The following is a 70697-nucleotide window of genomic DNA, read 5'->3' as shown; positions in this document are numbered from 1 at the left end:
TTTATTATTATTTTTTTTTTGGTTTTTGGGCCACACCCGGCGGTGCTCAGGGGTTACTCCTGGCTGTTTGCTCAGAAATAGCTCCTGGCAGGCACGGGGGACCATATGGGACACCGGGATTCGAACCAACCACCTTTGGTCCTGGATTGGCTGCTTGCAAGGCAAACGCTGCTGTGTTATCTCTCTGCTGTGCTATCTCTCTGCTGTGCTATCTCTCTGGGCCCTCCTTTTTTTATTCTTGAAGCAGTGTTTTGTATTTTTCTTTGTATTTATCTTTCATCTTTTTTTTATTGTAAGAATTTATTCAAGAGACAAAATTGATTAACATAATAGGCAAACTAACATAACATAATATAGTGACATAACATAACATATAATATAATTGATAAAATAATACATGTAAGTCAAAGAAAGTTTCTGATTAAAAACACATTTTTTTCCATAATGGCTTACATATTTTTCACAGTAGTATTTTAGGTACATATTAACATTGAGTCAGGGGAATACCCATCACCAACTATGTCCTCCCCCCATTCCAGTTCCCTTTCTACAACCCATATACCCCACCATCACCCCCCAGGCTGCTAGAGTAGGTGGACCCCTCTTTGTCTGGCTTATTATTAATGATCACATATCTGTTTGGTCCTATCTTTCATCTTTTTAGTTGGTTCTAAAGTACTTGATTTTTCTGGGACAGTGTGTTAGGGTGTTTGCCTTGCATGGGGCCAACACAGGATGAAACATGGTTTGAATCCTGGCATTCCATTTGGTCCCCTGATCCTGCCAAGAATGACTTCTGAGCACAGAGCCAGGAGTAACCCCTGAGCACTGCTGGATGTGGACCCCACCTCTCCCCCCCAAAAGAAAAACAAAGTACTTGATTTTCTGAGGCACAATTGTGAATGAGATTCTTTTTAAATACCTCTTATTATTTGTATATAGAAAAGTCATGGATTTTTGTGTATTTTGTAGCATAAGGCAGGAAGCTTTAATCTTTTGTTAAGGGAGATGATTTGCTTGAAGGTACTTGATGCCAGACTTATATATTACAAAATACACATGGAGGTAGGATTTGTCTCCAGTTCTTGAGGTTTATATAGCAACATATTTTATTATATTGTACACAGATGTTAAAAGGTCCTGGAGATACAAGAATGGGTGGGACAGAAGAGGTTGTAGTTACGAATTTGTTAGAAGTTGGATCATAAGCTTAAGTAGCAATTTTGATTAGTGATTTGGAAGGTTTTTTGTTTGCTTTTGAGCCACAGCTGACAGTATCAGGTTACTTCTGGCTCTGCACTCAGAAATTACTCCTGAGTGGCTCCAGAGACTGGGATGCTGGGGATTGAACTTGGGTTACTGTATACAAGACAATTGTTCTACCTGCTGTACTATTGCTCTGGCCCCTGGAAGTTTTTCTGTTTGATTTTTGAGCGTTAGTGTTGGGAGTTGCAAGTAGTGCCAAGAATCAAACCCTGGGCCCGGAGAGATAGCACAGCGGCGTTTGCCTTGCAAGCAGCCAATCCAGGACCACAGGTGGTTGGTTCGAATTTCGAATCCCGGTGTCCCATATGGTCCCCCATGCCTGCCAGGAGCTATTTCTGAGCAGACAGCCAGGAGTAACCCCTGAGCATCGCCGGGTGTAGCCCAAAAACAAAAACAAAAAAAGAATCAAACCCTGCTTCTGCATACAATTTAAGTGCTCAGTTTGTTGAGCTCTTTTTGACACTCAAGTTGTAAGAATGAGACTGGTGACAAGTATGGGTGGTCCTTATATAGAATGTAATGTTTTTTTTAATCTATAACCATTTTTTATTTATAGTTTTTGTGTTTTCTCTGTAGCAGGTTATGGCACTCAGTCTGCACCCCAGGGATATGGCTCTGCTGGTGGCTATGGCAGCAGTCAGAGTTCTCAGTCCTCTTATGGACAGCAGTCCTCCTACCCTGGATATGGCCAGCAGCCAGCTCCGAGCAGTACCTCGGGAAGGTAAGGGAGTCTTTGTTTCTGGGCTTCATCAAGTTGTGCTTGGGAGTGAGCGGTATCATGTTGTTTCTAGGCCTCATCAAGTTGTGCTTGGGGGCGGGGTGTCACTTCAAGGCTCATTGATTGGGGTTGTTGCTTCTGAAGGTGACCAGAGGGCCTTAGGTACTACATACACAGCATGTGCCCAGTGAGATCATCTCTGGCCCCTGCATAGGGGTCTTAGATGAATGATAAGGAATGCTGTGACCAAGGTTTTGAGGATTCAGGGTGGGGGTGGGGGAAGCAGTGGGCTTTGGGTTTAGAGAATGAAGTAGATTGACTGACATTTGGACATGCTAACATGCTGGTGTTATGTTTCTTTTACTTTCATTTCCCTTAGTTATGGTAGCAGTTCTCAGAGCAGCAGCTATGGGCAGCCCCAGAGTGGTGGCTATGGCCAACAGTCTGGCTATGGTGGACAGCAGCAAAGCTATGGACAGCAACAAAGTTCCTATAATCCACCTCAAGGTTATGGACAGCAGAACCAGTACAACAGTAGCAGTGGAGGTGGTGGAGGGGGCAGTGGAGGTGAGGTGTTTTAGCTTTATTTCATACTTGTTTTCCATTTCGGATTAATACTGTACTGCTCGGTTCTTACCTGCAAAGGGTTCTATAAAATCTTGATTCTTTCTTAGTTGTCTTTTCATTTCTATTGTCATTAGTTCCTTGGCACTGTTTCATTTTACTCCATACTTTTGTTCTGTCTCTCAGAGGTTTTTATTTTTGGGGGGGGGGCCACACCTGTTTGGTGCTCAGGGGTTACTCCTGGCTAAGCGCTCAGAAATTGCCCCTGGCTTGGGGGGGGGGGACCACATGGGACACCGGGGGATCAATCCTTGGCTAGTGCTTGCAAGGCAGACACCTTACCTCTAGTGCCACCTCACTGGCCCCTCCCTCCGAGTTTTTAACATAAGCATCTTTTCCTTTCCTTGCAGGCAACTATGGCCAAGATCAGTCCTCCATGAGTGGTGGAGGTGGCGGCTATGGCAATCAAGACCAGAGTGGTGGTGGCGGTGGCTACGGGGGAGGCCAACAGGATCGTGGGGGCCGCGGCCGGGGCGGTGGCGGTGGTTACAACCGCAACAGTGGTGGCTATGAACCCAGAGGTCGTGGAGGTGGCCGTGGAGGCAGAGGCGGCATGGGGTAGGTATCTTGTAAGCCAGGGAGTATTATCAGTGGGAAGTGAGAGGGGTTGCATGAACTCCCTTGAATCCCCAACCCCCAGTCCCTTAGTGCATGGTTGATCTTATTATACAGATTTATGAAGGCTTTGGGGGACAGTTACTGTTGCTCACCTATTTTTGCAATAATTGGAGATTGATAACTCCAACCCATACCTCTGAATAGAAACGAGTATTGATGTTTCAATCTTCAAAAAAAAAAAGGGGAGGGAAGTATGGGTGTGTATGGATTGGGGTCATTGATACTGTAGATAAGAAACATGGAACTAAAGACTTACTTCTCTGAAAGGGAAACAGATAACCTGCTCCTGGGAAATAGGAAAACTTGTTGCTTGTATTCCCATGTGTCCTCTAAGGGAGTTTTTACTGGTTAACCTGACTTCAGCTTCCAGGAATGGCTACTCTCCCTGTATCTGTAGTCACTTGAATCCACCTTCCACCACTTTGATTTATGCTAGTTTGACAGTAGTGATTTTATATGCGACTTGGTTTCTGGGTCTGTCTGACTGAAGAGTGCAGACCTTTCATATTAAATCATGCTTGACAGTGGTTCCCCATCTATTTTCCCCACTGTCCTTGTTCCCCTGGTTACTTGTCCCAACTGGACCTTTCTTTCCCACTGTAGTTGATTTGAAATAGTAAAACCTTAGATTTGATAGAATTTGTCAGATCTGTGCTATAAATGGACCTATCTTGCCCCTGAAAGGGCTGGAGGAATGTTATTTTTTTTGGGGAAAAAAATTTTTTTTCCAAGTTGGTATGGTAAGTAAGTATTCAGAGGTGGGTGGGGGCAGTTTCAAAGACCATACAAAAATAAGGAAAACACTGTTGTGTGTGTGTGTTAAATGCAAAAACTTAAGAAAAAAAGAAAAAGAAAAGAAAAACAACTGTTATGTGACTGTTAACTTGCTCTGCATTTTATGTGCCACAGGTATGAAAGGTGACATTGCAAAATACTCGGCTCTTCTCGCAGTGTAGAAGGGGTGACCCCGGGAGTGGGGGGAAATCAAAACAGCTCAGTAGTCAGATAGGGCCTAGCTAAGTTTGTCTTGCTTTCTGGGGAAATTGCCTTTGGTTTTGACTTTTTATGGAATGGGATTGGGTCTGCTTGCTGCTTTCAAAGCAAAAAACCATAAAAATGTGTTCAGGGCTACCCCAGCCTGGTGTGCATTGTCTTCTGGGTAAAGTGGGGCAGAGGGTAGGGTTTTTAAATCAAGTACTGGGTTAGCCACTTGCGACAAGAGGAAAACACATCTACTACATCTGAAGAAGGACCAAAGAAAATTGGGTCTTTTTTAAATTTTTTCCAGAGGAAATAGATTCATAAACTTTTAAAGCAAAATCCTTAAAACCTGTGTCTGAAAAATTGCACACGAGAGTGTGACATGTTCCAAGGTCAGACAAGGGGTGATCAGGAAGGAGAACATTTTAGTAGCCACTTGTATCTTTCCCCAAAACACCCACCCATGTTTGGGGACTGTTAAAACCAAAAAAACAGCCCTTTTGTAGCCGTTGGAAGCTTCATGTCCTTTCTTCTAACTTGTCTTCTCCAGCGGAAGTGACCGAGGTGGCTTCAATAAATTTGGTGGTAAGTGAACAGAGTTTCCAAAATTCCCAACTCCCAGCAATGCTTTGTCTGATTGTTCATTTGCAGATGTCTTAGTGTGTTTTAAGTGTCAAAGGGTTTTGAAGTGTCCAGTACCACCTCCAGAAAGGGGTGGGGTAGAATGCCACCTACTGTTAGGTGTGTGCCGAATGGAGGCAGGCAGGGGTAATACTCAGTCATCTGGTACCAAATTGGTTTGACCCAGGTTATCAAGAGGTGTGTAGTAGGCCTCTGACAGTGTTGCCACACCTGGCACTTAGTAACCACCATTATAAGAAACTGGAGAGTGTGCTGGAACACGTGGTGCCAACTTGGCTTTAGAATTCTTTTGATCATTGTGTCTAAGGCTAGTGTGTGTGTGTCTGTGTAACAACCTCGAAATGTCTTAATTCTGGAAGAGAGATGTGAAATAACTGCCCTGCCCTGAGGATGGTGAAGTTGGTATATGTTTCTATATTAAATGCTGAAGGGTATCAATACATTTGAAATTTTACATATAAGTATTTAACCTCAATCCAGATGGGCAAATATAGAAACTGGATCTGGGAAGAAAGGTGTGGACTTCAAGAAAGGTTGAGAGCATGTGTGTGGCTCATGGGAAATAATCAGATCTTAAACAGCACAAAATGAATTTGGGAAAATTTGAGAAGTCTCCCAGTAAGCTGGAACTTTTCTGGTTTGGTTAACAAAAGGTTTCTTGAAAGATTTGTCTCAACATTTTAAGCCAAAGGCTTGGGTTCATGATTTTTAGGTGTCATTGAGTGTGGGTACAACATTTTATGGTGAATTGAGATAAACTTTGGTCAGAGATACGGTCTCTGGGGGAAAAAAGAGGCTGCATTAATGGAAATAAGGTGTCTGGTCTGTTCCCTTGGGGGATGCTTTAAAAGATATAATAGTCATTATCTTATGTTTTTATTTTCACGTGGTTTTGGGAAAACAACATGGTTTTAAGAATGGTTTTAAAGACAAAATTAAAAATTGTTCCACAAGGGATGTGTTTTGGTGTTTGGAGAAACTGGATGGATGCACATCACATTGCTGGTAGTGAGCCCATTTCTCTGTGGCGTGAGAAAATAGGGCCAAGCTCTGAGTTGGTTTGGTAACTTCACTTGGTCTCCTGCCGGCTTCATCTTTCCAACCCCCAAATCTGCTGAGGACATTTTCCAGCCTGAGCTGGGGAGGCAGCATTTTCTCAAGTGTGGAATTGTCCCTGTGGGGACTCAAGTTACATAGAAAAGCCAGCTTGTGTCTTTTCCAGCCCTGCCTGGGATTTTCTCTTCTGGGTAGCCACCCAGGCCAGGGTTTGGAGTGAGGTTATAAGCTCTTCTTACCTGATATAAATGATAAGAGTTTGAATTTGGTGGTAATTATTTTTATCCTTGTTTGTGTTTATCCTTTGACTAATGACACCTCTTTCCTTGTTTTTGTTTTTTTGTTTTGTTTTTGTTTGTTTTGTTTTTGTTTGTTTGTTTCTTTTTTCATGTTGCTTAAGGCCCTCGGGACCAAGGATCACGTCATGACTCCGGTGAGTCCACCTGTGGCACAAGAGTATAAGTAAACTGTTAGTCACAGCTTTTCTTGGATGTACTTGGAACTTTGGGTAATCTGGAAAAGAGCATATTGGGTAGAGGAGAAAAATGAGCTAAAGGCAATTGAGGTGTAATTCCAATAGTGAATAAGCTTAGGAATCAGAACTACTTGATAAATGGTTTTCTCTGCTGGCAGTATATAGTAGGACTGGGAGAAGCCTGAAAAGCCTGTCTATTTAATATATCTAGAAATGCTGATATGTTTGTGGGTCACACATGATCAAGTTAATGACAAAAGGTAAAAATACTTAGTGTTTCTTTTTCGTTTTTTTTTTTTTGTTTGTTTGTTTGTTTGTTTTTGGGTCACACCGGCAGCGTTCGGGGGTTACTCCTGGCTTTATGCTCAGAAATCCGCCCCTGGCAGGCATAGGGGACCATATGGGATGCTGGGATTTGAACTACCGTCCTTCTGCATGAAAGGCCTTACCTCCATGCTATCTCTCTAGGTCCAGTGTTTCTTTTTTTGTAGTTGAGTTTCAGTCATAAAAAAGAAAACCTCCCCTAACGAGGGCATCTCCATCTTTCTCCAACCCACCTGTATTCGAGACAGGCAATCTATTTCTCTCATTCACTGCCATTGGCATGATAGTATATTATTTCTCTAACTGAACTCACCACTCTTTGTGGTCAGCTTCATGTTATGCCGGTCGTTCCAGTCCTCAACTCTACTGTCTCTGGGTATTATTACAATAATGTCTTTAATTTTTTCTAAAACCCACAAATGAGTTGAGACTATTTTGTGTCTGTCTCTCTTTCCCTCTGACTTATTTTACTCAGCATAATAGTTTTTATGTACAATTGATATACAGGATGTATAGAGAAATTTCATGACTTTATTTTTCCTGATGGCTGCATAGTATTTCATTGTGTAAATGTCCCACAGTTTCTTTCACCACTCATCTGTTTTTGGGTATCTGGGTTTTTTCCAGATTCTGGCTATTGTAAATAGCGCTGAAATGAGTACAAGTGTCAAGAGGGCATTTTTGTATTGTATTTTTGTGTTCCTAGATTATATCCCTAGGATTGATATAGCTGAATCATGAGAGCTCAATGTCCAGTTTTTTGAGGAATCTCCATATTGTTTTCCATAAAGGCTGGACTAGACTGCGTTCTCACCAGTACTTAGTATTTCTAGAAGTCATTGGAATATCATGCTTTACTGTGATGATGAACTTTTTGGTTTTTAGTCCACACCTGGGGTTGCTCAGAAATTAGTCCTGTTTCTGCATACAGGAATCACTCCTGGAAGGCTGAGACCCTATTGGATGCAGGAATCAAATCCTGGTGTGCTGTGGGCAAGGAAAATGCCCTACCTGCTATGCTATCTCTATGGTTCCTGAAGTTATTTATTTTTTTATTTTTATTTTTTCTGAAGTTATTTTTAACTCCAGTTTTTTAAGGTCTTTGATCATTTCCCCTGGTTCCTTTCCTTGCCTTCCTAGTATATCTTTTGATCATAAATTTTTCTGTATTAGATTATGCAAAATAATGTTTTTTTTTGTTTTGTTTTTGGGTCACACCCGGCAACGCTCAGGGGTTACTCCTGACTGCTCAGAAATAGGCCCTGGCAGGCATAGGGGACCATATAGGATGCTGGGATTCAAACCACCGTCCTTCTGCATGAAGGGCAAATGCCTACTTTCATGCTATCTCTCCGCCCCCACAAAATAAGTTTTAAGTTTTAAGTTGACAGTGGTCTAGTTTGCTATGTGTATCTTGGCAGTTGATGGATTTTGTTTCAAAGGTTGCAAAACTAGACCAGTGAAATGGCTCTTACGGACACAAATAGAAAAGATGTGAATTTAATTTGCCTTATTTAAAGTTAAATTACATTGGTCTGGGGCCGGAGAGATAGCATGGAGGTAAGGTGTTTACCTTTCATGCAGAAGAATGGTGGTTTGAATCCTGGCATCCCATATGGTCCCCCCGAGCCTGCCAGGAGTAACCCCTGAGCGCTGCGCTGCCGGTGTGACCCAAAAACCAAAACCAAAACAAAACAAAAAGTTACATTGGTTAGAAGTTCTTTTTTTGGGAGGTGGGATACACTCATTGATTCTCAGGTTACTACTGGCTCTGCACTCATGAATCACTCCTGGTGGGCTTGGGGGACCATATGGGTTGCCAGGAATCAAATCCAGGTTGGTCATGTGCAAGGCAAGCATCCTACCCACTGTACTATCACTTTGGTCCCTGGTCTGTAAGATAGTAAAATAATAATCTATTGGGTTTTTTTGACCCACATCTTGCCTCGGAGTATTTTTCTTTGATCCTGATTGTTTGGAATATTGGGAATTAAACCCAAGCCCCAGCATGTAAAATAAGTGTTTTTATACTGTTTATTCTGGTCCATTTTTTTTTTGTTCTGGGGCCACACCTGGTGGTGCTCAAGTTTACTTATGGTTCTACACTCAGGAATCATTCCTAGTGGGACTTACGAGTATCATGGGATGCCAGTGTTAAAAATGGGTTGACATCGTGCAAAGCATGTGCCCTATATCTGCTGTATTATTTCTCTGACCACCCCCTAAATTTCTTAGAAGGTTAAATATTGAAAAGGACATTAGGGCCCAGAGCGATAGCACAGCGGTAGGGCGTTTGCCTTGCATGCGGCTGACCTAGGACGGACCTGGGTTTGATCCTTGGCATCCCATATGGCCCCCCAGGCCAGGAGCAATTTCTGAGTGCATAGACAGGAATAACCCCTGAGTGTCAATGGGTGTGAACCCAAACCAAAAAAAAAAACCAAACAAGCAAGCAAACCAACAACAACAACAACAAAAAAACACCCTTTATTTTTGGCTATAGCTAACAATACTCAGGTCATTCCTGTGTCTGGGCTTAGGGACCATACGAAATACTGGGGATTGAGCCCAAGTTCAAGCCCTTAAAAAAGAAAATTCTTTTCTATTTTTCCTTGGTATTTGTCTTGCTGGCACTTGGGTTACTTCTGTCTTTGCACTCCAATTCTTTTTTTTTTTTTTTTTTTTTGGGGCCATACCTGGCGGTGCTCAGGGGTCACTCCTGGCTGTCTGCTCAGAAATAGCTCCTGGCAGGCACGGGGGACCATATGGGACACCGGGATTTGAACCAACCACCTTTGGTCCTGGATCGGCTGCTTGCAAGGCAAACGCCACTGCTATCTCCCCGGGCTCCTGCACTCCAATTCTTGGCAGGCTCGGGGCCCACATGGGATGTCAGATTGAACCCTGGTCAGCTGCTTGCAGGGCAAAGGCCTTTGCCAATGTGCTAAAGCTCTGGTCTTTTTTCTCCTCTGGTCCTTTGAAGCAAAATAGTCATTTTTTTTCTTGCCACATGGATGATGCTAAAGGGTTATCCTGATACCGCCTGCACACAGGAATCATTCTTAGCAGTACTCAGGGAATCATATGCAGCAGCAGGAATATAACCTAGCTTGGCTGTGTGCAAGGCAAACACCCTACCATCTATCACGTTTCCAGCCCAAGAACAATTAGGCTTTTTTTTGCCACAGCTGGTGGCCCTCAGCGGTTATGGCTCTGCGCTCAGAAATTGCTCCTGGCTCCGGGGACTAAAGGAACACCGGGGATTGAATTTAGGTCTGTCCTGGGTCAGCCATGTGCAAGGCAAAAACGCCTTACACACTATGCTATGCTCCGGGCCGAAAAGGATTTGTAAAGCTAGATACTAAGGGACCAAAGAGATAGCATGGAGGTAGGGCATTTGCCTTGCATGCAGAAGTACGGTGGTTTGAATCCCGGCATCCCATATGGTCCCCAAGTCTGCCAGGAGCGATTTCTGAGTGTAGAGTCAAGAGGAACCCCTGGGTGCTGCCAGTTGTGACCTAGAAACCAAAAAATAAAGAGCCGAGTACTAATTTTTTTTCTCTCTGAGTTTGGGGAGGTAAAGCTGAAGAGCTGAAAGAGCATACTTTGGATACTTGAGTCCTCGGTTGGATTCCTAGCCTTCCACTGTACGATCTAGCATTTTAGCATTTTTCTTTTTTTAGTGGGGCCACAGTTGGTGGTACTCAGTAAGGACTTTTTCCTGATAGAACTTGGTACTCTTACGTATGTTGAGGAAAGAATTTGGGGTAACCATATACAAAGCCAGCTCATCAATCTCTGGCTCCAAGAGCAACTCTTAGTTTAGTGATTTAGGGAATCTAATCCAGGACTGTTAAATGTGAGATAATGTGTTCTCTGCTCTGCCATATCCCTGGCCTAGCAGGTTTTATTAGATTGAGTCACTGTTTTTTGTTTTAACTTTGCTTTCTCTCTCCATATTTACTATTTCCACAAGCAGAACAAGATAATTCAGATAACAACACCATCTTTGTGCAAGGCCTGGGTGAGAATGTTACAATCGAGTCTGTGGCTGATTACTTCAAGCAGATTGGCATTATTAAGGTACTTGTGGAGCAGAGTGCTTCTGGTCTGTCATTGTAGGGCTTTAGACTATACGCTGCTCACATTTTGCAAAAAATAACCGAATGATTTAGTAAAGTACGATTTGTGAGGGAAACAAGTCATGTCCTAAATGTTTGAATTGGATGGTTTAATTTTTAGTTTTCTTTAATAAAGTGGGAAACCATTGTAGTTGAAGACTTTCAACTTAAAAGTAGGAGATTGTTAGTAAGAAAGAGGAACTGAAGTATGTTTATGATAAGCCTCAGTTTCTGGAGGAAGAAGGTGGGGAGTGGGAAAGGTGTTTTATCCTTAAGTCTGATGTTAGTTATCTTGCTCTCTTTAGACAAATAAGAAAACTGGACAGCCCATGATTAATTTGTACACAGACAGGGAAACAGGCAAGCTGAAGGGAGAGGCAACGGTATCATTTGATGATCCACCTTCTGCTAAAGCAGCCATTGATTGGTTTGATGGTATGTATAGGAATATTTTTGGGTTGGGGATATAGAGTAGCTAGCCTTGGGAACAGGCTACATTTTGAAAATACTTTAGACAATTATAAATTATTTTGTTTTTTCATAATGTGTTCAGACCTTATTAGATTGAAATATGTAGTTACAGGAAGCCAGCCTTCTTGTTTGTACTATCCTAGGTCCTCCTTTATTGGGGCCAGAGTAATAAGAGTTAACCCTTGAGTAACACTGGGCATGATCCAAAAATAAAAATGGAAAAAGGTCTGATCATCAAAAATGCCAAAAAGCTAGTACAGGGGCCGGAGAGATAGCACAGTGGTAGGGCACTTGCCTTGCTTGCAGCTGACCCGGGACAGACCTGGGACAGATCCTGGCATCCTGTATGATCCCCTGAGCACCGTCACTGGGTATGCTCCCCCCCCTCCCCGCAAAAAAACCCCAAACAAAAACTCTCCTTTTTCTTTAGGTAAAGAGTTTTCTGGGAATCCTATCAAGGTCTCTTTTGCTACTCGTCGAGCAGACTTCAATAGAGGTGGTGGCAATGGTCGCGGAGGACGAGGGCGAGGAGGTGAGGGACCACTTTATTCTGCTGGTATGGGAAAGGTTAGGGCGAGCACTGTTGGGATGGGAACAGATGCAAGTTTGTGTCTACATTAGGACCAATGGGCCGTGGAGGCTATGGAGGTGGTGGCAGTGGCGGTGGTGGCCGGGGAGGATTCCCCAGCGGAGGTGGTGGTGGTGGAGGACAGCAACGCGCTGGAGACTGGAAATGCCCTAACCCGTAAGTGAAACTTAATTTTGAAAATGTGTACCCCATGGGGCCGGAGAGTTAGCACAGCGATAGGGCTTTTGCATGCACGCAGCTGATCCTGCATGCATGGAGGTTTGAATCCTGGCATCCCATATGATCCCTGTGCCTTCCAAGAGTAGCCCCTGAGCGATAATCAGGTGTGACCCAAAAACCAAGAAAAAAAAAATAAAAGAGTTGTGTGCCCTTATTATAATGGTTGTGTGTTTTCCAAACACTGGGTTGGGGCATAATCGACAGATTGAAGTTGCCACGTCAAAGAGGTATTTGAGTGGGTTTGTCTCAGAACCACCTTCTCTAATGAGGCTTTAGTTTCTTGACAATGAAGTCACAAGAGTCTATTTCTAGGTGTAGATTTTGTGTACTCCAAACTAATGGTCTTTTCTTTAGGACATGCGAGAACATGAACTTTTCTTGGAGAAGTGAATGCAACCAGTGTAAGGCCCCTAAACCAGATGGCCCAGGAGGGGGACCAGGAGGCTCTCATATGGGTAAGAAATAATTGTAAGGGCCGGAGAAATAGCATGGAGGTGGGGCGTTTGCCTTGCACGCAGAAGGCCGGTGGTTCGAATCCCGGCATCCCATATTGTCCCACGAGCCTGCCAGGGGCGATTTCTGAGTGTAGAACCAGGAGTAACCCCTGAGCGCTGCCAGGTGTGACCCAAAAACCAAAAACCAAAAAAAAAAAAAATTTTAGTAATAAAATTATAAAGCCCTAGATTTTGGGATATGAGACAGTGTAGTGGGTAGCATAATCTGGATTTGATTCCCAGCACTACATGATTTGCCTGACCCTTCTGGGTATAGCCTCATAGGCTCCTTGGCACCACTGCGGTTGGTACCCTGGGTAGCCCAAGAACTGTAGGGCCTGAATAACATATTTTTGGGCCCTTGCACTGAATCATGAATCATAGGGAGGTCAGAGGATAAATAGCAAGGGAGGGATTTAGAGGATATAATGATCTTTTTTTTTTTTCCTAGGGGGTAACTATGGAGATGATCGTCGTGGCAGAGGAGGCTATGATCGGGGTGGCTACCGAGGCCGTGGAGGGGACCGTGGGGGCTTCCGAGGGGGCCGGGGTGGTGGGGACAGAGGTGGTTTTGGCCCTGGCAAGATGGACTCCAGGTAAGAAAGCTGATAAAAGACCACAAAAAACATTGGGGAGGAGGGTGGGTGGGTTGTGAGATTTTGTTAGGAAAGTGGTTTCATTTTGATGGGTTGGTTGGAATGAGAATGTAGCCAATATTTGGGTAAAGGAGGGGAGGAAAATTACTTTGGAGAGAACTGCTTGTAGAAATGGAGACCTATCTTGGTTGGGAACTGGGCAACAAGCCAGTTTTGGGATGTGAGGGTAAAGAGGTGGTGATTTGGACCTAATGGATGCTCTTTCTTACAGGGGTGAGCACAGACAGGATCGGAGGGAGAGGCCGTATTAGCCTGGCTTCTCAGGTTCTGGAGCAGCTTTTCTTCCTGTACCCAGTGTTAACCTTCATTTATTTTGTAACCTTCAAATTAGTGATCACCCACTGGTTTTTTTGTGTCGGACTATGTAATTGTAACCATATCTCTGGTTCCCATTAAAAACCATTGTTTTAGTTAAATATTTCTCTTCCCCCTTCAACCCATTCTCTGCTGGAGGATTGATATATGCATCAGGAATGTGGGGAGCTTTCCTCTTTTAGGCATCCTGCTGAGTAGGAACTGGAATAAAAGTGTTTGGCACTTGCTTAGGGGAGAAGAGGTCAAGTAGTATCCTTAAACTAGAGATATAAGTCCATATGAGATGGGGCAAAAGTAGGATGTGCTACTCAAAATTTATTCAGCTTGAGGAGCTTACCACTTATAAACTTAAATTTAGTTGGCGGGGGATGGGGGAGGCTAGTGGGTGGGGCTAGGATTATGCCACACCACATGGTGCTCAGGTTCTATTCCTGGATTTGTGCTTAGATGTGACCCCTGACATTGCTGTATGATACGGAGCATTTGACCAGAGTTGTGACAGGGCAAAGAACTAATCCCTCTGTATTAGCCTTTTGGTTTTTGGGTCACATCCGGTGGTACTCAGAGTTTACTTCTGGCTCTGTGCTCAGAAATAGCTCCTGACTGACACAGGGACCATATGCGATTGTGGGATATGAACCACCAAACCATACCACCAAACCATAGTACTATCTGTCCTGGATCATCTGTGCAAGCAGACGCCCTACTGTGCTATCTGGCTCCTGGATAGCTTTTTTGTATTCGCTTTTTGGAACTTTTTGTGATGAGACCTTTTTTTGTTTTTGTTTTTGGATGACACCCAGCGTTATTCAAGGGTTACTTTTGAATTATTTCTGGCAGGCTCAGGAGACCATGTAGAATGTTTGGGATCAAGTCTAGGTGGCTGCGTGCAAGGCAAATGACCTACCTGATTATAGCTCTGATCTTATACCATTATATATATATTTTTTTGTTTTGTTTTGTTTTTGGGTTACACCTGTTGGCGCTCAGGGGTTTCTCCTGGCTCTGCACTCAGAAATTGCCCCTGGCAGGCACGGGGGACCAGATGGGATGTTGGGAGTCTAACCTGAGTCCGCCTCAGGTCAGCTATGTGCAAGGCAAACGCCCTACCGCTGCTGCGCCATTGCTCCGGCCTCTGTCTTATCCCTCTTTAGTGTGTGGATTATTTCCTACGTCGACATTTCCTTCCAGACCCATGCCTCTCTTAATGTGACACATGTTCTGGCTTTGGAACTTAAGGCTTGATTTAACAGCCATGTGTAAACCCTACCTGCTGTACTGTCATTCCAACTCAATTTTATACTTACTCCACTATTTTTTTTTGTTTTTGTTTTGTTTTGTTTTTCGGGCCACACTCATTTGGTACTCAGGGGTTACTCCTGGCTAAGGGTTCAGGAATTGCCCCTGGCTTGGGGGGCTCCATATGGGATGCTGGGGGATCGAACCTTGGTCCTTCCTTGGCTAGTGCTTGCAGACACCTTATCTCTAGTGATACCTTATCTAGCGCCACCTTGCTGGCCCCTCCACCAATTTTTTTTTTTTTTTGGTTTTTGGGTCACACCTAGTGGTGCTCAGGGGTTATTCCTGGCTGTCTGTTCAGAAATAGCTCCTGGTAGGCACAGGGGACCATATGGGACACCTGGATTCGAACCAACCATCTTAGGTCCATGATTGACTGCTTGCAAGGCAAGCACCGCTGTGCTATCTCTCCGGGCCCGCCTCAACTAATTTTTATTTTTGTTTTTTTTTTTTTTTTTTGGCCACACTCAGTGCTCAGAAGTCGCTCCTGGAAAGTTTGGGATGCTGGGGATTGAACCTGTCTGTCCCAGGCTGACCGCATGCAAGCAAAAGTCCTACGGCTGTGCCATCACTCTGGCCCCAACTAACCTCAAGAATTTTATGCTGCCTCTGCCATTATGGAAATTTTTTTCCCTCTGGCCCTGTGAAACTTGTGAAAAAGGAGCTTTTGGGAGCCAGAGTGCTAGCACATTGGGTAGGATGTTTTCCTTGCACACGGCCGATCCCTGGCATACCATATGACCCCGAGCCTGCCAGGAGTAACTGCTAAATGCTGCCAGTTTGGCCCCAAACCACAAACAAAAAATGGAGTGTTTGGGGCCAAAGCAGTATCACAGTGAGTAAGACTTACACAATGGGTTCACCTTGCATGTTGTGGGCCTGGGTTTGAACCCTAACATCCAATATGGTCCCTCAAGCCTGCCAGGAGTGATTTCTGAGGGCAGAGCCAGGAGTAAACTGCTCCCTTGTGTGGCTCTAAAGCAAAAACAAGATTTCCGTGATGTAGTACTGCATGTGCCAGACAAACACCACCAGGGGTCACTCCTGAGCTTTGATTCAGAGCCAGGAAATTAAGAGCCCGTGAGTGTTTATGGTGTGTTTTTAGTCCTTGCTTCTCCTTCTCCACAGAAAAACTTCTGATACTAAATGCCATGCTGCTGTTAAGATGAGAAGACTTTCTAGTTCCTGCTTTGGTGTTGAGCATGGACAGCACCAAAAGTACTTTGCAAATAAGCATAGGTTGCAGAGTACTTGCATTTACAGAAAACGGGAGTCGAGGGCCAGGGAGGGGAGGGAGTCCAGTAGTGGTCAGATGTGGGCTTGGCATGCAGAGCACCCTGACATATGAGCCATGTGCTTGACGTTGTCCACTAATCTTCTGGCTACTGCCTCGTGTTCCTTGGAGACCCCAGAGCAGCTAAGTGACTGGCTCCAGGCACCTGAGAGTCTGAGGATTGAACTAGTTGGGTGTGGCCCCTCAATCCCTTAGCCCCATTCTCACTCAGGGATCTGAGACAGGAAACAATGTCAGAAGGGAGTTTTCTTAAGATGGTTACTATTTGGGCCCGGAGAGATAGCACAGCGGCATTTGCCTTGCAAGCAGCCGATCCAGGACCAAAGGTGGTTGGTTCGAATCCCGGTGTTCCATATGGTCCCCCGTGCCTGCCAGGAGCTATTTCTGAGCAGACAACCAGGAGTAACCCCTGAGCACCGCCGGGTGTGACCCAAAAACAAAACAATGAAAAAAAAAGATGGTTAATATTTTAGGCTTTAGACAATAACTTTGTTTTGATTTTGGGCCACACCTGGTGACACTTGGGTTACTCCTGGCTATGTGCTCAGAAATTGCTCCTGGCTTGAGCCATATGGAATGCTGGGGGATTGAATTGTGATCTGCATCCTGTGTCAGCTGTGTGTAGGCAAATGCCCTATCGCTTGTGCCACTGCTCAGGCTGCTAGACAAGAACTATTTTTTTTGGGGGGGATTTTGGGCTATACCCGTGCCGCGCATGGGTTACTCCTGACTCTGCTCTCAGAAATTGCACCTGGCAAACTTGGGACCATATGGGATGCTGGGGATGAAACCCGGGCCCCTCCCGGGTCAGCTGTTTGCAAGGCAAACACCGTACTTCTGTGGTATAATTCTTGTCCCTAGACAATGACTTATAAAAATTTTTGAGAGTGGGGTGGTTTGGGCCATATCTAACAAAACAGTGTTAAGACTTCTGGCTTTTGTGCTGGTGATATTTGGGGTGCCAGGAATTGAAAACTCAGGTATGTTGCATGCAAGGCAGAGACACCCCACTATTTTGTCAGCCCACCCAACAGCCCCTCTTTTTATTTTTATTTTTGCACCACACCTGGAGTTGCTTGGGTTACTCCTGCCTCTGCTCTCAGAAATTCTGGCAGGCTTGGGATCATATGGGATAGCCTGGTATGCATGTACAAAGCAACTGCCCTACCACTCTTATTGCTCTGGCCCCTTTTTGACCCCTTAAACTATTTACTTCAGAGAAGCCTTCAGAATTTGAAGTCACAGATATAATACCCTGTAAGGCAAGCACATCTGTGGCTCATGGCTTTAAATTTTTTCCCCCTTACTATTTTTCTCTCAGTGGTGTGGTAGGGAGAGCTGAGCCCAAAAGCCGTGGTGCTTGAAAATTGCAAAGTTGCTTCCAGCTGGTGGATCCTTCTCCCCAGATTCATCTACTTCTTGGGTTGGTTTGTACCTCACCTAGTAAGGTTCTGCTGTTAGAAGGTGGCTGGCCCATAGTCAGGTCCTGGAAAACCTAGAGCTGGAGCATAGGTATAGTGGATAGGGCATCTGCCTTGCGTACAGTCAATCTGTATGCAATGTCAATTGCCATCCCATTTGGTCTCCCAAGCCTGCCTTGGTTGTGATCCCTGAGCATTACTAGGTGGCTCTACCCTTGTACCTGATCCCTGCACTTCCCTACTCACAAAATAAGGTTTAATATCTTTTGGGGTAAACTTCCTAGCAAAGAATCCTGGGAGGTGAGGCACTCATAATTTACTAGTAGAGTGAATGGTTCAGTGCTTAAGACACAGTGATGGGGGCTGGTACAGCGGTAGGGCATTTGCCTTGCATGCCGTTGATCAGGCAGTGGTTCAAATCCTGGCATCCCATATGGTCTCCCTTGTCTGCCAGGATCAATTTCTGAGCGCAGAGCCTGGAGTAAACCCTGAGTACTGCCGGGTATAACAAAACAATAGACACATTGATGGGGTGCCTCTTGACAATTGGGTCCACCAGGTTCACACCTGGCAGTGCTGGGGGCTTCCTGACTTAGACCTGGCAGCTCAAGGACAGTACTTCAAGAATTAAAGCACTTGCTTTGGGTGTTGCTGACTTCTGTTCAATTCCTGGTTATCACATTCAACCCAGAGAACTCTTGAAGTGGCCTCCAAACACAATTTATAACAGGCAGAATGCCTATGGTTATTTATTTTTTGGGGAAGGGATGTGGTTTTGGGAGTTGAACCTAGGGTTCCGTGGGCATGCAAGACATGCAGTCCTGGGCATTGAACTATATTTCCAAGTAGTTTTTCCTTTGGGATTATACCTGATGGTGGTACTTGGATTATTTCTTATTTATTTATTTTTGGTTTTGGGTCACACCTGGCAGTGCTCAGGGGTTACTCCTGGCTCTATGCTCAGAAATCACTCCTGGCAGGCTCGGGGGACCATATGGGATGCTGAGATTCGAACCACTGTCCTGCATGCAAGGCAAAATGCCCTACCTCCATTGTATCTCAGGCTCCTACTTGGGTTATTTCTGGCTTCGTTCATAGGCATGACCCTTGTCAGTACTCAGGGGTCCTAATGTAGTGAAGGCAATCTGGCCACCTGGAAGGCAAGTGCCTTGTATAATCTCTGGCCTCAATTTACTAAGTTTAATTTAAACATTGCCTTTAAATAGGGTCAGTTGACCAGTGGTTAGTGCCATATTTGAAGAGAGGAAATATTAGTTCTGAAAACTGATGCCTGATCATCAAAAAAAATGTTTTTTTGGGGCCACGCCCGGCGGTGCTCAGGGGTTACTCCTGGCTATCTGCTCAGAAATAGCTCCTGGCAGGCACAGGGGACCATATGGGACACCGGGATTCGAACCAACCACCTTTGGTCCTGGATCGGCTGCTTGCAAGGCAAACACCACTGTGCTATCTCTCCGGGCCCTCATCAAAAAATTTTTGATGTGCCAGAACCACACAATGGAATCTAGGGCTGCACATTATTTATATATATATGTATATATACATGTATTTATATATGTAGAGTATATATTTTGTTTTTGTTTTTGGTTCACACCCTGCAGCGCTTAGGGGTTACTCCTGGCTCTATGTTCAGAAATTGGCTCCTGGCAGGCCCAGGGGACCATATGGGATGCCGGGATTCGAACCACCGTCCTTCTGCATTCGAGGCAAATGCCTTACCTCCATGCTATCAGGCCCCCAGAGCATATATTTTACCTAAGAGCCATCTTCACACCCAGGACTTTTGCATGAGTCCTTTTGCATCTTGTTGAGTCCTTTGTATTTCTTATTAAGGAAACTACATTTTGAAGTACTAGATTCTGGGTACCTTGCCCCCCCTTTTTTTTTTTTTTGGTTTTTGGGTCACACCCGGCGGTGCTCAGGGGTTACTCCTGGCTGTCTGCTCAGAAATAGCTCCTGGCAGGCACGGGAGACCATATGGGATACCGGGATTCGAACCAACCACCTTTGGTCCTGGATCGGCTGCTTGCAAGGCAAACACCACTGTGCTATCTCTCCGGGCCCGCCCTTTTGTTTTTGATTTGGAGGCCATACCTATCAGTGATGCTCAGGGGCTGTTCTGGATGTTGTGCTTGGAGGTGGCTGTATCAAACCTGGGGTTCCTGCAGACAAAGCATGCGCCGCAGAGCCGTGAGCTAACTTTGTTCTTGATCTGAGGTTTCGACTGGTGAGGGAAGGGGCTTGTGGGAGGAAAGGTGTGTGCTGCAGATACTTGCCTTAGCCTGTCTTCTTAAAAATCAGTTCAGCTTTTCTCCATCATATGAGGAAGCTTGGAGATAAAGGATGGATATGAACTCATTGGTGAATTGATTGGCCAAAATTACAGTCTATTTTTAAACTTTAGAGAGTGACAGCATTTATCATTCGCTGAGTCAGTCTTAGTCATGCACATGGATTTTGTAACCGAATTTTCCTATACACCTATGCTAATGGCTGAAAATGTGGGTGTCACATCTGCAATTTTTCTTTGTCTTCTTTTGAGCCACAACTAGTGGTGTTCAGGACTTGTTCCTGTCTCTGAGCTCAAGGATCATTTCAGTGAGGCTCTGAGGACCTTATGTGGTGCTGTAGATCAAACCCAAGTCAGGTGCATGCAAGGCAAGTGTACTGTCTGGTCACTGCAGTCTTTTCTTTCTTCTAGTCTGCTACTGAGGTGTCTTATCATGGGCTCTCAGTACTTGATAAGCCTCTTATTTATTTATTTATTTATTTATTTATTTATTTTGGTTTTTGGGTCACACCCACCAGCGCTCTGGCTCTATGCTCAGAAATCGCTTCTGGCAGGCTCGGGGGATCATATGGGATGCCAGGATTCGAACCACCATCCTTCTGCATGCAAGGTGAACACCCTATCTCCATGCTATCTCTCTGGCCCCATTGATAAGGCTCTTTTGCTTCGTCAGCTTATTTTGGGGTAGTTTTCCTAAAGGTTATTTTTTAATCTACCTCATGGAAATAAATGTTCATGATAGTGGCATATGAGCAAATAGTCTTGAAGGTTCTGCCAACATTACATATGTATTTATAATAATAAACACAGGTTTATTATTTGTGCCAGATCCAGTGATGCATGGGGACTGTACTGGTTTGGTGCTCAGGTCATTCCCATTGATGCTGGGAGACTGGCTATACATCCATGTATATAAAGCTGGCATTCAGCCTATTTAGCTATCTCTGACCCTTGTTGCCTAATTTGACTTCAGGACTTGTAGAAATCTAAGCCCCTCGGTCCTGGGGTGGAAGTTCTAATTAGCTTTGAACTTTTGATTTATCTTGAGGCAAGCACAGATGAGAAGTACTATTTCCTGAGCAGGAGTTGGTTTGGAAGTAATACTCTGTTGATGTGCTTTCAGGGGTTTGCTTACAGTTTTGTCTGAGGATAGCAGTGAGGAGACCTGACCTTGTAATTCATTCAGTATGTTGAATTTGGAAGTGGAGTGGGTATGGGGTAAAAAGCTTTTGAAAAAACATTTTTTTAAGGGGCCAGAGAGATAGCACAACAGTAGGGTGTTTGCCTTGCATGTGGCCTCACCTGGGACAGACCCGGGTTCAATTGCCAGCATCCCATATGGTCCCCTGAGCCTGCCAGGAGTGATATCTGAGTGCAGAGCCAGGAGTAATTCCTGAGTGCCACTAGGTGTGACCCCCCCCAATGGGTGTGGCCCCCAAAAAACAAAACAAAACAAAACAAAACAAAAAAAAGAAGAAAGACAGTTGAATGTAAGTCAGGAGAAAACCAGCAAAATCTGATTTATATATAAAACATGTTTGAATATATTTGGGAGGTATATCCTGTGGGATTTGTGGACTTAATGCTTGGATTGTGCTGTGGGGAACAGCTGGTACTAGAATTAAAACTGAGATTTTGACATGCAAAGTTTGCACACTGGCTTTTTGGGCTATCTCCTAGAAGTTCTTGCGTCCTGGTTTAGATTGCTACTTTTCAGTGTTGATAGGGTTTGGAAATGACTGACAGGTCTGGAGAGCATGCTTTTCATGTGCGATTCCTGAGTTTGACACCCAGCATTGTATCGTTCCCCCCCCCAAAAAAAATCAGGATGATAAATGGAATACAACTTCAGTTTTGGAAATGCAAGAACATACTAGGTGGCACATCTCAGGGATTAAATACAACTATGAAACTCAGCAGTAGAGCTCTTGCTTTGCATGCTTTGAGTTGTTGGGTTTTACCCTTGGCACCACACACACAGACACACACAAACCCCCAAAACAACAGATAGAATTTAAGAAGACTAACATTTTCTGGCATATAAGATGACTTTTTTTTTTTTTTTTTTTTGGTCACATCTGTCAGCATTCAGGGGTTACTCCTGGCTCTATGCTCAGAAATCGCTCCTGGCAGGCACTGGGGATCATATGGGATGCCGGGATTCGAACCACCATCCTTCTGCATGAAAGGCAAACACCCTACCTCCATGCTATCTCACCAGCCCCCATAAGACGACTTTTGAAATGAAAAAAAGTCAACCGAAAATTGGGGGCCATCTTATATGCCTGGTCATCTTATACGCCAGAAAATACGGTAATAGTAGGTTAAAGATGGAATTAGTAGCATTAGCATTTTATAGGGTAACTAAATGGTGAGCTCAGAGAATGCTGAGTTAGTGAGACGAGAAAGTTTAAAGAAATGTGAGGCAAGAGAGATGTGTTCAGAGAGAATTTTCTATCAGTTTGGAATGAGGTATTGCTCTTTGCAGGAAACTAGGAGTCAGTCCCAGTGGGGGGCGTTCCAGGTCCATTGCCTTTCCTTGCAGAAAAGAATTTCAGGAGGTGGAGAAATAGTGAAGAAAAAGTTTTCATTGAAAGACATTTTAAGATATGTGAGGAGAGGGGAGATAGAGTATGGGCTTTTCCAGAAGAAACCTGTCCCTTGGTTGCATAAGAAGCAGCCCCATGTGACTAGCCTTGACTCTTCATCTCTGCTCCTTGTTAGCTTTTTCTTATAGTGAGCCACTTATTTCTTTCTGTTATTAATGAGTAGTAGGTTTGAACGGAAATATTCCTGTCAACATTACTGTACTTGTATTTCTATTATCTTCTAGAACTGTGTATTTTGTTTTTTTTTTTTTTTGTTTTTGGGCCAAACTTGGTGATGCTCAGGGGTTACTCCTGGCTATGTGCTCAGAAATTGATCCTGGCTTGGGGAACATGGGATGCTGGGGATCGAATATAGGTCTGTCCTGAATCAGCTGTGTGCAAGGCAAACAACCTACTAACTGTGCTATTGCTCCGGCCCCTAGAACTGTAGTTTTTTTTTTTTTTTCTTTAAAAGATTTTTTTGGGCCCAGAGAGATAGCACAGCGGCATTTGCCTTGCAAGCAGCCGATCCAGGACCAAAGGTGGTTGGTTCGAATCCCGGTGTCCCATATGGTCCCCTGTGCCTGCCAGGAGCTATTTCTGAGCAGACAGCCAGGAGTAACCCCTGAGCAACGCCGGGTGTGGCCCCAAAACAAAAAAAAAAAAAGATTTTGTGATTCTAGGGCTGGAGTTTGATAGCATAGTAGATTTTGCACATGGCTGACTTAAGTTCCATTCCCTACATCCCTTATAGTCCCATTAATCCTCCAGAAGTGATTTTTTGTTTTGTTTTGTTTTGTTTTTTTTTGAGTCACACCCGGCAGCACTCAGGGGTTACTCCTGGCTCTACGTTCAGAAATCACTCCTGGCAGGCTTGGGGGACCAAATGGGATGCTGGGATTCGAACCACCAACCTTCTGTATGCTAGGCGAATGCCTTATCTCCATGCTATCTTTCCGGCCCCCAGAAATGTTTTCTGAGTGCAGTGCCAGGAGTAACCCCAGAGCATTTTCGGGTGTAGCCCCAAGACAACCCCTTCAAACAAAGAAACAAACCCTTTGCAAACAAACCCTAATAAAAACATTTTGCAACCTCACTCATGTATTTTATTTATTGGCCATATGGGGTGTTGTAGATTAAACCCAAAAGCGTCCTGCCCACTGTACTAGCTCTTTGACTCAAGATCAGTGTTTCTCCCCACATGGAGGTATTCAAAGTCCTGTACAGCTTTGTTCTTTGTGGACTGATGCATCATTGTGAAGGGCTGTCACCTTGCTACCCTTCTACCCTCCTGGGTAGGATGCTCAACTACTTTGGGACTTGCTTACTGCTTTGTATAACCTCCATCTTGGTCCTAACACCTAACACCTGACAAGGCCAGAAACAATTGGAATGCATGGTGGACTCTTATTCCATAACTAGCTTCTGGAAAGCTTTCTCCACTCCCATAATAATTAATGCATTTAGATGAATTGGGAGTAGGAAAGTTCACACAAATTACAGGGAGAGCACAAGGCTTATGGACTATTTTGAGCACATGCATGGAAGTGATGGTGTGCTCTCCTGATTGAAGAAGGAATGATCTTGAGATTAAACCCCATCAATTAGCTTTGCCCCCAGTTAGATATTGTGATCTTGCAGATCATGTGGTTCCTGGACCCATAGTGTTCAGTGGTTCTACACTATTCGCATCATCTTTAGCCTTGCTCAGAATCACACGCTTGCCAAACCCAACTAAGCTGACTGGAAACCGTTAGTGAAGAAACCAACATTTGCTATAGACAACGTGGCAGGCCCCATTTATAGACTTCAGGATGAAATCCTCATCAGGTTTGTCCCCATAGATGGAGGTGCTGCCAGTGCTGTTATGGACAGTGACCCCCCTGTACATAAATTCTGGACTGATTCTTAGAGCAGGAACCTTTCTTACTAGCTCCTTTCTCCCTAGTGCTCAGGGCCTGGACATTTTCTCAAAGGACACATGTCAGAGCAGCATGTGTGCTGTTGACCTTGCCTTGCTGGGATATGTGGCAGTTTCTGTTTGTTTTAAAACATTTTAATAGGGTCCAGAGATATAGCATGGAGGTAGTGCGTTTGCCTTGCATGCAGAAGGACGGTGGTCCAAATCCCAGCATCCCTTATGGTCTCCCGAGCCTGCCAGGGGCAATTTCTGAGCAGACAGCCAGGAGTAACCCCTGAGTGCTGCCGTGTGTGACACCCCCCCCCCAAAAAAAAACCCCAAAACCTAAAAAAAAAAATCCCATTTTAATAGATATTTCATGGCTCCAGGTGTCCTGAGGACCATCCTGGCTATGGGGGTTGGAGCATTTAATGCTCACCTTCATGATGCTCAATTCAGGTGACGTGCTGGTTACCAGCAGGGCTCCTCTGGCTGTGCTTCAGGATTATGTGAATGTGGAAGTTGAACACTGGCCAAACATGCTCCAGTCCTTTGGTTTTGTCCTAGCCCAGACAAAGACTATCCTGAACAGAAGTCTCTCTGTAGGTAGGAAGAACATCAAGAGAAGAAATAGCCATCACTCATTTCCCAAAGTCTTGCTCTCAACGCTGGTGTATTTTCTGGCCAACCCTATAGCCCTTGCAATCCTCTAGGAGGGAGGGTGGATTAGAGCAAAGGAAGCAAGTGAATCTTTTGACTTTGGAGAATCAGTGCTGGAAGGAATCTAGAATTCTACGTACTGGCTTCTGGCTTGTATTTAGTGGAGCTGAGTATAAAATTGAGGGCCCCACTGCATGTGTAGTGTGTACTCTGCTACTGCGTTGCTCACCCAAACCACTTTTCTATATTTCAAAGATACTGCCTCCCTGAAAATTATCCCTTCACATTCTCACTCCCGACCTTCATGGGAAAAGCAAAAGAACTGTCGACTAAGCTTTCTAAATGCCTGTGTTGATTTGCTCCCACCTCCAAGTTTCAAAAAATTTTTTTTTGTTTTTTTGGGTCACACCCAGTGGTGCTCAGGGGTTACTCCTGGCTCTGCACTCAGAAGTTGCTCTTGGCAGGCTTGGGGGACCATATGGGATGCCAGGATTTCAACCGGGCCCGTTCTGTGTTGACTGCATGCAAGGCAAACACCTTACCGCTGTGCTATTGCTCCAGGCCATCAGTTTCAAATTCTTAAGTGTGGGGAGACCCTAAGTTTGACCCCAGTACCACATTTCCCAAATCTCCCCACTGTGGGGTATGACTTCTATAAAAGAAAGGGAATGAGATATTGTACAGAGTACCTTTAAATGTGGCTGACTTTGGGTGTAGTCTTAGCATCTTTTTTTTTTTTTTTGGTGGGGGGCACACCCTGTGACACTCAGGAGTTACTCCTGGCTATGTCTCAGAAATCCTTTCTGGCTTGGGGGACCATATGGGACACTGGGGATCGAACTAAGATCCATCCTGGATCGGCCACATGCAAGGCAAACACCCTATCGTTGTGCTATCACTCTGGCCCCTAGTCCCAGCATCTCATATGGTCCTCAAACCATATGGGATGTTCCCAAACTAAAAACAAATAAAAATAAAAAGTAAAACCAAAGTAGAGTTTATGTTTTGTTTTTGATTTGATCACAGGTGATCAGAACTTACTCTAGTCTCTCTGTTCAGGGGTCATTTCTTTCTTTTCTTTTTTTGTTTTTTTTTGGGCCACACCCGGCGGTGCTCAGGGGCTACTCCTGGCTTTCTGCTCAGAAATAGCTCCTGGCAGGCACGGGGGACCATATGGGACACCGGGATTCGAACCAACCACCTAGGTCCTGGATCGGCTGCTTGCAAGGCAAACGCCACTGTGCTATCTCTCCGGGCCCTTCAGGGGTCATTTCTATTAGGCTCAGCCACATAGGGCATTGGGAAGTGAGCTGGAATCAACTGCATATAAGGCAAGAGCCTTACTAGCTGGATTCTCTCTCTCTCTCTGACCTCCCTTTTTTTTTTTTTTTACATTTTATTAAATTTCATTTTAAAATTGAGATTCTATGATTTCCAATACTGTTAATGATGGTTTCTTATGTACATAATTCCAATACCACACCCATCATCAGTATACCCATTTCCTTCTTACAGGGACTTTTTTTTTTTTTTTGCCACACCTAGTGGCCAAGGGCCCAATGGCTATTGAAGTTAAACCTGGATCTCCCAGCCCTCCTGCATGCAAAGCATGTACTTGGCTTATTAATGTCTCAGCCATGCCTTTTTTAGTTTGCTTGGCAGTACCAGGTACTGAGCCAAAGGCGTGTCTCTGTTGCTATGCTATGTTCCTGGCCCATATACCTATTTTTTATTTCTGGGGCCATACCTTGTGCTCAGGAGATGTGAGGTGTTGAAGATCAATCTTTCTTGCATACAAAGAATGTGCCTCAGAAGAGCCCTAAGGAGACACAGGAGATGGGCAGGTTCCTCAGGCAGCCATATTGGGGTACATAGCTTACCATGGGCTTCCAAGGCTGAATATAGGAAACACACATACATACAAGCTAGGTTTTCATATATTGTGTATTAAAAAAATCGTTTAGGGGCCAGAGCAATAGTACAGTAGGTAGGGTGCTTGCTTTGCATTCGGCCGACCCGGGTTTGATATTTGGTATCCATATGGTTCCCTGAGTACTGCCAGGAGTGGTTCCCTAGTGCAGAGTTAGGAGTAGCCTCTGAGCACTTTTGGGTGTAAACCAAAAACAAGTGGTTTGCAGAACCTGTGTTGGACTGGGGCCTCAGCTCCTCTCCAGGTCAGCCACCAGGTGTGGGTGAGTTTCCTTGAGGGCATAGAACATTTGTTCCTTGCAGTTTGGGCTCCAGGATGGTGTCATGCTGAAGAGCTTCCTCATCTTGTTCGCATTGGTGCTCTCTGCCCGCACTTTCTGGTATTCCTCGTCTTTCAGCACTTTCCCATACAGGGCATCCAGTATGGCATCCACGTTGGTCACCCGGTTTATCAGTGCTGTTCGGTGTCTGTCCACAAAGTACACAGCTGTGGGCAAGAGGGAGCAGAGCACATGAGTGATGGTGGGGGCAGGAATCTGAAAACCACACAGTGGTTTTCTGGAGACACTGGGCTGGAGTATAAGCTGGGACCTAGGATATAGCTCAGGGCTCCTCAAACTAAGGCCCAAAGGCCACATGCAACCCGCCAAGGACATTTATCCCGCTGGATTTATCCTGTCCTGCTTAGCTGCCAACTTGTTCCAGAGACCTGGATTGCTTATGTGTGGGGTGTGCTCTGCACTCTCTGACTCCCCTTCTTCTCCCTGTCTCTCAACTCCTCCAGTAGGAGTCCTCAAACTAGGGTCCACCAAAGCAGGCTAGAAATTCTTGCATGATTCCTGGAATCTTGCTATATGCATCCTGGGAACCAGAATTTGGTTCACAGAGATAACCTTCATGGGAAGTAATGACTTCATAGGAAGTAAGGGATCTTTCATTAGTTGAAAAGGATTTTGTTTGCTTTAGGTCTGCAGCTGGTGCTGGGGATTGAAATAGTTCTCATTTAAATACTGGAAAGTTTGTGGACTTTACTTGTTCTTCATTTTACATACTGTATTTGTCCCCATAAGGTAAGTGCAGCGTGCATAGGAATTTGTTCATAGTTTTTTTTTAATTTTTTTATAGTCCAACCATCAAGCGGTCTGAGGGACAGTGCACTGACTGACCCTCTGTTCAAAAAGTTTGAGGACTCCTAATATAGCTGAACGAGTAGAACTCGGTTCCCTTTCCCCGCCCAATCTGGCCTCGAGGATTTTGCTTTGGGAAGGCAGACTGGCTCTGCGAGAGGTGCGGCAGGGTGGGTCCCCAAGGCTAGTGCAGGAGGTCGGGGTGCAAGCCTTACCTTGCCCAGTGTTCCTCTGGGGCTCGGCCGCCTTCGCGGTGGGCTCAGGTTCTGGGGCCGCCCTGGGGTCTGTAAAGAAATCAGCGAAGTGACCCTCTGGCCTTCGCCACCCCAGGTCAGAGCAGAGCGAGAAGCTTCCCTCCCTGAAAGCGGGAGGAGCTTATGAGGTGGCGGGAAGAAAAGGAAGTGGGGGGCCTGGGCGAGGGGCGCTCACCAGCGCTTTGGGTGTTCCGCAGCCGCACCGCCTGCTCCTGCAAGCCCATGTTTTCCAGCACCTGCACCGTGAGCTCCACCCCGTAGCTCTCCGTGTAGGTGCTGACGAGCCTGTCGGTAAGGTCCAGGACGTCCATGCCTTGCAGCTGCCCTCGCGGGATGCGGCCGTAGCCCTCGCGCACCGGAACCGACTGCAGCTTCAGCTTGAATTTCTTGAACTCATCCGAGGTCAGATCCTCCAACTCCTGAAGGATGTTGTCGCGCGCGCTCCCCATGGCTCTGGGGGTTCACGCTGCCACGATTCCTACAGAGCAGGAAGTCAACTCAAGGCGACTCCCCGCCTTTGCCCTCTTGACTCCGCCCCAGAGAAGTGTCTTCTTCCATCCTAGGGTTCCCTCTGCATCTTGGCTCCCACCAAGAGGGAATGGAATTGCGGTGCCCGGTCAATGGTATTATGCACCAGGATTGTGTCCTGGCTTGGTGATACTCTTGGGTGACATATGCGTCCCCAGGCTTGCACCAGCTAGGACAGGCCAGCGGCTAGGGACTTGGTTTATGAATATCAGAATCCTAGAACCCTGAAATCTCCATCTTTCCCTACCTTGAGATGAAGACTAGAGTAGCAATGTGCACTCTTATCTCCCTGAGCCTCAGTTTCTTTATCTGTAAAGTGAATATACTAACATCTGCTCATTCTCTTGCTAAAAATTCCTGCATGAGGGGCCGAAGAGATAGCATGGAGGTAAGGCATTTGCATGCAGAAGGTCGGTGATTCAAATCCCAGCATCCCATATGGTCCCCTGAGCCTGCCAGGAGCTATTTCTGAGAATAGAGTCAGGAGGAACCCCTGAGAGGCGCCAGGTGTGACCCCCTCCCCCCAAAAAATTCCTGCATGATCTAGGCTTCTTGGTATCACCTGGAATCTTGCCATATGCATCCTGGGCACCAGAATTTGGTTCACAGAGATGACCTTCATGGGAAGTAATGATTTTATAGGAAGTAAGAGATCTTTGATTAGTTGAAAAGGTTTTTGTTCGTGTTAGGGCTGCAGCTGGTGTTGGGGATTGAAATTGGCAAGCACCTTAACACTGGTACTATCCAGCTCCAAATCTGGTGGTGCTCAGGGTTACTCTGCATTCCGGAAGTACTCATGGTCCTCTCAGGTGGCCATATGGGTGGGATGCTGGGGACTGAGCCTGGGTCGACTGCATACAGGGCAAGGTCCCTACCCACTGTACTAATTCTCTGGTCCTCAGACAATTTTTTTGAAATAAAAATAAGTTTTATTTGAAAGTACGGAGGAAGAGGAGGGAGTGGTCAGGAAAAAGAGAGTAATGCGATCAAGAGAACACAGTCGTCTCCAAAGTCAGAGAGAGAGCCCTGGTACATGTCCCAGAGTTAAAGTAACAAAGTACAGAAGTGCACATCTCAAGAATGGAAATGTGGGCAGGTACCATGTGCATGGGTTGGCAACACGTGTGCAGCACCAGCACATGGGCCCTGGGAGCACATGTGTGCCTCCAAGAAAAATTTTGACTGGAGAGAAGTCATGATTCCCTGAGAGCTTGTGAGAGAGGGAGAATTGTGAAGTGAGCTATGACAGTGCCCCTTAACACAGCTGGGAAGACTTACTATTTGGCTTCTGGACCATCCCATTCTTGTCTTCTCCACATCCTGCTCTCCCTTCTAGAGTTCCTGCCACACTCAATTCCCAACTGGACCAGCCAGGTTCCCTTACTTCTGCAGACCTTTGCACATGTTGTTAACCTTACTTGGGATCTGTTCACTTTTAGCCTGACAAAGCTCTTCGTTATTTAAATGTATTTATCTTGCATGCAACTGACCTAAGTCTTTCTCTCCAGCACCCCATATGGTCCCTCCCACACCTGCCAGGAATAATTCCTAGCACTACAAGATGTGGCTCAGAAAACAAAACAAAGACAAACCAAAACAAAGCAAACAAACAAACAAACAAAAAAACTCAGAGCTTTTGAAACTAGAGAAATAGCGTATGGGGCACAACTAGTGTGGCCCCAAAACCAAAAAGAGAAAGTTAAATGCCACTTCCAGATTATGCCATCTTCATGACTTTCTTTCTCTTTCTTTCTTTCTTTCTTTCTTTCTTTCTTTCTTTCTTTCTTTCTTTCTTTCTTTCTTTCTTTCTTTCTTTCTTTCTTTCTTTCTTTCTTTCTTTCTTTCTTTCTTTCTTCTTCTTTCTTCCTTCCTTCTTCCTTCCTTCCTTCCTTCCTTCCTTCCTTCCTTCCTTCCTTCCTTCCTTCCTTCCTTCCTTCCTTCCTTCCTTCCTTCCTTCCTTCCTTCCTTCCTTCCTTCCTTCCTTTCTTTCTTTCTTTCTTTTTTTTTTTTGGTTTTTGGGTCACACCCGGCGGTGCTCAGGGGTTACTCCTGGCTGTCTGCTCAGAAATAGCTCCTGACAGGCATGGGGGACCATATGAGACACCGGGATTCGAACCAACCACCTTAGGTCCGGGATCAGCTGCTTGCAAGGCAAACACCGCTGTGCTATCTCTCCGGGCCCATCTTCATGACTTTCATAGCAACTATGACTCAAACTGAACAATGTTTAGCAAATTAACAGTCTGTAAATCATGGCTGTTGAGATCATGCAGCATTCAGAACAGTGCTTTAGAATATGGAGATGCTCATTTGTGGAATCAACAATAAATGAAGGGTTCAAAGATGGAAACCAGCTTCAACAAGCTTCTCAAAAAGGCAGCTTCCGAGAGCTGAGAGACACAGTGTCTCTCTTTTGAGTCCTGACCCTTTATCTGAGCTATTGGAGTTTTTCGTTTTCTCCTCTCAGCTGAGTTTAACAATCATGATTCCCTTTTGAGATGGGATCCTAACACATCCATTAGTTCCTGATGAGATATTCACTTTCCCTCCAGAATGTGAGCTCCATGAGGCAAGGACCATGTCTGGCTTATTACTGGATCCCCAGTGGCCAAAGTGTCTGGCATGTGGTGGCCTGAGCATTTTGCAGGGTAAACGAATGAAGAGTCAGTGCTGCTTCAGTAACCTGAAGGTAGTGGGACCCAGCATCCCTTTTTTGTGCATGTTGCCTTATACAGACTGGGTCCTATTATGCTCCAACATCCTTAACAACCATGGATGGCATTTGTGGTCCCAACAACCAGTATTTCTGGCTCATGATTATAGTGTCTTCACTACTCATAGTCCTCCTAGAATTTCTAGTACATGTGTTGTATTGTGGCCAAAGGGATGCCTCTCCATGCTCTTGAGTCATGTCCAAGTTTGGACTTGGCCTTCTAAGCCCTTGTTAATATAACTGTATCTTTTCTGCTAGTGTCCTTTCTCCTCTTGGTCTGCCTTGGTGAGTTCCTGACTGTCTATCATTAATCAGGAGCCGCTTTTTGTAAAGAACAGAACATTTTTTTTAATATCCCACAAATGAGTACCATTATTTTATGCCTATCTCTGTCCATCTGACTTATTTTGCTCAGCATAACACTCTCCACATCCATCCATCTCTAAGCAAATTTTATGACTTTATTTTTCTTAAAAGCTGTGTAGTATCTCATTGTGTGTACCACAATTTCTTTATCCACTCATCTGTTCTTGGGCACTTGGGTTGTTTCCAGATTCTGACTATTGGGAATAGTGTGGCCAAGAACATAGGTGTGCAGCTTTTCTGGATTGTGTTATTGGGCCCATAGGCTATATTCCCAGTAGTGGTATTGCTGGATTATATAGGAGTTCAGTTTCTAGATTTTTAAAAAAAATTATTTATTTACATTGTAATTTACAAATATTCATATTAAGTTTTAAATATACAGTATTTCAGCACCAGTCCATCATCAGTGCCAATCAATGTTCCCAGAGTCCATCCCATGCCTCCCTATCTGCCCTCCTTCCAGCTACCATCATAACAGGTACCTTTAAAGTTGATAGTTAAAGTTTGGTTCTCATGATTTCATTGTTGTTTACTCTACAGGTTGGATATTTAGTCCTGTTCTTTTTTTTTTTTTTTTTTTTGGGCCACACCTGGCAGTGCTCAGGGGTACTCCTGGCTGTCTGCTCAGAAATAGCTCCTGGCAGGCACGGGGACCATATGGGATGCCGGGATTCAAACCAACCACCTTTGGTCCTGGATTGGCTGCTTGCAAGGCAAACGCCGCTGTGCTATTTCTCCGGGCCCTGTTCTTTTTTTCTTAAAAAATAATTTCTTGGACCCGGAGAGATAGCACAGCGGCGTTTGCCTTGCAAGCAGCCGATCCAGGACCAAAGGTGGTTGGTTCGAATCCCAGTGTCCCATATGGTCCCCCGTGCCTGCCAGGAGCTATTTCTGAGCAGACAGCCAGGAGTAACCCCTGAGCACCGCTGGGTGTGACCCAAAAACTAAAAAAAAAAAAAAAAAAAAATTTCTTTATTTGAGCATCATGGATACAAACATGTTTGTAGTTGGGTTTCAGTCATAAAATGTACACTCCCTCTTCATTAGTGCAACTTTCCCACCACCAATGTCCCCCATTTTCCTCCTCTCCCACCCTCTGCCTGTCTTAGAGACAGGCATTCTATTTCTCTCACTATCATTGTCATGGTAGTTATTGGTATTGTTATTTCTCTAACTGTGCTTACCACTTTTTGTGGTAAGCTTCATACCATGCTCTGGTCCTTCTAGCCCTTATCTCTATTGTCTCTGAGTATTATTACCATACTGTCTTTTATTTTTCTTAAATACCACAGATGAATGAAACTATTCTATGTCTATCTTTCTCCCTCTGACTTATTTCATTCAGCATAATAATTTCCATGTTATCCATATATAGTAAAATTTCATGACTTCATTTTTAATATAATTTTTTTTAATTATAGTGGCTTACATATCATTCACAGTAATATTCCAGGTACATATTTACATTGAATCAGGGGAATTCCCACCACCAAATTGTCCTCCCACAACCACTCCCATCCTGCCTCCCATATCCTCCACTCCTCCCCCCCCCCCCAGGCTGCTAGAATGCGTGGTCCCTTCTGTGTCTAGTTTATTACTTAGTGGTCTTATAACTGTTTGGTCTTGGTGCCTCCATTACTGCCCCCTCTAATTGGGAGGTGGGACTAGAAAGTTCAAGTTATGTGGTTTTGTTTGAGGAAGAGAAAAGCAATATAATGGGGTAAAAATTGACTACGCCGACTATGGGCAGAGTCATTCTAGAGGCTCTCATCCTTGGTTTGAGGGACAAAGGGGAAAAAAAGAAGGTGAAACACCACAACAGTTCAAAAAGAGGAATCAAATAAGATATCCAGTGTGCACTGCAGCAATAAAAATATGCACCACATAGTTGCCATGGTCGTGAGATAGGAAATATGACAAGGCGCAAAGAGGAAGAAGAGAAAAGAAGAAAGAAAAAGTAAATATGTAAATAAAATAAATGGACAACTACTTCAATATCTACCACAAAACAAAGAAACCGAAAAAAACTAGATAAAAAATAATAAAAAATAAGAAAACATGACTTCATTTTTTTTTTTTTTTTTGGGTTACACCTGGTGGTGCTCAGGGGTTACTCCTGGCTGTCTGCTCAGAAATAGCTCCTGGCAGGCACAGGGGACCATATGGGACACCGGGATTCGAACCAACCACCTTTGGTCCTGGATCGGCTGCTTGCAACGCAAACACCGCTGTGCTATCTCTCCGGGCCCACATGTGTGCCTTTTCAGCTGAGTTTCTCCTTGGTAAAGCTTTGGCTTTCCACTTTCCTGGTCAGACTAGTGACAGCATATGCTATCTCTTTATGAATCAGGCTTCTATAATGAGTAAACCTGATTACATGTCTCCATTTCTGCTTGTGATTAACTTCTATTTCAGTGCATCATGGTATGAGAAGGTAGTTGATACAATTTCTATCCTCTTGGATTTTATGGAGGTATGATATTTGACACCACATGTGGTCTCTCTTGGAGAATGTCCCATGTGCATTGTAGAAGAATGCTTATTCTGCTTTTTGGGGGATGAAGAGTCATATCTATGTATTTATCATTCTACTTACCTACCCCTCTACTACATACCACTCTACCTACCTACCTACCTACCTACTTACCTACCTACCTACCTACTTACCTATTCTATTAAACCCCTCTCTTCCATGTCTTCCTTCAAAGCCAGAATTTCCTTGCTGAATTTAATCTAGTTGAGGTGACAGAGTGCTGTTGAAGTCTCCAGTTACTGTTGTGCTGCCATCAATGTCTTCCTTCAAGTCTCTTAGTAGCTATTTTATATATGTTGTTGGTCCCTCATCAGGTGCACATATGTGTAGAATTGTGAGTTTTCCCTGGCATATATATATTGATAATCAAGAAATGAGTCTTTATGTCTCATAACCTTTTAGAGTCTGAAGTCATGTTGTTTGAAACTAGAATGACCATCCTGGCCTTTTTGAGGGAGTTATTTGTTTAAATAATTATCTCAAATAATTTTGTTCCAGCCTTTGACTTGGGCCTCTGTTTGCCCTGACTATTCAAATGTAGTTCCTGCAGGTAGCAGAATGTTGGGCTCAATTTTCTAATTCATCTACCACACTGTATCTCTCTTTATCTCTCTTTTTAAAGCTATTGCTTGATTGGTTTTTGGGTTACACCTGACACTCAGGGGTTATTCTTTACTCTGTGCTCAGAAATAGCTCCTGGCAGTCTTGGGGAACCATATAGGATGCCAGGAGTTGAACCCCGGTCTGTCCCGGGTCAGCTGCATGCAAGGCAAATGGCCTGCCACTGTGCTATCTCTTCAGCCCCTGTATCTCTTAATTGGTACATTTCACCCATTGACATTAAGAGAAATTATTGTCATGGAGGTTTGTGCCATCTTTCTCTAGGAGTGAGGTGTATTTGTGGGATTTATCTTATCTTAAAGTAGTTCCTGTAATCTTTCTTGTAAAGATGGTTTTGAGTCTATAAAATTTCTTAGCTATGCTTATCCATGAAGTTGTATATCCTTCTTTCAAATCTGAATGAGAGTCTAGCTGGGTGAAGAATTCTTGGTGAGGCATTCATTTTATTTAGTTTTTTTCACTAAAGCACATGATAGTATTTGGGCTTGAAGGTTTTTGCTTGGTAAATAGGCTATATGTAATTTCTCATTGACCTTGCTGCATTCAATATTCTTTTTTTTTAATTTGGTTTTTCTGCCACACCCAGTGATGCTTAGAAATCTGGCTATGCGCTCAGAAATCACTCCTGGCTTGGGGGACCATATGGGATGCTGGGGGATCGAACCGTGGTCTGTCCTAGGCTAACGCGGGCAAGGCAGATGCTTTACTGCTTGTGCCACTACTCTGGCCCTGCATTCAATATTCTATTTGCTATGATTTTCATGATTTTGATCAGGATATGTCTTGGAGTATTTTTATTTTTAATTTAATTTTTATTTATTTAGCCACACCAAGTAGTGCTCGGTGGTTCTCTTCTCAAGATTTACATCTGGAGGTACTTGGGGGAACATATGGGATATTAGGGATCAAACTTGGCTTGGCCGCATGCAAGGCAAATACCCTACCCATTGTACTATCATTCTGCCCCAGTACTTTTATTTGGATTTGCTCTTTATTTAAATGGAAAAAAAAATTTTTTTTTTTAGTTTTTAGGTCATACTGGCAATGCTCAGGGGTTACTCCTGGCTCTGTGCTCAGAAATTGCTCCTGGCAGGCAAGGGGGACCATATGGGATGCCGGGATTCAAACCACCATTGGTCCTCGGTCAGCTGCTTGCAAGTCAAGAGCCTTACCTCTGTGCTATCTCTCTGCCCCGAAAAAAAAAAATTTTTTTTTTTGGTGTGTGCCATATGTAGCAGTGTTCCGCAGTTATTTCTGGCTTTGCACTCAGAAATTACTCCTGACAGGCTCAGGTGATCATATGGATGCCAGGATTGAACCCAGGTTGGCCACATGCAGGGCAAATTCCCTACCTGCTGTGCTATCATTCCGGCCCAAGGCAGAAACTTTTTAAAAAAATAAAAGCACTTACTACTTGCCTGACCTATTCAAAGCACTACACAAGAATTCTTAATCACTTATAACCTCATAGCTTTATTTCATAACTTCACAACAACATGACCAATGTTCTTGTGGTACAAAGATGCCAACAGGCACAGAGAATAATTGACTTGCCCAAGTTTTGGCAGGTAGTCCTGTTCTTGCTGGTCTCAGAAGGCTGAGACTATCTGGCTTTAGCAATCACAGAATTACTTTGGGTGGGGGTAGGTACACCCAGGAAGAATCTTACTACCACCAACGGCTCTGGCTTTAATCCAGAGTACAAGGGTGGGCCTGAGATGAGATCCAGAGTTTTTTTTTTTTTTTCTTGCCAGGGTTCAAAGCTCAGTTCTCTGAACACTTCACCTAGCATAAGAGTCTAGGGAGAGGGGATTACCATTCCATTACCCTGAGCCTGCCAGGAGCGATTTCTGAGCACAGAGCAGGAGGAACACCTGAGCACAGCTGTGTGTGGCCTAAAAAAAATAGAAAAGTTTCTGCCTCTTAGCTCTTCCTAGCAGATTACAGTTTACATGCTGTATTATTAATTTACTGAAATAGTGAAAAAATTACAAATATTACCACAATTTGAATTTTTCTATAGATCTGGCATTTTTGTAAGAGCACTACATAAATGACCTTGTTGAATTTTTTTTTTTTTTTTTGGTTTTTGGTTTTCGGTTTTTGGGTCACACCCGGCTCAGGGGTTACTCCTGGCTCTATGCTCAGAAATCGCCCCTGGCAGGCACAGGGTACCATATGGGATGCCGGGATTCGAAACACCGTCCTTCTGCATGAAAGGCAAACCCCTTACCTCCATGTTATCTCCGGCCCCATAATTTTTTTTTTTTTTTTTTTGGTGTTTGGGCCACACCCAGTGGTGCTCAGGGGTTACTCCTGGCTATTTGCTCAGAAATAGCTCCCGACAGGCACGGGGACCATGTGGGACACCTAGATTTGAACCAACCACCTTAGGTCCTGGATTGGCTGCTTGCAAGGCAAACACCACTGTGCTATCTCTCCAGCTCCTCCTTGTTGAATCTTTTTAACAATTCAATCCTGATATGATTCCCAGTTTTCAAGTGAAAAGATTCGGAAAGAGTACAGTTAGGAGTTGAACTCAGTGCCATCACTGCTGTCTGAGCCCTAGTTACTATGTACTGGTCCCAGAGGACAACCAGTTTTATCCTTGTAATAAATCCACAGGATGTTCTCATCACTCCACTCTATATTGTAGTTGGAGATCCTGAAGCCAGGAATATAGGAGACGATCCCATCAGCTCAGCTGCAGTTTGGAACTTGCTTTGGCATTGGCCCTATTGAGGAATCTCTGGTTTCGCTGCATTTATTCCTTATAGGAACTCTCACCACCCCTGGAACCTATCATTTCAGCTTTGGGAAATTCTCTGTAGGGAAGCTGAAATCTGTTTCCTTTGAGCTTTGTGTCCCCCAGGAACATGCTGGGTCTTGACAATAACATATTGCATATTTTCTCATACCTGAACATGGTTCCTGGATCCTTATAGACACTCACTCCTACTGAACGAAACTTTGGCCCCAGTGGAAGTAATGGAAATACCAGGTGAGCTCTACATTTTGGGGGTTGAGTTGTTTTTTTTGTTTTTTGTTTTTTTTTGTTTTTTGGGCCACACCCGTTTGACGCTCAGGGGTTACTCCTGGCTATGTGCTCAGAAATCGCCCCTGGCTTGGGGGGACCATATGGGACGCTGGGGGATCGAACTGTGGTCCGTTCCTTGGCTAGCGCTTGTAAGGCAGACACCTTACCTCTAGCACCACCTTCCCGGCCCCATGGGGTTGAGTTGTTGAGCCAAAGTGAAGTGGAGTGTGGTTTCAGATAAAGACCCCAGATATGCTGTCTCCCTACTACCCTCACTGCCAATTTGCTAACTAAAGTTCAAGTTTGATCTATCAAAAAAGGGAATGAATGGGGTCTTTTTGGAACCATTAAAAAAGGGGAGATAGTTCAAAGGACTGGAGAACATACCTGAATATGTTAGTCCCCAAGCTTGACTCCCAGCATAACCTGGGATAGCACATGGTGGCCCTTGAGCCCACTGTTGGAATGGGCCTGGGTCTACTGAGGATTGTTTGAGAGGCCTTCTCCTCCCAATTTAAAATGATTGGGTGGAAATTAGAATTTTAGACATGAAGAGAGTGGAGAAGGGGCCAGGAAGATAGTTCAATAAACTGGAGTGCATGCCTGCAGGTACCATGCCCTAGGCTCAGTCCATGGTTTTCTAAACTTTGATTAATATAGCCCTGGTGGTTCTCAGCACTCTGGGGAGGAGGCCTCCAATAAATAAAAATACAGATTTCTTGGATTTTGTGGGATTTTTGTGGGACTCCCTAACTCCCTGATACCCTTCAAGTACTGGTTTGGGTTATTTTGGTGCTTATTTGCTCTGAGACTAACAGACTGAAGAAGTGAGGTCTGTAATAAGTCTATCTGGAACTTGGAATACCTGATGTGAATATTTGGGATAAAATGAGGTTAGTATTAAACCAAAGATAGAGGTAAAGAGAGTCTAATGGGAGAGATTAAGATACTGACATAGGGGCTATAGAAGTGGTGCAAGCAGTAGGGCATTTGCCTTGCATGCGCTAACCTAGAACTGACCGTGGTTTGATCCCCCGGCATCCCATATGGTCCCCCAAGCGAGGAGCGATTTCTGAGCACATAGCCAGGAGTAAACCCTGAATGTTATCGGGTGTTCCCCCCCCCAAAAAAAAAGATACTGACATAGAAGAGAAACTCTGAGAGTGCTCAGAAAGAAGAGAGCATATCTACTCAAAGGTGGAGATGAGGGAGAAGTCACATACAGGGCCAAGCAAGCTAGTGTTTAGCTCATTTTTGTTTGTTTGTTTCATTACAAACCTATGAGACTGGCTATGTGCCACATACTGCATCCTATATTAGAAATTAAAATTAAAATTAAAATTACATCAGTAATCTTTTATGTTCTTACAGGAGGGCAAACACCACCAGATAGGTTTGAATGTCAAATAGTGTTATGGAGGGAAAAATGCAGGGATAGGAGATTTTAGTTTCAATCTGGAAGTTAGGAAGGTCCCACTGAAAAGATGATGTTAAAAAAAGAAGAAAGAGGGGCCAGCATGGTGGCGCAATTGATAAGGTGTCTGCCTTGTGCATACTAGCCTAGGATGGACCACAGTTCGATTCCCGGGAGTCCCATATGGTTCTCTAAGCTAGGAGCGATTTCTGAGCACATAGCCAGGAGAAGCCCCTGAGTGTCACCAGGTGTGGCCAAAAAACTAAAAAAAAAAAAAAAAAAAAAAAGAAAGAAAGAAGGAAGGAAAGAGAAGGAGAAAAAGAAAGAAAGAAAAGAAAGAAGGGAGGAAAAAAAAGAAAAGGTGATGTTTTTAGAGAAAATGTGGGGAGCAGAGAAGAGTCTGGGCTGAGTGTGTCCTAGGAAGAGTGATGGCAAGTGCAAAGGTGCAAAGGCCAAGGCTGGAGTTAGAGGGATGAAGGGCAGCCCAGAGGCTGAATGAGGTGAGATCAGACAAGGTCTTGCCCAGAGAGGACATTGGTGTTTATTCTGAAGAAATGTAACCAGATTTAGCATGAGAAGGCCTGGGGTTCCCAGGATTGAATAGAATTTTGCAGGATCTGTGGGTGGTTGTGTGCCTATTTAGCTGTGACCCTTTGCGCTGGGCTCATGCTGAATTCAGGAGAGAAGTTGTCCCTTCAGTTCTGGAGGCAACAAGGCCTTCAGGGTGGGGTAAAGGCCTGCTCTGGTGCAGGAGAAAATGCTGTCTGTGTAGCTGTGACAGGTCTTAAACTTGGAGAAGAAATGGGTGACAAACAGGGGACTGGCCACATGTCAGGAGAAAAGAGAGACAGGTGTGGGTGGAGAAGCAAGAAAGGGTTCCTCTTAGTCCTGTTTCTCTTAGCTATGGAGTAAAGAATCCTGTCTCTATTGGCTCTGGGATGGACAGAGAATGGGACAGTTGGATGGGCCAAGACAGGTGGTCTTGACATCTTGTTGGCTGACCATTGTCTCATTTTTAGAAACTGGCTTCCAGAAGTGACTGATGGGAAAGGTGGCTGCTAAATATAGTCCTGGGCCAGGGCAGGTCTGGGAGGGTCTGCCCACTGGTCACTGTGAGCTCATTGTCCATTAGGGTTCACTATTAACGGCTGCCTGGTCCTACTCTGAGCCTGCCACTCACCTATTTCTAGAGCTCTGACCCCCACCCCCTAACTAGGTTTCATATTGAGGGTCTCCTGAGAGAACTTTTTTGGTACAAGATCTCTAGCTGGATCGGTGAGTTCTGTGAATCTGGATGTGTGGGGTGGGTCATGGTGGGGTGACATGGAGTAGGTGTCTGCAGAGGGGAGTGAGAGGAGGCCTGAAGCTGAGCCAGGCTTGCGGCTGATGGGCAACAACAAAGGAAAGGTTTTGGAATTGGGTTATTTTGAACCATTTAGGAATGTCCCTGATAGAGGTTATTTGGGGGTAGGCGAGTCTGAAGCTGACACCTGAAGTTGAGGTTGCATTTGGAACTGAGTCTGAGTCCTCTCCCTTGTCTAAAAGGAGAGTCGTATCCCGTTGGGGAGAGACGGTCTTTAGAGCTCAGGGGCCCGGCTGGAGCCTTTTGACTCAGCCCTCCTTCCTCCGCCCAGGTCTGCCATGTCTGCCGCGCCGGGCCTCTTGCATCAGGAACTGTCCTGCCCTCTGTGCCTGCAGCTGTTCGACGCACCCATCACGGCTGAATGTGGCCACAGCTTCTGCCGGGCCTGCCTGGGTCGGGTCGCCGGGGAGCCTGCGGCCGACGGCACGGTGCCCTGCCCCAGCTGCCAGGCGCCCACGCGGCCGCAGGCGCTCAACACTAACCTGCAGCTGGCGCGCCTGGTGGAGGGGCTGAAGCAGGTGCCGCAGGGCCACTGCGAGGAGCACCTAGATCCGCTCAGCATCTACTGCGAGCAGGACCGGGTGCTCGTGTGTGGCGTGTGCGCCTCGCTCGGCTCGCACCGCGGCCACCGCCTCCTGCCCGCCGCAGAGGCCCACGCGCGCCTCAAGGTGCGGGTCCTGGGTGGCTTTTGGTGGGGTGGCTGGAAATCGGACGGGAAAGTTAGCGAGGTCTGGGCGTCGAATGTTAGGATCCAGTCGTCCGAGTTGAAAGGACGTGGTGGTGACAAGCTGAAGGAAAGGGGAGCCTTGGAGAGGCTGATGGGGATGGTTTGGCTATGTGTGTGTGGCACGACCGGATTCTGGCCTCACAGTGGCAATGCGGGGTCGCGATGCCGAGTTATAGCCAGGTGGCAGCTTGGAGTTGGGGCCCCAGACCACCCTGCGGTGCACGAGTGGGTGAGACCCGCGGGTCCGATGTCTGCTGTCCACCGAGTCCAGCTGAGGGGAGCAGTAACCACTGGGGTGGCACAGCTGCTCAGCAGAACATCCGCAGTGCCCACTCACCCAAAGGAAGCCTGGGAGAACAGCTTCAGGTGGAACAGGGAAAGCTGTTTTTCCAGTTGGAGCTGCAGGACCTGGACTTCCAGAACCCACACATAGAGTCGTATTCCACACGGTTTGCGATTCCCACTGATGCCCAACAAGAACATTTAGACAATGACAAAGAGAAATGTAGGTGGGGGTGAGATAGTTCCCTCCTGGGTTTGGTTCCCTGAGCACTGCCAGGAGTAATTCTTGAGTGAAGAGCCAGAAGTGACCCCTCCACCCCCAGGGAAAAAAACACCTAACAAAAAAACCAGAACAACACAGGCATGGACATGCCATCAGCATGTCTTTCGTCAGCACATATCAGATGGTGGCGGTCCCACCCCAGGACCAAGGATTCCACAGATCAACACTGTCTTTGTCCTTCACTCTTTATTGGGCTGTGGAAGGGGAAGAGACAGGTGGGCTCTGAGGGTGTGACTAGGGCCTGGAGCGTTGTGGCTGCCCGGCTTGGAAGCTGCTGTGGTTTGTTCCTGCTCTGTGCACTTTACTTTACTCCTGGGCAGCCAGACTCCTAGAGGAGATAGACATTGTTTTCAGAAACCCCAGAATCTTCCAGGCAGCCCACTTCCCCTTGGTGGCTCCCATTTGCGCCTTGCCCAATGCTGGCAGAATTGAGTGTGGATGCCCCTCCACTTCTGCCTGAACTTCTTGAACTCTGCAAATACAGGCAAAAATTTTTTTTTTTTTGCAAGGGAAGAAGAGAGTCAGGGAAGCCAGGTAGCATCAGGTGGCCCATGAGGGAGCAGGGGAGAGAGATGCCATCAATCCTCACTGCAGGATGGGAAGGGCCAGGGAGGGACCTGGAGAGGGATGTGGGGGAAAGGGGCTGGAAGGGCAAGAGAAGGCAGGTCCTTAATGAGGAAGGGGCTGGGTCCAGAGTTCCTGTGCCAGACTTAGGAGAGTTGACCTGGTGTCTGCCCGGCCAGGGACTCACGTGGCAACCTGGAGCCGCTCTGCCTCCTCTTGCATGCCCATATCCCGGAGCAGGAGCACAGTGAGTTCAGCGCCGTAGTCCTCACAGTAGTGAATCACCAATTGGTCAGTAAGGTCCACAGCACCCATTTGCCAGAGGGTCCCCCGAGGAATTCTGCCGAAGCCTTCCTGCAGTTTTACAGATCCTAGCTTCAGCTTGAACTTCTTGAGCTCCTCAGGGGTTAGGTTCTCCAGAGCCATCAGGATGGCATCTCGTTTCGTCCTCATGGCTCAGTCCTGCCACTTCTGAGCTTCAGACGACTGGCAGTCCCAGTTAAATGACTTGGGGTGGAGATTGACCTAGTGGGTCTCCTCCCTGCCAGGCAGAGATTTCAGGCAAATAGCACAGAGGGGAATGGTGCAAAAGGGAGAGGCCCTGATCTGTCACAGCCACAGGGATGTGGGATGGCTGCTTCCATTCTACAGAAGAGGAAAGTTAGGTTGGAATGAGAGGCAGAGCTGCTATCATCAGAATGGAAGGCCACACCCCTCTCAGCCTCACTCAGATTTTGGCAGGAGCCATAGGACCTGCACTTCACAAATCACAAACTGGCAGATCTGGACAAAGTGGCCCATAGCCTCTGGCTAGGCTGCCTGCTCCAAAGGCCAGAGATTTTACCTAAAGTTCTACTTTTATTTGTGTTTTTATTTTATTGGTTTGTGGACCATACCCAATGATGATCAGGGCTTCCTCCTGGCTATAAGCTCAGGGATCACTCCTGCTGACAGACTCAGGGGACCATATGGAATGCTGAAAACTGAATCATACAAGGAAAGTGCTCTACCTGCTGTACTATCACTACAGTCCCAGTTCTACTTTTATTTCAATTTATTTTTTATTTTTTTGGTCACACTGGACTATGCTAAGGGCTTACTATTGGCTTTGTGTTCCTGTGGCTGGTAGACACTAGGTCACCACACCAGGCATTGCTTGACCTAGCTCTCTACCCACCTAAAATCCTACTTTATTTTTTTGTTTTGCCTTTTTTTTGTGGGGGGGCATACCATTTGATGCTCAGGGGTTACTCCTGGCTAAGCGCTCAGAAATTGCCCCTGGCTTGGGGGAACCATATGGGACGCCAGGGTATTGAACTGTGGTCCTTCCTTGGCTAGTGCTTGCAAGGCAGACACCTTACCTCTAGCGCCACCTCACAGGCCCCTAAAATCCTACTTTTTTTTTTTTTGTGGTTTTTGGGTCACACCCGGCAGTGCTCAGGGTTTTTCCTGGCTCCATGCTCAGAAATTGCTCCTGGCAGGCACAGGGGACCATATGGGGCACCGGGGATTCGAACCTATGACCTCCTGCATGAAAGGCAAACGCCTTACCTCCATGCTATCTCTCCGGCCCCCAAAATCCTACTTTTAAGTAGAGGGGAAGCCCAGTAATTGAAAGAGGCTGCATTTCTTTGACCACCACACAACAAAGCCTGCTGTCTAAAATACATTTGCACTTGTTATCTTCACAGGACTTTGTGTGGGTTGGGGGGTGCTGGTGTGTGTGTGGGGGCTGGCACCTGGGGAGTCAAGGCTAGACAGACATTCCAATATATTTATTTATTTATTTTGATTTTTGGGTCACATCCAGCAGCACTCAGGGGTTACTCCTGACCCTACGCTCAGAAATCGCTACTGGCAGGCTCGGGGGACCATATGGGATGCCGGGATTCAAACCCCGTCCGTCTGCATGCAAGGCAAATGCTCTACCTCCATGAGATCTCTCCGCCCCCCCCCCCGACATTCCAATTTATTATTCAGGTTGTGGATAATAAAATGCCACCAGGCTGATGAAGAGCTATCAGGTTGGGATGGGGTGGTACGATTTCTGAGGGCAGTGGTTTCACTTCTCTCCCTCCCCCAGACCCAGCTTCCACAACAGATGCTGCAGTTGCAAGAGGCACGTGCACACAAGGAGAAGAGTGTGGGCGTGTTGGAGCACCAGTTGACTGAGGTGGAGGTGAGGTGCCCACAGAGTCCACGCTGGTGTTGGAGTAGCGTGAGGGTTCTTCAGACTAGTGCTTGTTTACTTTTCTGCTTTCACAGGAGACAGTTCGACAGTTCCGAGGGGCTGTGGGGGAACAGCTGAATAAGATGCGGGTGTATCTGACTGCCCTGGAGGGCTCGTTGGATCGTGAGGCTGAGCGTGTGCGCAGTGAGGCAGGACAGGCGTTGCGGCGGGAACTGGGTGGCCTTAACTCTTATCTGGAGCAGCTGCGGCAGATGGAGCAGGTTCTGGATGAAGTAGCAGACAAGCCACAGACTGAGTTTCTTATGGTGAGCCCCATCGGGTCTTTGCCCCATGCCCTTCCCCTTGCACTGGGCTCCAGACATCCCATATATTGGCAGACAATAACCCTGAGGCCCACATGTACCAGGACAGTTCTGAGGTCTTTGAGACTGAGCACTGCAGAAGACCACAGCAAAGTGGGCATGTCACAGCACATGTGTTTCTGGGTGCTACTAATTTGTGGAATTTGTGTCTTGAGCAGGGGAATTTTATGATGCACACAGAGGTCAAAGTCTGTGGGAGCCTTTGAGTCTGGGCTTCTTTTGACATTTTTGATTCTACCAGAACCCACATGCATGCAATCCTAGTGGCTTACTCTTCCTCAAATGTTTGTCCAAACCCTGCTCCTCTCCCTTCTCGTCTCATCTCCATTCTCTTATTTTTTTCCAGAAATACTGCCTGGTGACCAGCAGGTGAGACTGGATCTTCCCCTGTCCTAGTTTCCTTTCTCCCCCCACCATGCCTGCACCCCTGCACTCAGGGCACTGCCCTTTCCTAGCACAGTTGTTCATGTTGAATGTTGAATGATGCTGTAGAATGATGATATAGGCAAGAGGGAGGCAGGTGGGGCCATGCCCTGAGCCTGTGCTATTGTGCAGGGTCCAGGGCAGACTTTGAAGGAGCACACACTTGAGCAGGACACTGAGAACTAGACAGGAGCAGAAAGGCCAGATGAGGGGAACTCAGTATGGGCAGGTGACAAAGATGGCTGTTAGGGGTTGGGACACAAACTGAAGCGCTCACGAGCCAGGTGCATCCTCAAACACCCCACTCATCCACATACCCCCCACTTATTTTGCAGGGGGAGTACATTCAGCAGCTCTTGGGGATTATTTCTGGATCTATGCTCAGAAATTATTTCTGGCTATCTTGGGGGACCCAATAGGATGCTGGGATTGAGCCCAGGTCCATTGCATGCAAAGCAAATGCTCTACTTATGACTATCACTCCAGCTCCCCACACATAATTTTAATTACATTAAGTGAATTAATTTGTTTTTGGGACCACACTCAGTGTTGTTCAGGTGTCACTTCTAGCTCTGCACACAGGAATTACTCCTGATAGTACTTAGGAGACCATATGAAATTTGGGCTTCGAAACTGGATCAGCTTCTATGCAGCAAATGCCCTTACCCAATGAACTATTGCTCTGGCCACAGATATATAGTTTTAATTGTAATGAAATCTACACCACATAGAAGTACCATTTTAGATACTTCTCACTCAGTTTAAATTCAGTGACAGGAAGTACAGTGACAGGATTCCCACTGTGCAGTCACCAACAATCATCAACTCTGGATCATCTTCATCTGGCAGGAAAGTGGGCTCACCTGTGCTCCACTGCAGCACCTTTCCCAGGGCTTAGCCTTTATCCCTTCGCCTCTTCCGCGAAGTCTTCGCCCATACCTTCTCCTTCTTCCCTCCCAGGTTGCAGAAGATCCTGTCAGAGTCACCACCACCAGCTCGGCTGGACATCCAGCTGCCCATCATCTCAGATGACTTCAAGTTTCAGGTCTGGAGGAAGATGTTCCGGGCACTGATGCCAGGTATAGGGGGTGGGAAGGGTGATCCCTGGTTTGTGTTTGACTGTGCACCTAGCCCCTAACTGCCAACTTCGTATTCTCAGCCACTTGCTGGACACAAGCCTGGGGAAATCATTGAAAGTGATATATCTGGGCTCCCTCCACCCTAGAGAGCCACACTGAAAGATGAGGGGGGCCTCAAGCTTGGATTGAGCCTGGGAGACTGAGAATGTGGCAACTAGGGAACCATGGGTGGGGTGGGACCCTGAGCCAGGCCCTGCCTCTTACTGTCAGTAGTTAGGATCTTGCTGAGCTGGACTTAGTCAGCATTGTCTGGTTCGGGGGAGGTGGCTCCGGAGGAACCTTTGTTTAAGCCATTGAAGATGATGCAAGCTCACAAAGTTGGTGAGCAGAAGAGAAGATCTCCCTGGTTTCTCTGAGTCCTCCCCAGAAAGAATGGTGTCACTTTCGGGCTGAACAAAAGAAGCCCAGACTAGTATGCAGAAGAAGTGGGGGAATGGGGAGGACTGGAAGAGACCAGGCTTTGGGTGGGAGAAGGCTCCAGGGCTTGACCCCCGGTTTCCTCTGCAGCACTGAGTGAGCTGACGCTGGATCCCAACACGGCCCACCCGAGCCTGGTGCTGTCCATGTACGGCCGCCGTGTGGAGTGCTCCGAGCAGAAGGCGCCTTCGGCCGGGGAGGACCCTCGCCAGTTCGACAAGGCGGTGGCAGTGGTGGCACACCAGCAGCTGTCGGGGGGCGAGCACTACTGGGAGGTGGAGGTGGGTGACAAGCCGCGGTGGGCCCTGGGCGTGATCTCTGCCCAGGCCAATCGTCGCGGTCGGCTGCACGCAGTGCCCTCGCAGGGCCTGTGGCTGCTTGGGCAGCGCGAGGGCAAGATCCTGGAGGCGCATGTGGAGGCCAAGGAGCCCAAGGCCCTGCGCCCTCGCGAGCGGCGGCCCACACGCATCGGCATCTACTTGAGCTTCGCCGACGGTGTCCTCTCCTTCTATGACGCCAGCTCCTCTGATGCGCTGGAGCTGCTGTTTGCATTTCACGAGCGCCTACCTGGGCCTGTGTACCCCTTCTTCGACGTGTGCTGGCACGACAAGGGCAAGAATGCTCAGCCGCTGCAGCTAGTGACGCCTGAGCAGGGGGAGATCTGAGCTGCAGGGAGGAGACTGAAGACAGAGCCAAGGGGCGGTGGGGTGGGACTGGGCCCTCAAGAGTCCTGAATGAATAGTTTGGGGTTGGGATGAACTAGAGTCTGTCAGGGAGGGGTTGGACTGGCGGTGAGGACAGAGTAGTCATTTCAATAGAAACACCCCTTTGAGAAGCAGAGGTCTAAGGGTTCCTTAGGGAAATCAGGGTCCAGTCTGGGGAGATTAAGGGGTGGGTAAGGAGTCTCTCCTGAGGGCTGGGGTTCCTCATCACACTATTCCCCACAAGCTCAGCTGTGCTCCATCATGTCCAGACACCTCTGGGAAGCTCACCTATCTTCCTAGTAGCTTTCCAGGTTAAGCAATAGAGTTGCTCTGTGGCCTAGATGAACTCTCCCTTCTTGCTTTCCAATACTTATACTCAGCAGTTCTCAGACAGGCCAGGCCCTTAGCACAGAAACCAGAGCTCCCTCCATACCGCAGCCCTTTAAAACCCAGCCCATGATATGGAAATACAGATCCCAGTTTCCTTCCTTTTGCCTCTGAGTATGTTACTGGATATCTTGGACATTGAGGAAGTGCCAAGAGAAGGATGTTACTTCTATCTTGTCTGCAGAATAAAGGCTCTCCTCCTTCCCCCACCTTCAAATTGGCCTCTCCTTACTTGCTGGTTTTCACTTTGATTTTGGCTCTAAGGTCTCAGGGATTCTCAGGGATTTTCAGGATCCAGGCAGGTGGGACTAGAAGCTGCTCTCCCCTTCTCAGGGAATGGGGAATGGAAAATGGGGAATGGCCTTCACTCAAGGCTGTGCTGCTTTGTTGGTTTTGGAAGGCACAAGTAAACCTCTGGCAGTTGGTACAGATGTGGAGATTTTTTGGGAGATGAACTAAACAGAGAGCTGAAAGGCAGGGGATGTGAGGTAAGAGAGACTTAAAGATATGGTGTCGTGGTGGTGGTGGTGGTGGTGGGTGTGGGTGTTTGGGAGGCACTCCTGACAGTGTCTCCCAGAAGAAATCCCTTAGGCCCTTGCTCTGGGCCACAAAACAGAGAGAATTAATTTAAGCAATTATTCCATGCTGGAAAAACAAAACAGTAAAGTAAAAAATTTTCTTGGTTGTGAAATGCAGCTTTAATAAGTGAACAACTGTTTTCTGACTGACTTCCTGGTTAACTCTGTATAAAGAGACAAATAACCTATTGCTGCTTGCCACTATCCCATTGGCCTTCATTTTAGGAACTATCATCCTTCTGAAAACTCAAATGTGGCCATTTGATTCAGTTGCTTCAAATTTCTAAGGATTTCCTACTGCCCTCAGGAGAAAGTTCTAGGTCTTTGGTTTGGGCACTCTTCTCCAATCTCTTCTTTTTTTTTTTTTTTTTTTTTTTGGGCCACACCCGGTGACGCTCAGGTGTTACTCCTGGCTATGCACTCAGAAGTCGCTCCTGGCTTGGGGGACCATATGGGACACCGGGGGATCGAACCGTGGTCCGTCCTAGGCTAGCGCAGGCAAGGCAGGCACCTTATCTCTAGCGCCACCGCCCGGCCCCTCCAATCTCTTCTTATGCTACTCTGTGAAACACATGAGAGCTTGGGAGATTCCTATACCCTCACATTATGTAACTCTTATTGGGAATAACATTATGCAACGTTGTTCAAATGCTTTTTCAATTCTTATTCTGTGAACTCTTACAACACCATTTTTAAAAATCTCTTGACCCTACTGCTTCCTTTACAGGGTGTGCCTAGTACAACAAGCCTCGGAAGAGTCTGGGAGGGCTGGTAATGTTTTGTTTTTGTTTTTGTTTTTGTTTTTTTGAGGGGGGCACACCCAGTGGCACTCAGAGATTACTCCTGGATCTGTGCTCAGAAATCACTCCTGGTAGGCTCGGGGGACCATATGGAGTGCCGGGAATTGAACCAGGGTCCGTCTTGGGTCGTAGTGGGCAAGGCAAACATCCTTCCTTCCTTCCTTCCTTCCTTCCTTCCTTCCTTCCTTCCTTCCTTCCTTCCTTCCTTCCTTCCTTCCTTCCTTCCTTCCTTCCTTCCTTCCTTCCTTCCTTCCTCCCTTCCTCCCTTCCTCCCTTCCTCCCTTCCTCCCTCCCTCCCTCCCTCCCTCCCTCCCTCCCTCCCTCCCTCCCTCCCTCCCTCCCTCCCTCCCTCCCTCCCTCCCTCCCTCCCTCCCTCCCTCCCTCCCTCCCTCCCTCCCTTCCTTCCTTCCTTCCTTCCTTCCTTCCTTCCTTCCTTCCTTCCTTCCTTCCTTCCTTCCTTCCTTCCTTCCTTCCTTCCTTCCGTTTTTGTTTTTTGGATCACACCCGGCAGCGCTCAGGGGTTACTCCTGGCTCTACGCTCAGAAATCGCCCCTGGCAGGCACGAGGGACCATATGAAATGCCGGGATTCGAACCACTGTCCTTCTGCATGCAAGGCAAATGCCTTATCTCCATTCTATCTCTCGGGCCCTGTTTCTGTCTTTCAGTGTTCTAACACTAATCCCACCACCAGTGTAGCATTTGCTCCCCCCTTGTCTCCAGTTTCCCACTCACTGCTGAGATTGCTCCCTTGGCAGGATGGAGTGATAGCACAGCAGATAGGGCATTTGCTTTGTATGTGACTGACCTGGGTTGGATCCCCGGCATCTCATATGGTTCCCCGAACCTGCCAGGAGTAATTTCTGAGTGCAGAGCCAGGAATAACCCCTGAGTACCACTAGGTGTGGCCCCAAAACAAACAGAAAATTACTTATAATTTGGTGTGTTCCTACTGGGAACACTATTGAAGAATTTGGAGCATATATGATCATGCACTCCAAGAATTCCAGAATCCATGTAGCAGGGTTAATGAATTTATGTGACAGTGACTGTGGGATATGACTGGCTGCTGGGCCTTTTGGAAGTTCTGCATGGTGGGAATTGGGGGCTGCCTGCCCCTTCTCCAAGTTGCCCCCAAACTGGCAACCTGGAATTTTTTTGATTAGGTGTTTCTATAGAGATAAATGGTGGAGCGGTGAAGTTGGTGCAGTGATGACTGTGAGGTGTGAGTGCAACTGCTGAGGAGTTGGCAGAATGGGAGCCTGCTTGCCTGCTTCCTGAGGATACTCGAGAATTTTCAGCTGTGAGACCCATATACCCATAATTTTTTGTGGCTGCTGTTTGCTTCTCTTCTGAGAATAATGTGAGCCTATAGAACTGGCCTATGAGCTGACATGGCAGAGGCTGTGATTCTCTCTTTTTTAATTACTTTATTTAAACACCATGGCTACAAGGTTGTTCATAATACAGTTTTCTCCCATATATACAAAATTTCATGATTTAACTTTAGTTGTACAATGTACAACACCCTTCACCAGTGCACATTTCCCACCACTAACATCCCTAGTTTTCCTTCTGCTGTGCCCCCTGCCCTCCTCTTTGGAGGAGACATTTTTCTTTTTTCTCTCTCTTCCTTTTTCCCCCTTTTAGATACTGTAGTGTGCAATGTTGCTACTGAGGGGGTATCATGCTTATCACTTTATCTTCTTTTGGAACCCAATTCTTATCCAGAGCAATCATTTCCAACTATCATTGTCATAAGAGTCCCTTCTCTGCCCTAACTGAACTCCCTGCTTTTTGTGATAATCTTCCTGGAACGCCTGACCCTTGTTCTCTATTATTTCTGGACATTATTACCATACTATTTTTTAAAAAATTAATTCCATATTATATATACATATATATATTTTTGGGTCACACCCGGCAACACTCAGGGGTTACTCCTGGCTCTGCACTCAGAAATCACTCCGGGAAGCCACAGGGGACCATATGGGATGCTGGGATTTGAACCACCGTCTCACCTGAGTTGGCTGCATGCAAGGCAAATGCCCTACCACTGTGCTATCTCTCCGGCCCCTCCATACTATGTTTTTAAAAATTACTTAAACCTCTGTGATTTACAAAGTTATTTATAGTTGTGTTTTAGGCATACAATGTTTCAGCAATCCTACCACTAGTGTCAACCTTCTTCTACCAATGTTCCCAGAGTCCATCCCATGTCACAATCCTTTTCCCCAGCCTGCCATCATATCAGGTCCAGTTTGGTTGTTAAAGTTTCTGTCTCATGCTTTCATTTATGTTGACTCTGTGGCTTGGATATTTAGTTTTGTTCTTTTTTAAACCCAGAAATACACCCGAGATTCCTTGAGCCCTGTTCCTTGATCCTTGTTTGTCTTTCTCATCCTTACTCAATTTCTTTCTTTCTTCTCACTCTAGTCTGGGGCCAAGAGTGTTCTTGACCAATCCCATTTATACTATTGCATTTATTTATGCAATTATGCTAAATGCCACATATAAATGCCAATAACCACATAAGTGATATAATTCTGCATTTATCCTTCTTTTGGCCTACTTCATTTAACATAATATCTTACCGTTCCATTCATGTTGCAGCAAATTGCATGACTACATCATTCATTACAGCTGTGTAGTAGTCCATTACAGCTATGTAGCATTTCATTGTATATATGTACCACATATTCATGATCCACTCATCTGTTGTTGGACATCTGGGTTGATACCAACTCTTAGCTATTGTAATGAGTGCTACAATGAATAGTTGTGTACATATGTCCTTTCAGATGAAAGTTTCCTGTGCTGGGGATAGATATCTGTGGGGGCTAATCCAACCTTGGGAGAAAGGTTATAAATCAGAGTAGCTGTGAGAATTAAAACAGCTGAAGCAGTCAATAAGAGAGAGAAAAAGCATAGGGGTCCTGGGGCTTCCAGCCTCATGGACTCAGAGATCAAGAGAGTGAGAGTGAGCAAGCTCCCATAATCCTTCCCCTTCAATCTTATATACTTCTACCTCCAAGCCCCTTTACAATAGCTAACAGTTAACAGTAGTCTGTTAACAGTAGTTAATAGTAGTTCTGGGTGAAGGGAAGAGGCTAGGACAAAGACTCTACAAATAACCAAAAGTGGAATTATTGGGTAGTATGGCAGCTTGATTCTGGGTTTACTGAGAATCTTCCATACTGTTTTCCATAAGGGTTGGACCAGACAACATTCCCACCAACAGTGAATTTTTCAATAGTTTTTCACCTTATGAAGCAGAAGCCTCATGCTCCAATTCTGAGGGAGCACAGGTCTAGAAGCAAACACCAATACAGGAATTAATCCATACAAGGTTGAAGAGAATAAACAGGTTCTGAAAAATTTTACCACAAGCTCACTAGCAAGAGATACTAGCAGGCAGATAGACTAGTTGTGGAAACCAAAACCACAAGCTGTTTCTCTCTGTGACCTGAAGTCTTTACTGGGAAGAGAAAGACCACTTCCATGAGTAGAGAACAGGTAGGGGTAAGGGACCAATCCAGAGGTACTTCCAGGCCATGAGTGACAAGCACAAGCAAAGAAGAATTATCCTGAATAGGATGAAACCCCCTTCTTAATTTTATAGAAAATGCAGAAATATGAGGTTAAACAAAGTAATTTGTGTCCCAAGGATTTATTGAAGAGGCTGGAAAGGTTTCTGAAAGGTATCTATCTGAAAAATAAAAAAGAGTGGCAGTTTCTTGCATAGGTGCAGTAACAGTTGGGGAACTGGAAAGAAAGACCTTGGGCCTAAAAACAGGGTGTCCTTCCCATGAAGCAATCTGCTATAAGATCAACTACAGGCTCCAGGCAGACTGATTTTTTTCTAACCCCAAGGTTCCAGAAAAAGTTCTTCTCAATCATGATTGTCATGGTCAGGCTTCAGTAATTCGAGATTTTGGCTTTTGCACAGATCCTATGTCAAATTCAGAGCATCATGAAGCATCTCCTGATTTCATCTTACTGTTTGGTGGCATGGCAAATAAACCCGCCCTGAAAGCAAGTCATTGCTGATTTCCAAGTCATCATCAGGGTGGCAGAAGAGCCCACCAGGAGCACATTGGTGCCAAAGCAGCACTAGGGCCTATCCTGTACAAGGATGATTCTGGGTGATGGTGCAGAAATTGTGGCAGTTCCAAAGATGGGACCCAAGGGTCAGAGGTGAATGGCTGATGTCTGAGTGACTGAAGCCTAAGTCACTCACTATGACAAATGTTCAGGGTGGTGGCCGGGCGGTGGCGCTAAAGGTAAGGTGCCTGCCTTGCCTGCGCTAACCTTGGACGGACCGCGGTTCGATCCCCCGGTGTCCCATATGGTCCCCCAAGCCAGGAGCAACTTCTGAGCACATAGCCAGGAGTAACCCCTGAGCGTTACTGGGTGTGGCCCAAAAACCAAAAAAAAAAAAAAAAAAAATGTTCAGGGTGGAAGTCTCCCCCTACAATAATAAAAAAGTTCAGATTTCCCATCCTGAGTAGATAGGAACTTCTCTTTATACCTAGATTTCTTCATTTTATTGTGCTTATGCAAAAAAGAACAATACCATAGAAAACTATTGATGCATATCGGGGAGGAGTAATACAAAAAACCAAACTAAATAATCCATATAACCTGGTTTTCTATCAGAAACATAGAACCCAAAAGATACATAGCTACTAGAACTTTCTATTAAACAAATCCATAAAGGATAAAAACTACATCTACATAAGGAAGTATACAATAAATAATTATACATATTAAGGAAATACACAGAGAAATATACATATCTCCTTTAAGTCTGATTTTCTATTGTGTGTGTGTGTGTGTGTGTGTGAGAGAGAGAGAGAGAGAGAGAGAGAGAGAGAGAGAGAGAGAGAGAGAGAGAGAGAGAGAGAGAGAGAGAGAGAAAGAGAGAGAGAGAGATCTTGTTTTTTGGGCCACACCCAGTGACATGGAGGGGGGGGTTTACTTCTGGTTATGCGTTCAGAAATTGCTCCTGACTTGGAAGACCATATGGGATGCCGTGGATCAAATTCAGATTCGTCCTGGGTCAGCTGTTTGCAAGCTCTACCGCTCTGCTATTAGTCCAGCCCCACCTTTAAGTCTTTTGAAATAGTCTGAGGAGGATAAAATCTAGAACATAGCTTTAGCCAGTGACATGGTCTTGTAGCAGTCTGACAAAACAGCTTGCATAAGTCACAATCAGGAAATGTCCTTGAGCTGAGGTACTCTCAAAAGCTGAATCTAGTTGCGAGCAAGAATCCACAGTGAAGGGAGGTAGGAGAAATAGGTTGCTGGGAGCAATCAGCCGCAGCAACCACAAGACGTTGTCTGGGGGGCGGGGATAATGTTCTGGTTCCTGAGAAGTGAAGAACTGAGGGTAAAAGGGTCAAATAGGAAGTAATAACAAATCAGGGGTTAGAGAACAAAAGAAAACAATTGAAAAGAATTTGTAAAGTGGTAACCGGGGAAGGGGGATAAAAAGAAGGGCTATATACAACAGAGGGAAGGACTATATAGCATATAAACAGATATTATGTGCAATAAAGATATACATTAGATAGATATAGAGGTGGCTACCACACATATACTCAAACACACACAAAGACTATGAAGATCAATTCATAGGTTGCAGTGTAAAATTGGCCCTACTGGAACAGGTGCTTTGAAAAAAAAAAAAAGTCAGGTCAGATAGAAATGTTTTCCAATTCCTAGGAGAATCACCATTGGTGAAGGTAAACTGCTGAAAAAAGCTTCATAGGCTAGATTGTGCATAGACTATTTTTTTTTTTGGGCCACACCCATTTGATGCTCAAGGGTTACTCCTGGCTAAGTGCTCAGAAATTGCCCCTGGCTTGGGGGGACCATATGGGATGCCGGGGATCGAACCGCGGTCGCGATCTTTCCTTGGCTAGCGCTTGCAAGGCAGACACCTTACCTCTAGCGCCACCTCACCGGCCCTGGCATAGACTATTCTTAAAACAATTATATTTTCCAAGTCTAGAATCCTACATAATGTAATACTAAGTAACATAGTAATGAGCACTGTAAAGGAGTTGAAACCATTGAGTATCATATGGCCTTGAGCATCTAGGTTTCTTTCTTGAAGGCAAACTGAGAACAAATGCATTATTATATGATAGTAAACTAGCATGAATAAATGACAACGGCAGACTTAGTGAATGAGCACTGTAGCAAAAGCCTATGGCATGCAAATATCTTTTCCAGAGGTATCTGTGGACAAAAACATTATATCATATTAACAGGCATAATCAAATAAAAATGAATAGTTTAGAATATTTAAGACATTATTATAGTGAACACTGTATAGGAATCCAAAAAAAGAGGACTGCAATGCAAAACTAGAATGTCCAACCTATTTCTCCAAGGACAATTGTGAACAAAAACATTAGAAAGCCATTATAAACATATTGATTTTAAAATTAAGCACTAAATTAACCCCTGGAGGCACTCAGGGGTTACTCCTGGCTCTGTGCTTAGAATTTGCTCCTGGCAGACTTGGGGGACCATATGGGATGCCATGATTTGAACCAGGGTGCATCCTTTGTTGGCTGCGTGCAAGGCACAGTCCTTACTGCTGTGCTATTGCTCTGGCCCTCACTAAAAAAGTCTTATAGTGAGCACTGTAGTGGGAATTCATGGCTTTTAAGCACATTCTGCAGCTATTTCTTTGGATAAAAACATTAAAACATCATTATAGACATCTATAAAGAGAAATTAGTTAAATACCTGCTGATCTAAGCAGCTGTATCCTTTGCTGCAGGTCTCCTTAAATTATAAAAAAGAATATACGTTGCTGAAGATTTCACAAAGAATGTGGAGATTTCTGAAACTTTTTTTTTTTGTTTATTTTTGGGCCACACCCAGCAGCACTCAGGAGTTACTCCTGGCTCTGCACTCAGAAATCACTCCTAGCAAGCTAGGGGACAATATGGGATGCTAGGGATCAAACCTGGGGTTGGTCATTTGCAAGGCAAATGCTCTACCCTCTGTGCTCTGGCCCCTCTGAAACTTCTTGTTCATCAATTCAAGCCAATGTTGCCTTGTTGCATTTTTACAATAGGTATTGTAATAATAACCATTTTCCATTTCACCATATGGTTTGAAACAGAGTAAGTTTTATTCTTCAGGGTTGACCTTAGAATTCATACCTGATGGGGCCAGAGTGGTGGCGCAGGGGGTAGAGCTATTGCCTTGCATGCACTTGGACCATGGTTCAATCCCCCAGCGTCCCATATGGTCCCTCAAGCCAGGAGTGATTTCTGAGCTCATAGCCAGGAGTAACCCCTGAGCGTCACCAGGTGTGGGCCCCCCCCCCAAAAAAAAAAAAGAAATAAAAAGAAAAAGAATTCATACTTGAGGTCTTTATTGGGAAGAGAAAGACCACCATCCCCAGGGGTGGAGAGCAGGTAGGAGTAAGGGACCAATCCAGAGGTACTTCCAGTTCATGAGTGACAAGCACAAGCAAAAAAGAATTATCCTAAATAGAATGAAAACCTGTTACTGGTTACTCCAGCAACCTTATCCCTGTCAACACAAATTGTTTCCAGTATTTTTGACATGTGCCACTCTCACTGGTGTAAGATGATATCTTATTGTTTTTTTTGATTTAGAATTCCCTAATGATGGGGCCGGGTAGGTGGCGCTGGAGGTAAGGTGTCTGCCTTGCAAGCGCTAGCCAAGGAAGGACCTCGGTTCGATCCCCCGGCATCCCATATGGTCCACCCAAGCCAGGGGCGATTTCTGAGCACATAGCCAGGAGTAACCCCTGAGCGTCAAACGGGTGTGGCCCAAAAACCAAAAAAAAAAAAAAAAAAAAGAATTCCCTAATGATAAGAGATGATGAACATTTTTTCATGTGCTCATTGGTCTTCCTCAGAGAAGTGTCTGTTCACTTCCTCTCCCCTCCCTCTTTCTTTAGGTTTTACAAGGTTAACCTTTATGAGTACTTTGCATATCTTTTTTTGTTTGTTTGTTTTTGGGCCACATCTGGTGACTCTCAGGGGTTACTCCTGACTATGCACTCAGAAATCACTTCTGGCTTGGGGGACTATATGGGAAGCCAAAGGATCAAACCAGGGTCTGTCCTAGGTTAGCATGTGCAAGGCAAATGCCCTACCACTTGCATCACTGCTCCGACTCCAGTACTTTGTATATCTGATGTGTTTGAGTGAAAATATTTTTTTCTACTCAGTTAGCTGTCTTTTAGTTTTAGTCTATGCCTGGGCCCAGCAGATTCTTCCTGATCACTGAGGAATAGGCTCCTCCAGCTCTGATCATCCCAAAGGACCAGTCCCTCCTCCTTCAGTTCTCCCATTCACTCTGGGAGCTCAGAGTGGCTGAGCCCTGAGAGACTTCCACGTTTCTCTGACTTCTCCAAGTAGTAAACTAATCCCTGCTTTTGAAACTGCGAAGTAAAACACTTATTAGGAGTTTATATGTTAACAACTTTATCTCAATTATCCTTACAACACAGAGTCTCACACAACCTGCTTTTCACAAAGCCCCTTTGCTTTTCCATTTGGATTTGAATGACTATGAGGGATCCAAATCCATAGATGAGTTGTGCATTCTGGAGATTCTTTTACTTTTAATTAATTTACTTAAAGAAAATATATCACATAGTTGATCATAATACATTTGTTTCCAGAAAAGTGAAAGCAAAGATATTGAAAAAAAGAAAGAAAAAATAAAATGGAAGAGAAGAAAGAAAAAGTACAGTAGCAAGCTCATTTGTGAAAATTATTTTATCTCCAATTAAGCCATTAATACAATGGCATAAGGTTTAGTAAGCCGTCATATATACGACATATTTTTTACTATTGAAGCACATCACCAGACCAGCCCCTCTTCCTTTTTTAAAAGCAGTTTATTTCTGTATTTATTTATTTATTTATTTATTAATTGATTAATTTTTGGCTCACATCTGGCTATATGCAGGGGCTACTCCTGGCTCTGTGCTAAGAAATCGCCCCTGGGGATTCATATGGGATACAAGAAATGGAATCGGGTTAGTCCTGAATTGGGCACATGCAAAGCATGCCCTACAGCTATGCCATCTCTCCGCCCCCTAACCCCTATTCTTTTTTTTTTTAATATAATTTTTATTTAAACACCTTGATTACATACATGATTGTGTTGTTTAGGTTTCAGTCATGTAAAGAACACCATCCACCACCAGTGCAACATTCCCATCACCAATGTCCCAAGTCTCCCTGCTCCCCACCCAACCCCCACCTGTACTTTAGACAGGCTTTTTTTTTTTTTTTTTTTGGTTTTTGGGTCACACCTGGCGGTGCTCAAGGGTTACTCCTGGCTGTCTGCTCAGAAATAGCTCCTGACAGGCACGGGGGACCATATGGGACACCGGGATTTAAACCAACCACCTTAGGTCCTGGATCGGCTGCTTGCAAGGCAAACGCCGCTGTGCTATCTCTCCGGGCCCTGGACAGGCTTTCTATTTCCTTCATACATTCTCATTTTTAGGATAATTCAAAATGTAGTTATTTCTCTAACAAAACTCATTCCCGTTTGTGGTGAGCTTCATGAGGTGAGCTGTAACTTCCAGCCCTTCTCTCTTTTGTGTCTGAAAATTATTATTGCAAGAATGTCTTTCATTTTTCTTAAAACCCATAGATGAGTGAGACTATTCTGCGTTTTTCTCTCTCTCTCTGACTTATTTCACTCAGCATAATAGATTCCATGTACATCCATATATAGGAAAATTTCATGACTTCATCTCTCCTGACAGCTGCGTAATATTCCATTGTGTATATGTACCACAGTTTCTTTAGCCATTCATCTGTTGAAGAGTATCTTGGTTGTTTCCAGAGTCTTGCTATGGTAAATAGTGCTGCAATGAATATAGGTTTAAGAAAGAATTATTGTATTGTATTTTTGTGTTTCTAGGGTATATTCCTAGGAGTGGTATAGCTGGATCGTATGGGAGCTCGATTTCCAGTTTTTGGAGGAATCTCCATATCGCTTTCCATATAGGTTGTACTAGATGGCATTCTCACCAGCAGTGGATAAGAGTTCCTTTCTCTCCACATCCCCGCCAACACTGCTAGTTCTCATTCTTTGTGATGTGTGCCAAGCTCTGTGGTGTGAGGTGGTATCCCATAGTTGTTTTGATTTGCATCTCCCTGATGATTAGTGATGTGGAGCATTTTTTCATGTGTTTTTTTTTTTGCCATTTCTTTTTTTTTTTTTGTTTGTTTGTTTTTGTTTTTGGGCCACACCCGGTAACGCTCAGGGGTTACTCCTGGCTATGCGCTCAGAAGTCGCTCCTGGCTTGGGGGACCATATGGGACGCCGGGGGATCGAACCGAGGTCCGTCCTAGGCTAGCGCAGGCAAGGCAGGCACCTTACCTCTAGCGCCACCGCCCGGCCCCCTTTTTGCCATTTCTATTTCTTCTTTGTCAAAGTGTCCATTTCTTCTCCCCATTTTTTGATGGGATTAGATTTTTTTTCTTGTAAAGCTCTGTCAGTGCCTTGTATATTTTGGAGATTAGCTCCTTATCTGATGGGCATTGAGTGAAGTTTCTCCTACTCAGTGGGTGGCTCTTGTATCCTGGGCGCTATTTCCTTTGAGGAGCAGAAGTTTCTCAGCTTAATATATTTCCATCTGTTAATCTCTGCTTTCACCACTCCTATTCAACATAGCACTGGAAGTACTTGCTATAGCGATTAGGCAAGAAAAAGATATCAAGGGAATCCTGATAGGAAAGGAAGAAGTCAAGCTCTGCTGTTTGCAGATGACATGATACTCTACTTAGAAAACCATAAAGATTCTACCAAAAAGCTTCTAGAAACAATAGACTCATATAGCAAGGTGGCAGGCTACAAAATTAACACACAAAAATCAATGGCCTTTCTATACACCAATAGTAATAAGGAAGAAATGGACATTAAGAAAAAACCCCATTCACAATAGTGCCACACAAACTCAAATATCTTGGAATCAACTTGACTAAAAATGTGAAGGACCTATACAAAGAAAACTATAAAACTCTGCTCCAAGAAATAAGAGAGGACATGCGGAAATGAAAAAATATACCCTGCTCATGGATTGGCAGGATTAACATAATTAAAATGGCACTACTCCCCAAAGCATTGTACAGATTTAATCAGATCCCTCTAAAGATACCCATGACATTCTTCAAAGAACTGGATCAGGCACTTTTGAAATTCATTTGGAACAATAAACACCCTAGAATAGCTAAAGCAATCATTGGGAAAAAGAATATGGGAGGAATTACTTTCCCCAACTTTAAACTTTACTACAAAGTGATAGTTTTCAAAACAGCATGGTATTGGAATAAAGACAGGACCTCAGATCAGTGGAATAGGCTTGAATACTCTGAGAATGTTCCACAGACACACAATCACCTAAGTTTTGATAAAGGAGCAAGAAATCCTAAATGGAGCAAAGAAAGCCTCTTCAACAAGTGGTGTTGGCATAAGTGGCTAGCCACTTGCAAAAAATTAAACTTAGACCCCCAGTTAATCTCATGTATGAAGGTAAAATCCAAATGGATTAAAGACCTCAATATCAGACCCGAAACCATAAGATATATAGAACAACACGTAGGCAAAACACTCCAGGACATTGAGACTACAGGCATCTTCAAGGAGGAAACTGCACCTTATTCTTGATAGTGGTGGTTGTAAAACTAGAACTTAATTGAGAACATCAGATACATATTGAAATTAACATATTAATATATTTAAATTTGTGTGAATATCTATCTATCTATCTATCTATCTATCTATCTATCTATCTATCTATCTATCTATCTATCTATCTATCTATCTATCTATCATGTTTGGTCTCACTCAGTGGTGCTCAATTCTTACTCCTGTTCAGGAATTGTTCTTTCAATGCTGTAGATTGAGATGAGGTTTGACACATTCAAGGCAAGCACCTTAACTCCTGTACTCTTTGTATAAATATTTAAAATATATAATAATTATATATGTAATATATAATTTATATAATAAATATATAAATATTTAAAATTAGACAAGAGATGTCTATAATATTTGAATTAACACTATAAGGGATATAAGTCCTTAAAATTATTTTTGAAAAGCAGGGGCCAGAGAGATAGCATAGCGGTAGGGTGTTTGCCTTGCATGCAGCCAACATGGGACCTTCCTGGATAGATCCCCCATTCCATATTGTCCCCTAAACTGGCCAGGACTAATTTCTGAGTGCAGAGCCAGTAGTACCCCACAGGTGTGGCCCAAAAACAAACAAAAAATATTTTTGAAAAGGACTGGCGCTTCCTGGGAGCCGGGAGTCTAGCAGGAGGAGGTTTGGCAGGCCCCCGCCATGCCGGAGGCCTGCTTGACCAGGCCTAGTGGGGGTGCGGGACTTGGGTAACCCCAGCACCCCTCTACCGCCTTGCTCCAGATCTCCAGGGCTTCCCCGGGCCACATGCCTGGGCAAGCCGGTGAGTTGGGTCCCTTGGTGGAGCTTGAAGGTACCCTAGGCCTTCGCCCACTATCCATGCAGCTCCTTAGGGAGGGTCTGGGTGGGGCTCTGAACTTCTGGTCTCCCAGCTTCTTGAAGGATCTCTCCTTCCTGGGAGCCGGGAGTCTAGCAGGAGGAGGTTTGGCTGGCACTGGTAATCTTTGTCCAGTCTACATTTTCAAAATCGCACGGGGGCTATTGCCCCCGTGTGCACAAGAAACATTAATAGTACATTAATAGTACTCTCACAAGAAACATTAATAGTACTCACTATCATTGAATTATGTTTTTATGTATGCAGAATGTCCATTTTGTACTCTGCCCTTTTGCATACCCCTTCATAAGTTCATATTTCTCTTTAACTTCTTTAACTCCTATCATCATTACTCCTTTTTTACTCTTTCTAACTTAAGTACTGTGAGTCCTAAGTCACAGACCAAAGTGGTACCCTAGAGTTAACACCCACCCAACTTTAAAAGGCATAAAAAGGACACATATCTTTTCAACACTTTATGGGTGTTTTCTTTGACGGCTATAACTTTTGCTAAATACTTTCTTATACAGTGATGATTTCCCCCCCCCCATGTTTTTTTATCTTCTCTTTGTGAACTGCTCAATATGGAATTTGGTGTGTAAGAATCCCTCAGTTTAATACTTATTTTTGAACCAAGTCATGGGTCTTGTTGGAAATGTTCTTACGCCCCCATATATCTGATAGCACCACGTGGCTTTATATCTTGTTTGCGTAGGCACACTAACATGGGAAAATACTATACATACCAATAAGTTCTTATCTAATAGAAATAGGAACACACAAATCTTGTAGTGCAATGAGACCTTACACCCTGAACATTGACATAAAGACCTGGCACAGGCCTCAGAAGAATGGGCATTCTCCATTTACCCCTTGATCTACAGAAGGCATTCACAAAACATCCAAGGTTGTATATAACATCACCCGGAGGCATTCCTGTACCAGGGACGACCCTACAGCTGCTCTGACATCGATCTACTCAAAAGAGACACACCTTAACACTGAGAAGACAACAAGAACAATGACCTGCTTACTGGACAGGGCTTGCTGTATTGCCCCTTAATGGTGAGGTTTGTCTATAACATCACCTGGAAGCAATCCTCTACCACGGAAGACCCTACCACTGCTCAGACATTGTCCTGCTCAAAAGAGACTTCCCTTAACACTGAGAAGACTTAACAACAACAACCTGCTTACAGGACAGGGCTTCCTGCATTGCCCTTTCATGGTGAGGTGAAACGAGAAGGCACTCCACATCATGACTTCAATGTAGGACATGCAGATTCCAGAATCTTTAATACAGAAACATGAGACCAACAACAGAGACTGTGTGATAAGTGTGTTGGCGCTACGGACAATGTCTTGGATCGAACGATAACTTGCCTGAGGCCTAGAGCTGGTCTTATGCCAGGAAACTTCAGGGGTAGGATCTCTTTGTATTTAGGCCAAGGTTATTCCTTTCCATGCCTCTCATATTTTGGTGGGCCTATGCAAACAACAATTGCCACTCTAACACCGTTTTTACTGTGCTCCTTTGACTCTAATCCTTAAAACGCACCCACTTAAAATTTGAGGTTAACTTAAGCTAATATGCATGTACATGGAAATGTAAAAAATACTATGCCTCTAATGTTTAAGGAGTTACGTAAGTTTGATGGCTTTAGATTGCCTTGTGTGCTGTTAAGAAATATTATAATGTGCTACAATCTGGGAACTTGAGGGACAAAGTAATTGCACATGGATTCTGTTTTATTTATCTTGACTTTCTTTGGTGAAAGTTCAAAGTTAAGATATCAGCAAGGGGACTTCTTCTGAGAATTATGTTATGGGTGATTGTCCTTCCACTGTAACTTTACCTTATCCTCCTTCTTTGCATCTTTTGTTCTCATAATTCAAAATAAAAAAATTATAAAAAAAAAGAAAAGAACTGGCAACTGGGCAGGGTGTTTTGAACAGTGGTTCTAACATTTACCATGCACTTGGCCTGTTTGGGTTTGATCTCCAGCATCCCATGTGATCCGCAAGCTCACCAAAGTAATTCCTGAGTGCAGTCAGGAGTAACCCCAAGAACTGCCAATGTGGCAAAAAATAAAACAAACAAACAAAATGAAGGGGAAACTTTAAAAATAGCTATTTTAGGGCCCAGAGAGATAGCACAGCGGTGTTTGCCTTGCAAGCAGCCGATCCAGGACCAAAGGTGGTTGGTTCAAATCCCGGTGTCCCATATGGTCCCCCGTGTCTGCCAGGAGCTATTTCTGAGCAGACAGCCAGGAGTAACCCCTGAACACTGCCTGGTGTGGCCCAAAAACAAAAACAAAAACAAAAAATAGCTATTTTAGAAAACAGCTCAGTGGGCCGGAGTGTGTGTTTTGCATGTGGAACACCATAAATTTCATCTTTGGCATCATATGATCCTGAGTACCCCTGGGAGCAATCCTTGAGCACAGAGCCAAAAGCTGCTGGGCATATTAAAACTTAATAAAATAGGGAGAGATAGTTGGATAGTTGGAGAGATAGTACAGTGGGCAGGGTGCTTTCCTTGTGTATGGCTCTCTAGGGTTTGACTTCTGGAGTAAGGTCTGAGTACTGCCGAGTTGGACTAAAAACAAACAACAATTAAAAATGATAAGATAGAAAGAGAGCACTTTCTTTTTCCAGTATAAAAAAGTGTAGTCTAGCATAATTTAGTTTTAACTCATATTCATTTATTGGAAGTGTGTGAGGAAACCATCCCCTGGCTCTCCACTCAGGAATTATTCCTGATGGGCTCAGGGGACCATATATGGGATGCTGGGGATCAAACCCAGGTTGGCAGAGTGCAAGGCAAGTGCCTTATTTGCTATACTATATCTCCAGCACTCAACTCATAATCGTTTGAAGTGACATGAAGGGACCTGCTTTTCTCTTCTCCCAGCCTCTCTCCTTTCCTATATCCCTTCACAATCGACTTTGCTGGCTTTCTTTTTTTTGTTTTTGGGTCACACCCGGGAGCGCTCAGGGGTTACTCCTGGCTCTATGCTCAGAAATCGCTCCTGGTAGGACCATATGGGGGACCATATGGGATGCCGGGATTTGAACCACCAATCTTCTGATTGCAAGGCAAATGCCTTACCTCCATGCTATCTCTCTGGCCCTTTGCCTGCTTTTTCAAGGATAAGATCAAAGGTGGAAAAAAAAAATCAGTAACACAATCAGTGTAGTTATAACCTGAAACATTATTTTTGGCAAACATTCAAATCCATTGTTATGGGAGGTGCTGTTGACTTTTTCAGAGATGATGCAGGCAGATGTTCTCAGACAGACCTTTTGTGACAATTATCCAGTTTTTGCTCTGTTCTACACCCCACCCATTTCACCTCCCACATTAATCTTACTTGTGACATTATAGCCAGGTCCAGTTGCTGTTTTTTTTCCCCGGTTTTTGGGTCATACTCGACAGTGCTCAGGGATTACTCCTGGTTCTATGCTCAGAAATCGCTCCTGGCAGGTATGGGGGACCATATGGGATGCTGTGATTCGAACCACACTTGGTCCTGAGTCTACAGCTTGCAAGGCAAACGTCCTACCACTGTGCTATCTCTTCAGCCCTCCATTTGCTGTCTTAGGGCCTCTCACAATAGCTGAATTTCGCTACTTTGGGTAGCATTCACTTGGTCCGGGCTGTCTAATATGATAGCCTTGTCTGATGGCCCCACACTGCTCTGGTGCACTCAGTTTTTGGAATCCTCCAGGTGAACAGCTGACACTAGTCTCCATATTCAAGGGACCTTCAGATGCATAGGGACATATGCTTTCTTGTCATCATACTGACCTTTCACTTTCTGTGCCCCAGAAATGGGGAGTTAGCTCAAGCTCTACTACAGATGCTTTTCTTTTTCTTTTTCTTTTATTTGTTTTGCCACATCCAGCTGTTCTCAGAGCTTACTCCTGGCTCTGAGCTCAGTGATTACTTCAGAGGACCCTATGGGGATAACATTGGGTCAAATCCAGCTTGGTCATATGCAAGGTAAGTGCCCTAACCATTGTACTATCTCTCCTATTACACCTAGAGATTCCTTAAAAGCAACCCTCTTACTAACTTTGACATGGAAAATTGTATGTGGAAGGCTGGGGGTGGGGGAGTCTGAAGCCACTGAATGGGATTCTGCATTCCATTAGGTGGGTGGTGAAGGTACAGTTCCCAGGTCTGGACCTGTTCTCTCACCAGTAAGTTCCAAAAAGTGTAGCTTTCTTTATTGTAGCTCAATACACACTCAGTGAATTGATCCTTAGTCTGTGTGTGTGTGTGTGTGTGTGTGTGTGTGTGTGTGTGTGTGTGTGGTTTTTGGGTCACACCCGGCAGTGCTCAGGGGTTTTTCCTGGCTCCATGCTCAGAAATTGCTCCTGGCAGGCTCAGGGGACCATATGGGATGCTGGGATTCGAACCGATGACCTTCTGCATGAAAGGTAAACGCTTTACCTCCATGCTATCTCTCCAGCCCCTGATCCTTAGTTTTGAGGTGTTAATAAAAAAAATCCTGTCTTGAGGCTGAAGCAATAGCACAGTGGTAGGGCATTTGCCTTGCACGATAATGCCCAGGATGGGCCTGGGTTTGATCCCTGATGTCCCATATGGTTCCCACGAGCGGAGCACATAGCCAGGAGTAACCTCAGAGTGTCGCCAGGTGTGGCCCAAAAAAAACAAACAAATTTTTTTAATTGACATTTTTCTCTTTGCATGCATTTGTTGACCAATTATAGCTACTTCTTGTAGAATTTCACTGTTATCCAGCAGGTTTCTGTAATAAGCTGCAAGTCTGCTTGCTGCTAGGCTTCCTGCTTGGCTGCTAGGCTGACAGGGGTGTATGGGGCCCCGCTGCCAGTGGACCAAGAGCCCACCCAAGGACACCAACTTGTAGTTACTAACCACCTGGGAGGGAGGGAAGAAGGGAGAGAGAGAGACAGAGAGAGAGACACAGAGAGAGAGACAGAGAGAGACAGAGAGAGACAGAGAGAGACAGAAAGAGAAAGAGGAAGAGAGAGAGAGAGAGAGAGAGAGAGAGAGAGAGAGAGAGGGAGAGAGAGAGAGGGAGAGAGAGAGAGATTTACCTGCCAGAGGTGGCTGCTGGGTCCAAGAAAGAGGGATAGGTACAAAGCAGGGCAGCATCTTGCTGTTGCTTTAACTCTTCTAAAATAATATTCTTAAAGGGTTATAGTAGTTCTTTGTATATTCTGCATGTTTGACCTTTTTCTATTATATACTTATGTTGCAAGCATTTTCTACTAATCTGACAGCTTGTCTTTTGAATATGAAGCTCATTTCTTGTGATTTTATTTATTTATTTACTACTTATTTATTTTGATTGTTATTTTTTATTTTTGTTATTTGTTTGCCTCTGAGTTTTAGGGATCACTCCTGACAGGTTTGGGAGATCATATAGGATACTGGGGGATTGAACCCAGGACTGTTGTGTGCAAGGCAAATGCCTTCCCCACTGTGCTATTGCTCCAGCCCTTCTTGCTTTATTTTATTTTATTTTGATTTTTGGGTCACACCCGGCAGCGCTCAGGGGTTACTCCTGGCTCTATGCTCAGAAATAGTTCCTGGCAGGCTCAGAAGACCATATGGGATACTGGAATTCAAACCACCATTCTTCTACATGCAAGGCAAACACCCTACTTCCATGCTATCTCTCCAGCCCATGCTTTATTTTATTTTTGTCTGGGAACTATTATTTTGTAGTTCTTGGTCAGTACTCTTGGATTGATGCTCAGGGGTTTATGTGGTGTTAGGGACTGAACCTTGGACTCCACATGAAAATCATGCTTTTGGAATTTTGCTCCATTTTACTGGAGGAAACTGAGATCTCAGCAGTTCCCCATGGCTGAGTGATGGTTCCAGGCTTATTGGCACTGTTGACTTGTTTTTCCACAAAGTCATTATTTAATCTCTATCAGAAAAGAATTCTGAAGAATTTGTCAGCTATTCTAAGATCCTCTTAAGGAAGATTGTAAAGTTAAAGGTAATCAGAAGCAATCTAAGTTGTTACTACTTCCTGTCAACTTCTTGAATAGAGAAGTTAACACGTTTGGGTAGAGCTGAGAATTTTAGAACAGGACCTGAGAGGAAACATCCCTATTAGGTTAACTAAGGGATAGAAAGAATTTCTACAATATAAACTAATTTGCTTTTCTTTTAAAATATCATGAAGGAGCCAGAGTGGTGGCGCAAGTGGTAGGGCGTTTGCCTTGCACATGGCTAATTTAGGATGGATTGTGGTTCTATCCCCCAGCATCCCACATGGTCTCCCAAGCCAGGAGTGATTTCTGAGCACATAGCCAGGAGTAACCCCTAAGCATCATCGGGGTGTGGCCCAAAAAAGCAAAACAAAATTATTATATCATGAAGCTTTGTGAGCAATAGCATGAACTGTAATGTTGAAGTGTTCTCTCTCTTTATTTTTCTCTTTAGTTTACCAGAAGTTGGGGAGGAATGGGTTAGCATTATGTATCTTGTATTGTGGTGCTGGGGTTCTAATCCAGGGCATGCAAGGCTTGAGCTCTACCCTGACTTTTAATGTATTTTTTTAATGAAATGGAAAATATAAAATAAAAGACAACTAATAAAATGTTATATCAGAGTAGGCATCTATCATAGTTACAATTATGAAAAAAGTTTTTTTGCTACACAATGTTGATGCTCAGGGCTTGCTTACTTTTGGCTCTGTACACAGGGATCACTCATAGCTTGGGGCTTGGGGTAGGGAGGCTATCTGGTGTACGGGCCGAGGGTGTCAAACCCCAGGTTGCTGCATAGAAGCCACATGCAAGACCATTGTACTATATCTTCAGCTACCTATGAGAAAAATTTCTGCTGGGGTCGGGGGAGCAAAAGTAAATTTGTGATTATTGCGATAGCTCATATTGGTGTGACTGAAGTCATTGCCTGAGGATTGAATAGGCTGTGGGTACTAATGGAATCTTTTGTGTTATTAATTTTGCTTATTGAGCTTGGCTTTCTTTTACACAATATTCTCACCAGATTTGCTGTGCTCTTACTGGGCTGACATGAAATTTGGAGGTGTTGCATGGCGGCATTTGTGGCTGTGTGTCCCAGGAGCTATGAAGCTGGAATGATTTGGTGGTGGCTTTGCAAGTAGATGGCGTATGTCTGTGGGGCTGGGATCTTTCTTGACTTTTTTCTAGCTTTATTTCAACACTGTGGTTTGCAAAGTTGTTCATAATATAGTTATTTCAGGCTTCAGTGTTTCAACAGAAAGCCACTTCCAATGTGACCTTCCCTTACCAGTGTCTCCAGTTTCCCACATAGCCCCAAATCTGCCCCCTTAGCAGGCACAAAAGAGTTTATTTTATATTTCTTGTTACAACAAAAAGGCAAATTAAATGATAAAAAATAGCTTAGTAAAAGAAAATTGTGAAAATTGTTATATCTCAGTGTGGTTATTAAAGTCACTGAGGATTTATTTACTGAGCTGTTTGTTGCTAGTTGAGCCTTCTTTGTTACTGTTTTTGTTGTTAGTTGTTGTTAGTTACTGTGCTACTGTTTTTGCTTATCTAGCTCAGGGGCTTTCTGTGCTACTTTCCTGTCTAATTTGCTCTGCTCCTACTGAGCTGCCAGTAATGTGGAATTTGGAGGTGTTTGAGCCCCTAACTCCCACCGTTTGCAACTGTATGCTTTAGGAGCTGTGGAAAGTGCTCTGAAGTGAGTCAATGATTCTTTGACTTAGTGTCTCATAAAGCAGTGAAGCTGGGCCTATTGGTTGAAGGATGTGGAATGTGGATATTGCTAGCTGCTGGAGCTTCCTGCAGTTTGGGAATGTATTGGGAGAAGTTGCCCATCTTCACTCCTAAAAGGTCCTGGAGCTGGGCTATTTCAATGCCTGAGGGTGTTGATTGAAGGTTTCTGCTATGACATAAGGAATATATATGAAATAAGAAGGTTCCAGAATTTTTAGTTTGGACCTTTTTACCTGGAATGATACAGTAGCTTCATGTTCTTTTCCCATTTCACCATTTTTGGCACTGAGCAAGTGGTTGGAGGGATCTGGCTTTGGTGCATGATGGGGCATACATAATAGCTGCCAACAGCTGTCTTGTATGTCCTGCAAAGGATGTTATAAATATTCAAATGAAAAAAGTTTTCTTACTCATGTCTGGTATGTTAGTGAGGGCTCATAGAGATGTCTTGGGGGAATTATCTTCATGAACACTGTTAGGTGAGGACTCTCATTGTTTGCTTTTTCAAACTTATAAACACACTGACCTTCAGAGAAGGTAACACAGGTAGAAGGTAGCTGAGCTCATTGTAACTCAGAGGCCTGGAGGAATATTTGTCTCAGGATGGGGTGTTCTAGGTTTTCCTGGGACAGC

General features: G+C 44.9%; 4 protein-coding genes across 5 annotated transcripts in view; 2 read left to right on the top strand and 2 right to left on the bottom strand.

Annotated features, from left to right (window-relative positions):
• The window catches only part of FUS (FUS RNA binding protein), an 18602-nt gene extending 4932 nt beyond the window's left edge, over positions 1-13670 (top strand). Inside the window, exons 4-15 of one of the 2 annotated variants that reach the window (XM_049789160.1) lie at positions 1846-1987; positions 2364-2551; positions 2959-3166; positions 4758-4792; positions 6306-6338; positions 10684-10787; positions 11131-11260; positions 11727-11828; positions 11918-12041; positions 12459-12559; positions 13050-13194; positions 13466-13670. In XM_049789160.1, the coding sequence (XP_049645117.1) occupies positions 1846-1987; positions 2364-2551; positions 2959-3166; positions 4758-4792; positions 6306-6338; positions 10684-10787; positions 11131-11260; positions 11727-11828; positions 11918-12041; positions 12459-12559; positions 13050-13194; positions 13466-13505 (1352 nt within the window). In that variant the 3' untranslated portion in view covers positions 13506-13670. Of the gene's footprint in view, positions 1-1842; positions 1988-2363; positions 2552-2958; positions 3167-4757; positions 4793-6305; positions 6339-10683; positions 10788-11130; positions 11261-11726; positions 11829-11917; positions 12042-12458; positions 12560-13049; positions 13195-13465 lie in introns of both variants that reach the window. The other variant, XM_049789159.1, reaches the window with a different exon arrangement.
• Positions 13671-27068: 13398 nt separating this feature from the next.
• On the bottom strand, positions 27069-28801 carry PYCARD (PYD and CARD domain containing). The gene is made up of 2 exons (XM_049789231.1): positions 28486-28801; positions 27069-27458 (listed from the first exon to the last, which is right to left on the bottom strand). The coding sequence occupies exons 1-2, from the start codon at positions 28799-28801 to the stop codon at positions 27202-27204; spliced, it is 573 nt and encodes a 190-aa protein (XP_049645188.1). The 3' UTR covers positions 27069-27201.
• A 12404-nt stretch (positions 28802-41205) lies between these two features.
• TRIM72 (tripartite motif containing 72) lies at positions 41206-47980 on the top strand. Its single transcript, XM_049788125.1, has 6 exons — positions 41206-41595; positions 44867-44962; positions 45049-45279; positions 45683-45705; positions 46720-46838; positions 47406-47980. Exons 1-6 carry the CDS (start codon positions 41206-41208, stop codon positions 47978-47980), a joined length of 1434 nt encoding a protein of 477 aa, XP_049644082.1.
• On the bottom strand, positions 42967-43236 carry PYDC1 (pyrin domain containing 1). The gene has a single exon (XM_049789595.1). The coding sequence runs from the start codon at positions 43234-43236 to the stop codon at positions 42967-42969; it is 270 nt and encodes an 89-aa protein (XP_049645552.1).
• Positions 47981-70697: the final 22717 nt, after the last annotated feature.

The sequence above is a fragment of the Suncus etruscus genome, chromosome 15 (assembly GCF_024139225.1).
Source record: "Suncus etruscus isolate mSunEtr1 chromosome 15, mSunEtr1.pri.cur, whole genome shotgun sequence".
NCBI lineage: Eukaryota > Metazoa > Chordata > Mammalia > Eulipotyphla > Soricidae > Suncus > Suncus etruscus.
Note: the sequence above shows the minus strand (reverse complement) of the source record. Positions and strands in the feature narration are given on the sequence as shown.

Coding starts and splice junctions, on each gene's coding strand:
- TRIM72 (XM_049788125.1), top strand. CDS start 41,206: ATGTCTGCCGCGCCGGGCCTCTTGCATCAGGAACTGTCCTGCCCTCTG. Junction 41,596..44,866: donor AGGCCCACGCGCGCCTCAAG/GTGCGGGTCCTG, acceptor TCCCTCCCCCAG/ACCCAGCTTCCACAACAGAT. Junction 46,839..47,405: donor GTTCCGGGCACTGATGCCAG/GTATAGGGGGTG, acceptor TTTCCTCTGCAG/CACTGAGTGAGCTGACGCTG.
- PYCARD (XM_049789231.1), bottom strand. CDS start 28,801: ATGGGGAGCGCGCGCGACAACATCCTTCAGGAGTTGGAGGATCTGACC. Junction 27,459..28,485: donor CCCCACTTCCTTTTCTTCCC/GCCACCTCATAA, acceptor TCTTGCCCACAG/CTGTGTACTTTGTGGACAGA.
- PYDC1 (XM_049789595.1), bottom strand. CDS start 43,236: ATGAGGACGAAACGAGATGCCATCCTGATGGCTCTGGAGAACCTAACC.